General features: G+C 36.5%; 5 protein-coding genes and 1 long non-coding RNA gene across 6 annotated transcripts; 4 read left to right on the top strand and 2 right to left on the bottom strand.

Annotated features, from left to right (window-relative positions):
* Positions 1-11700: 11700 nt before the first annotated feature.
* LOC113287689 (expansin-B3-like) lies at positions 11701-14323 on the top strand. The gene is made up of 4 exons (XM_026536510.1): positions 11701-12047; positions 12222-12522; positions 13360-13489; positions 13591-14323. Exons 1-4 carry the CDS (start codon positions 11879-11881, stop codon positions 13801-13803), a joined length of 813 nt encoding a protein of 270 aa, XP_026392295.1. The 5' UTR covers positions 11701-11878; the 3' UTR covers positions 13804-14323.
* Positions 14324-30088: 15765 nt separating this feature from the next.
* LOC113287687 lies at positions 30089-32287 on the top strand. The gene is made up of 3 exons (XM_026536507.1): positions 30089-31320; positions 31463-31553; positions 31778-32287. The coding sequence occupies exons 1-3, from the start codon at positions 30175-30177 to the stop codon at positions 31966-31968; spliced, it is 1428 nt and encodes a 475-aa protein (XP_026392292.1). The 5' UTR covers positions 30089-30174; the 3' UTR covers positions 31969-32287.
* A 127-nt stretch (positions 32288-32414) lies between these two features.
* Positions 32415-37002, top strand: LOC113287686 (glycerol-3-phosphate dehydrogenase SDP6, mitochondrial-like). The gene is made up of 7 exons (XM_026536506.1): positions 32415-33069; positions 33306-33654; positions 33803-34276; positions 34464-34795; positions 35384-35544; positions 35881-36139; positions 36516-37002. Exons 2-7 carry the CDS (start codon positions 33327-33329, stop codon positions 36813-36815), a joined length of 1854 nt encoding a protein of 617 aa, XP_026392291.1. The 5' UTR covers positions 32415-33069; positions 33306-33326; the 3' UTR covers positions 36816-37002.
* Positions 36966-38170, bottom strand: LOC113287688. The gene is made up of 5 exons (XM_026536508.1): positions 38063-38170; positions 37655-37775; positions 37505-37555; positions 37351-37402; positions 36966-37285 (listed from the first exon to the last, which is right to left on the bottom strand). The coding sequence occupies exons 1-5, from the start codon at positions 38155-38157 to the stop codon at positions 37104-37106; spliced, it is 501 nt and encodes a 166-aa protein (XP_026392293.1). The 5' UTR covers positions 38158-38170; the 3' UTR covers positions 36966-37103.
* A 5729-nt stretch (positions 38171-43899) lies between these two features.
* LOC113285694 lies at positions 43900-45315 on the bottom strand. The gene is made up of 2 exons (XR_003328868.1): positions 44862-45315; positions 43900-44128 (listed from the first exon to the last, which is right to left on the bottom strand). It is a non-coding gene; the product is annotated as an uncharacterized LOC113285694 (long non-coding RNA).
* Positions 45316-47312: 1997 nt separating this feature from the next.
* LOC113285693 (cytosolic-abundant heat soluble protein 68135-like) lies at positions 47313-48197 on the top strand. Its single transcript, XM_026534481.1, has 2 exons — positions 47313-47529; positions 47636-48197. The coding sequence occupies exons 1-2, from the start codon at positions 47374-47376 to the stop codon at positions 48020-48022; spliced, it is 543 nt and encodes a 180-aa protein (XP_026390266.1). The 5' UTR covers positions 47313-47373; the 3' UTR covers positions 48023-48197.
* The last annotated feature ends 23892 nt before the right edge of the window (positions 48198-72089 follow it).

Raw genomic sequence — 72089 nt, 5'->3', positions numbered from 1 at the left:
ATAGAAACAACTTTATTCTTGGGATTGTGTCTTTTTTTTTTGTAAGTTAAAATGTATTCAAAGAAACTAACTTAGGGTGTTAGGAACCCTTACATCTTTAATAGTAGAGGTTCTAATATAGAGATATGATGCTTGTCCCTTGCATTAGATTTATCTACTTCTAAGTTTTGCGAAATACAATTATTATCCCAATTTACGAAATTAACAAAGGTTTTTGCTTCTGCTAGTCTAGGAATATAAAATAAACCCTATTTTTTTTTGCATTTGTTGAAATCACATTTTACTTCATCCATAAGTGCTTGATTCTGCCATTCAATTTGATAGGATTCCCCATTCAAGTAGTCATATAGATTTTTGCAATCTCCTTCAACACTGAAATTGGACCATCCTTTTTACAATTCCCATTTATCTCCCTGCAACAATCCTATGGCTTCCGGTTCTTCAGGGGTAGCTGCTGTGAAGGAACCTGCTATCCCCCTAGGATTTCTCTTTTCTTTTACCTATCTTCCCCTTCAAAATTCCCCAGTCAAATTCACCAACTCACACATCATGTAATCAATTGGAATTTTTCAAGTGAATCAGTGTTCCTTGATTGTTCTTCTCAGAATAATTATAAGCTTCAAATTTCGATAATCCATTCAAGACTGGAACGAAAGACTTGAAAATCTTAAATTAATTATACAATCAATATTGTATAAAGTAATTGTAAGGTGTTAGTGGATCTCATTGCCTTGTCTGTATGGTTGAGTAAATGGTTTACATGGAAATTATTTAGCATGACTTCAACTTGGGTAGTGCTCATATACCGATGAACTATATGTAGATGAAAAAGTATAACATCTGCCGAACAACTGAAAATTGTAAGGTCCTAGAGTTGAGTGCTAAGATAGAGCATACGTTAATAAGTAGAACGAGTTTTTCAGTTTGAGCGTGACCTCGAATTATAACAGAATCACGTATGAGACACGATGACTAATACCTTGACACGTTCGAGTCATGGTCTTTGGAGCAAAAAGCGAAGATAAGACCAATTTTTTTTCAGAAATCAAAACCTATAGATCGAGAACTAAGAAGGAGTTCAGGACGAGGAGGATAATTGGAGGGAAAGTGAAGTCTGGATAGATTGTGACGTCATCTCCATGTGGACACGAGTGGTCCCTCATTAGACAGATGTTCAAAGTTATATCCACGCATGTACTACACACATCCAAAGAGGCTAAACTTGTAAACTACGATATTGTATTCATACTAACTTGATTAATAACAAATATACTTTATATGTTGTCTCTCCTAATTCTTTTGGATCTGATTGTGTAAACTGACCTTGAAAATAGTTGAAAACCCTAATTGGACAAGAACTTGGTAATAACAGTGAAATACCTGAAGGTTGATCAAATGAGGTGATCGAATCAATCAAGTAATCATATCATAACTTTGTGCAGGTACGTATTCCGTAATAATTCTTAAATTTGGAAATACACATCTTCCTATATTGCATCACTTCTCGATAAATCTAAATTACCCCAGGACTTAGTCCAGATTGAACACATACTGATTTAAGTTGTTACACCAATTACCTATCACCAGATTTCGGGCTAGATGTAATACATACTTTAGTTGTATTTGTTGTACATGTAGAACTTCTAGCAGAATACTGATTCTCTTTAGGAATTTCTCTTGTAAATCTTCTAGTAGAACTCCAATTCTCTTTAGAATATGCGCTTGAAAATCTTTTATCAGAACATTATTCTCTTTAGAATATGCTCCTCAACAATAAGAGTTTACCGTTCCATAACCTTATTGATTCTTCCTCACAAGATCACCTAGAAATAATCTAGATATTTCTTGATCTATCACATCTAGGATATATGAAAAACACCTTGAAACAAGTTTCGTAACTATCAAAGAAGATAGCTTGCATGTGCTTTACAATCCCAAAGTACAGTCTTTTAAAATCATTCTTGTTCGTGAAGAACAAAGATATAGAAAACAGCCTTACGCAGTACAGACACAATTTTCCAAGGGATCGTTTGAATGGTTACATGAAACCTCTATTTATAGTAAATGATCAAGGCTAGGTTGCTTGGAAACAAAGCTACCTTGTCTAGGAAAGGAATCCACCAAGTATATGACTAAAACAGGCCTTTACTGACACAGTCAAGGTTTTAGTTCGCGAAATATTGCCAAAATTTCATGTACGATTTCCTGTTCAAGAAATCAACTTTCGGCACAATATAAGTGTTGCTTTAATAAATCACTCATAACTTCTTCGTTATAACTCGGAATTGAGTGATTATTGACTCGTTGAATTCGCAACATGAGGACCTTTCCAGAAATAAGTGTCATCCTCACTAAAGTCTTGGACTCAAATATCCTCGAGTGTATACATGAATGTATATTTACCGTCATAGGAATTGTTCCATAGAATGATCACTTGTTATGATAGATAGAGAGGTAAAATAAATAAGAGACTTAAGTATTTATTACTAAGCTTCAATGAAATTCTGTATAGATGTATTCATGAGTCTTCAATCTTTAGTCTTCAATGATAGTTTTCACTACGGTTTCCTACTTCAGGCCAGGCCAGACAAGCCTCATAATCAGCTACTCAAATTGCCCGTCAGGCTGGGCAGGCTAGGTAAAAACACTTATTTTGAGTCCCAAAGTCCATTGTATTAAGCAGGTCAGGCCAGGCAGGCTAAACAGGCTTTGGGTTCTTTGTATTTTTAAAATTTTGTAATATTGATTTAAATTATATTTATAATTTGGAGATTGAATGGACTATAGGTTAAAATAATCTTAAGTAAATAATAATTTATATGTAAAATATAAATGAAAATGAGAATTTTAATCTAAAACACAATCAAAACACATAACATTTTTGTCTAACGTAGAACGAAAACCCTTTTAAATGGGTACCATGCCGGGATGTTCGGGCAGGTATCAGACCAGGCTATTAAATTTTAGGGAAAACACGAGCCTGCCTATTTAAACTAACCAGACCAGACCAGGCGGCCCGTGATGGGCTATAACAGGTTTTGGTCTCATACGGGTACATGCAAGCTCGGGAGGGTACAGGAAGGCCGAACATTTTTGGGTGTTATTTACACCCCTGGTTTTGACTCTATTCTTAAACCTAATCTAGTCCGAAACTGACTTTAGTAAACCAAACCAAGAATGTGTTTTGGCATATAAATTTGACAACTGACTTGACATACCTACGCCAGTGGGTTCAATCAAACAATTGTCTATCATTATGTATATACCCGAAAGTGTTTTTGTTCCAACGAGCTAACTGCTTCATAGTACTAGCAAGCACATTAGCGAAAATGAAAGTTGCAGAACCATAAAAATTAATAGCTCAGGGGTTTTTAATTTATGTAGAACAACTTTAGTTTGGAAGCCATTTAAAAAAAATCCAATCTTCCGTTTAGTAACATGATATTAAGCAAACTGTGGTATGTTCGGAACCCCGTAAAGAAACATGACTAAGAGTAGAAACACCAAAAATAATAAACTACTCACTATTAATTAGTGCTCTATCATAGACTTCAGTCACCATGATAATTGTGATTCCAGGTATAAGGATTACCAATTAAAGCTAACTTACTCAAGTTGAAGTCTCTTATAATTTGAATGACGATTGAGGAAGTAGATGAAAATGCTTGTCTTAATCTATCATCAATAACTAAGGTGATTAAGATCTCTTATGACCACCCAAAGAATTTTAATACTAGCATTAACGTCTTTGGTATAGTCAATTAATCACTTTGCTCATTTTTATAAGTGAAAAGGAGTGGGTAACTAGTACGCCGCTAATTTTTTCGTTCGAGAACCTATACGGAGAATCCTTGTATTATCTATCTGTTTCGATTATGAAATCGTATACAAAATTACTAGAACTAATTTCTAACAAGAACAAGTCATGTGATATATATTTCAAGACATGAATTCAACAAGAACGAGTCTTATATGTTCTTTATAGTTGAGTTAATACTATTTAGGTTTAACAGTGTATAACCTGTGATATTTCAATTATAAAGAGAAAAGAATATAATATGGAAAAGAAATAACACACACACCAGAATTTTTATTATCGAGGAAACTACAATATTGTAGAAAAACTCGAGACCTAGTTCAGATTGAACACATACCGATCTAAGTTTTTACACCAATTACCTAAAACCATATTTCAGAATAGATATAATACTTGCTTCGGTTATATTCGTGCACCTATAAAACTCTTAGGAGAATACCAAATCTCTTCAGGAATTTTCTCTTGTAAATCTTTTAGCAGAATGTTGATTCTCTTTAAAATATACTCGCCTAAATCTTCTAGGAAAATGTTAATTTTCTTTAGAAGATGCTCCTCAATAATTAAGGTTTACATGTTCTGTAACCTAGTTGATTTTACCATACAAGATCTACTAGAAATAATCTATAGATATCTTGATCAATCAAATATAAGGTTTATTATAACTACTCATTGAATGGCCTTATAGCAGAAGAGAAGGACCTTACAATCTACAAGGATTATTTTAATTACCTAAATAAAGGTTTTGTAACTATTAAAGAAAAAGATAGCTAACATATGCTTTAAGATCCCAAGTAAGGTTTTCAAAAACTCACTCTTATTTGTGAAGAAGAAAGATATGGAAACAACTTACGTAATAAACACACAACTTTCCAAGCAATGGTTTGGAAAACAACTTCAATCATAGTGTGTCCACTCAGAACGATTTGTCTCGGGTGCTCGTGCTTCTCTTGTCCACTTTGTACTGAGTAGCTAGTTCTATTCGAGACAGTTGTTGCTCGATGTACAATAAGGATTGGTGTATGAGTGGTGTTTGGTTCATATGTGCCTGTTGGATCCCCTCCCTTAGCGGTAAACGACAAGCACGATTACCTATTCAATCCCGCCTCGTGTTCCCATTTGGTTTCTTTGTTGCCTACTTATCGAGAAGGTACCGATGGTGTCCCCCGTTTGTTGCTATATTTCATTTATTGTTTGTAAAATAGATATTTCACGCACAATGTGTTCGTTTGGAACGATCTGTCTCTGGTGATCATGCTTCCCTTTACCTAAATGGCTTGGCTTGCTTATTCTAGTGGAGAAGGTTGTATTTTGATGGATAATACGTGTTGGCGTATAAGTGGTGTTTGGTTCATGTGTTATGGTTGGCTCACTGCTCGGTGCTGCGAACGACAAGCCCGATTACCTCTTCAGCCCCGTCCTATGTCCTCCTTTTGGAAATACCCGGTTGGTTCCTATGCCTATCTATCAAGAAGGTATCAATTATTGTCCCTTGAAATTGTGAACATGTCAAATCATCCCGGCATATTGTGAAAGGGGGGAATCCTCCCTGTATCTATGCAGGAAGCAGGATCCTGAAAGGGGGGAATTCGCCTTAATGGTCACGAATGCGTAATCCCATTGATGCGGTGACTAGTTCATCATATGTACCAAAAATGAACGTGATAGGGAATGTTCCAAAGATTTGCCCCTGTCTCTGTGCAGGTTGTCTCGGAAGGCCATCCGTCGTAAAAACTTAGCCATACTTTTATGAGATAATATATCTAGCCCCTCAACTTGATCGGGATAAAAGGACTTTCAATTTTCGGTTTGTGTAGTTACATGAAACCTCCTTTTATAGTGAATGACCAAACCTAAGTTGCTAGAACTCAATCCCCATGTCTAGGAAAGGAAACATCAAAAACATGAATAAAATAACATAAAGTCACGTTTTTTGCGGTTTTAATTCGCAAAGTTTTCATAAAAAATCGTGTACAATTTCTCATTCACGAAATTAAGCTTTAGCCACACTTTCCAGCTTTAATAAACCACTCATAACTTCTTCTTTTTAACTTGATATTGAGTGATTTTTGGCTCGTTGGTATTGTATTATAATTCAATTAATAATGGAGACCTTTCCAAGGACAATGACTATTGCCACAGACTTTTAGGCTCAACACTCCTCGAGTATATATACAAAAGTATATATAACATCATAAGAATTGTTTTAAAGCGTACACCCTTTGTTTCGATAGATAAAGAGGTAAAATAAACAACAAAGCTCAAGTATTTGTTACTAACCTTTGTTAAAGTTCTCGATACATGTATTCATGTAATCTCCAATCTTCAGTCTCAAGGATAAATTTGATTCCATACTCTACTATTTAGACCTAATATAGTATGAAACTGACTTTAGTGGGCAAAATCAAGATGCGTATTGGCATCTAAATTTGAGAACCGACTTGATGACATACCAACGCCAGTTGGCTCAACCGAACATGATATAATGATAAGGAGTACCATAGACCACCCTTCCTTGGCATGATCATTTGTCACTAGGGCATGTTTGAGAAATTTAAAATGTAAGTACATGATTTGTTGGATTAGCTTACCGTGGCCATGATGAATCTGATACTTCACATAATCAAGGTAACTTTCTTGAACTCCTTAAATACACTGAACATAATGATAGTATTAAGAGTGAAGTTCTGAAAAAAGCTCCTGGTAACAACAAGTTAACATCACCAGACATCCAAAAAGAAATAGTGAGTGCAGCTGCAATGGAAACTATGGATGTAATTCGCGACGATATTAGTGATTCAAGTTACCTTGAAGTATCATTCTATCAGAAGTATTAACCACCTCTTGTTTGGACCCATCCTTCCATGAAAAAATTTAAACCACTATAAGTTCCTGCATATTGAACTTGTTAGGGACTTTGAGAAATTTGGTAAGCCTAATGATTCTATCATCATTATTAAATAATCTCTAGTTGTGGACATCAGGGTTGTAGACATTATTAAATTTCTCAAGATGATCTCTAGTTTTCTGAGAACAAAAATCCTTGGCTATTCCAAGAAATGATCTTCATTTAAGTGATATAAATATAATCTCAACTATAACTGGGAGAGTTCAAGTCACTACCATAAAATATCTTTGTATATGATAGAGTAAATATCATAATGTGAAATACTAATGAACTAAATAAAAAAAAGTTATGGTTGTAAAGGTGTGGAGAATCGAAATGAGAAAAATAAATTGAATCTTAAAGATAAAATTTTATGAAAATAAAATAGTTATAATTAGTTACATGAACTGCAACTTTTAGATGATCATTCTTTATGGATTCTTTAGGTAAAGGTGATATGGATTCCATGTTTTCCGAGTCTAAACAATCTATGCCAACCATCATTTGATCACATGCAATGATACTTCTATCAGTGTGAGTATTGATCCCATTTCTACCAAAATCATTCTTGAAGGTTTGAATAGGGTTTTGAATTTGAGCATTTTCTTAATAATTCTCATTTCCAGATTTTTTGTTTTTCCTAGAATCAGCTTCAACTATGTGAATGTTCTTTTTATTCAAAGTTTCTCCTTCTACTTTTTCACTATTATCTAAGAGTAGAGATCGAAATTCTTTTTTCAGATTCGTATAATAATCATTAAACTGCTCGGTAGTCACGGATTAAATCTTCAGTTCATGAACAAACTGAGAGCATTCCTCATCATTGCGATCGATAACAACATATTCCTTACATATTTATGTTCGTTCCTTTTCAAAGTGGTTTTGGTGGCAATTGGGCCTAACCACCACTTCTTGTTGGCTTGTTGAGCTCTATTTCATTTTCAGTTGAGAAACCTTCCCCTCTAACAGGATGATAGTTTGGAGGGTTAACTGCCACTTTCATGCAAATATCCTTGATCAAAGGATCAAAGATTCTTTTTTCTGTGTGCTCCAGTTGCATACTTCTGAACTTCACAATGAAGATTTGATGAGTGAACTTAACCTCGGAGACTAATCCTTTGGGATGTCATATTTGTTTATTGCCAATAAATGACCTTATATAAGCCGAGGGATTTTTTAATTATTAAATCTTGATTATCAGTATTTTTTTTATTGAAAGGTGAAAAGGAGAAGGTACCAAGTACACCACCAACCTTTTTTTCAGCAACCTATATGGACAAAACATGATACAATTGCAAGTACACCTACTATAAAATCCTTAACAATATGTATATAGAGTTTCTATCTCTTCCTATTCACAATCAAAAAGTCAAGACAGTAAAATATGTGAATCTGGTTGTATGAAAAGTACTTGGATGATACTAAAAATCAATATCCAAGATCAATCTAGTCGTATCCAAATAATTGAACCCGAATTCCACGAAATATGAAACTTGTTATCTATCTTTCAAGATACGAGTTCTACAAGTAGGAGTCTCGTAATTGATCATAATTAATATGGACTTATATACCAAGATTGATTATGTTATACTTGTGTTATTCCTATTATAAAGATAAAATAATATAATACGGAAAAGGAAAAACACAAGACACCATAAGTTTTGTAAACGAGAAAAACTACACCTGCGGAAAAACCCCAGGACCTCGTCCGGATTTGAACACCGAACCGTATTAAGACAGTACAGACACTAGCCTACTATCATACTTCGGACTGGAATGTAGTTGAGACCGAATTCACCCTCCAATCAATTCAGCTGCAGTTGTGTTCCTTACGTCTCTTGAACCTCCCAAGGCTCTACGCAATTGATTCCCTTAACTGACGTGTTTTACATCCTAAGAGTTACTTCAGCCTAAGTCGAGACTTATGATACTAATATGCCTCTAGCAGATAAGCCTACTTGATTTCTATTTAGATCAAGTTGATCAAGGCTTGGAAATCCGTTTGCAATAGACAATGATAACATACCTTACAAATCATGAATTACAGTCAGTTAGCTGAGAAGCATGGATTATTAATCACTTCTCAAGAACAATCTTAAGATGATCATATAAGAAGAGTTTTAGATCCATTTATTGAGCAATCACAAAGCCCGAGACGAAGAGAACTTTGCTATTTCTATCCATCTCGTTCCTGAAATAGATTACTAAAAGCTCGATAACATAACGAATAAGATCATGATACAATAACTATCAAGGTAAAAATAGTTAGACATGGCTTCACAAATTCTAAGTGAAGTCTTTAAGTCGTAAACCTAATTATGCTTCTCAGAGGAAACATATGTTAATAAAGGACGACTCTAGCATACAACTAGGACATAGAGGTGTGAGGGATTGGATTTCCCAGTTGTTTGAATCTCTCAATTTATAGACTTTCAAGACTAGGGTTGCTTAGAATTTAATCTAAGATAACTTGAGATTCATGCAAACTATTCTTTGTTTCGATGAAACTCTTGTTTGGAGTTCATGTAAGCATGTGATAAGTTTATCTTGATATTACACAGAGGAGTATACATTATAGTCAGGGTAACAGAACCGTGTATAATGATAATTCATGGAAAGTATGCCTTACGAACTTATAAGCAAAATCGTGTTCATTTAAACACTTAAGACTTGAATCATGATACACAAACACAGAGTGATTTAGTGATCAAATATGTCTTAGAGGTGTTTATGGGAGTTGCAGCAATGCTAAACATATTTGTAAAAATAGTCTATGGGCATATGCGTAATTCGTATTGGGTAGGTATGTGAAACGGCATGTGTACCTATGAGCCAGTTTGTAAAATCAGGGAGCCAACTAGGTATGCATACCTTTAGGCAATTCACGAACTTAGACCACTACGGTATCCGTACTGAGTATGCGTACAACACCCATTCACGAATTCTGAACACTATGGTAGGCGTACTAGGTAAGCATACCCACTTATATTTCGGAGCCTCATATATCCAAGGTACACATACTAGGTACGCGTACCTACCCTGAGTCCAGATTTTAGAAGTTTTGAAAACTCTCTTTTGATGTTAACATTCCCAATTTTCATAAATATAAAATATCATTGCTTCGGAAATTTCCAAATGATTTAATTGAAGAAAAAAAAGTCCTTGAACAATAAACTGTTTCGAACTAAGATTTTTACGGACCTATGAAAATCCATTGCTTAAATCATATTTCGAGATGTTTAAAAGACAAGTTTGACTTGAAATTTATTCTTTGTAATATTGTATTTAGTAGAAGTCACGCGACATAGTCTCGTATAGATATAATGGTAATTCATGTGAGTAAATAGAATGGTCCAGTCTTCACATACCTTTTTGTTGATCTTCCTTCTTCAATCTTCGAGGGTTATTCAGTGAAGTGATGTATGATACTTAACTACCGTAATTTAATCCTAGTCCGAGACTTGACTTTAGTATACTAGAAATTAAGATATAGTTTTGTGCTTCTAACATTAACAACAAGCTTGATATAGCAAACTTGCGAGTTCGACCGAGCAACGCTCTAACAAAAAGAATAGATTCCTTCCCACCTGGGTTACACTGATGCTGACACGATGTGACACGACCACGGGACACGTAAGTTCTCAATATACTAGGACATGGACACGCTACGAAATCAATAATATTTCTGGCTAATATATATATATATATATATATATATATATATATATATATATATATATTATGCATGAATTTCTAAACAATGTTAATAAATTGTTGATAAATAACACATTTGTAAATGAATAAGCATACATATCAATGTAATAACTTACATGCCAAGAATATAAGCCCTATTAGTATAATTTCATATTAAAATAGTGTGTGACATACGCATATAGTGTCACTAATGTGTCTGAAGCGAAGATTGGTACATCTGAACTCAGTTTCGCACATGACACAAATAAGTGACCGTTTTTGGAGCGCCCATGCAATCCAGTTTCTCACAACCCCCATTTCAATCCTACCATATTGCTTCCGAGGAATAAATAGGTCTTCTTTCACCTTTAAAACTTCTATAATGTCTGAAGCAAATAGTTTCCCAAACAAACCATTTGACCAGGCATCAACCACGAGACGAGATCAACAATTTCCGAAATAACTAGAGTTTTCCTAGGTAAGCACTTAGAGCCTGTTTGGATGGCACATCAGAAGTGATTTTTCAACTTCTAGAAACCAAAATCTCAGATATCAGTTTAGGTGTCAAATTTTAATTTCTAAAAGCCAAAATATTAATTTTTTACAAAGCAAAATAGTTTTGTTTCTGACTTCTATTTTTGGAGAAGCAAAAGTCAAAAACGGATTTGTATCCAACCGCCCAATTACTCCCCAAATCTCTCAAAGTCATAGACCGTCAAATCTAAACAAAAGACACTAATTTCATCAGTTGGCCATGCCCGACTTTCATGATTTGATCTTTAAATTAAAAAAGAAAAGAAAAAGTACTCTAATAAATAGTAAATTCATTTCTTTGACTATCCCATTAAACTAAATAAACCTGAAAACAGGTGAAGCGTGCAAAGAAATGTCGTAATAAAATGTGGTAAATCATTAATTAGTTAAAATCCTTCCATAGATTTCCACTATCTTTCATTTATTGACACTATTAAATTTTACTGTGTCTTCATCTTCATTACGAACACAACGACTTAACCAATCTGAAAAGTAGAACAGAAGAACAGAAGAAACACCATTAATAAAATAGTGTAAGTGGGAACTGGGAAGATATTTACGTAGTATGGATGACAAAATAATCCCTAAATCATCACAATCACACCTAACTAATCTCGACCGTTAGCCGGGTTCTTCGCAATAACCGTCGAGTGGGTCCTAGTGAATGGCATTTCAGTAATATAACAGAAAACCCATGTCTGTTTTTCTTTTCCTCTTCCCTCGAGACTTTCTTTATTTATGTTCTCTTCTACCGATCTGAACTGAAGAGCAAAACAAAACAGAGAGAAAGAGAGAGAGAGATAGAAACTCTGGTCCCTGGCGAGAGTGAAAGAAAACTGTCGGCAGTTTTTTCCAAGCTTCTTCTTCTTCTTTTTCTCCAGAACTCTCCGTCAACCGGAAATCTGACACAACTTCCACCTCTAAAATTTTAACGGCACACATTCAACAAAATGTTTAGCTCCCGCCATTTTTTCAGCTCCTACATTACTGTTCTTTTTGTGTTTTTCTCTCTTCTTCTTCTTCTTCTTCAAACTCATTCTCTTAAACCTATTACTGACGCACATTGGCGTTCTGCTTCAGCTACCTGGTACGGTAGCCCTATGGGCGATGGAAGTACCGGTGAGTAACTTACCTAACAGTCAAAAAAATCACTTATTTTAAGCTAAATTAACATAGTTTTTGAGAATGCATGTGATGAGTTCAGTAAAGTACTTGATTAACTTTTTCTAATTATGATTAATAATGTTTACGGCGAGGTAATTAATTGCTGTTTTTTTGTTGTGGGTTAAACAGGTGGGGCATGCGGGTACGGGTCATTAGTAGATGTGAAACCGTTTAGGACAAGAGTAGGAGCAGTGAGTGATGTATTATTTAACAATGGAGAAGGGTGTGGAGCATGTTATAAAGTGAAGTGTTTAGATAAAAGTATATGTTCAAGAAGAGCTGTTACTGTAATTATAACAGATGAATGTCCGGGTTGTAGAGCTAATCATACCCATTTCGATTTAAGTGGTGCTGCTTTTAGTCGTATGGCCATTGCTGGTAATAGTGCTCAGCTCAGGAACAGAGGTGAACTCACAGTCGTCTTCAGAAGGTATGAAACACCACCGACTTTCCTCTCCCTAAAACCATCTGTTTTGTGTTTTCTTTCTTGTTCACACTCACTCTCTCTCTATAACGGTCTTTTTCTGTTTTGTACTTTTTGTTTGATTCTCTTTTACAAGTGTGTTTCTATTTTCTCAGTGGTGACAGATGAAATTCGGTGTATATTTTTCACTTACACTTTCCGTTTAGTATTGTCTAATTTCTAGCAGAGTAGTAACTTCACCTACCCTTCTATTAGTGGAAAAGTAAACGTTTACTGGTGGTTGAGTGTTTGTTGTTTACCCCCGTTTTATCATCTTCCTTATTTTCTACCAATCAACTTCCTTAAATCAGTGGAATGTCCTTTGTTTTTAAAAGATTTTTAGCTTTTTCATTTTTTTTCTTTAATTTTTTAATGTAATTAACCTAGTTTTCGAGGTTATTTTTGACGAAAAGTAGTTTAAGAAAACTGAAGATCAAATTGTACAGAATGTGTTTTCTTCAGCTTGTTACTAAGCCATAACCTGACTGTTAAGGAGGAGTATAACAGAATAATTGAGTTTACGATATTTTTCCTTACCGGTAAAGTGTCCATTAAATTCTTTCCTTAATGGGTCCAACCATTAATGACTATTAGGTCAACAGGACATCTTTTCTTGTCATAAAGTAGTACAAACTCTCTGGTGTTCAACATGGGTGGGACCATTTTGCACCCCCTAAAAGTAGGGGTCTCACCAATTTGGTTCCAATCTATTACCTGAACAATCCACTACTACTGGAACCGAATTTCATTGATTGTATTACTATCTTTGGATCCGAATCGTAATTTTTCGATTCAATTTTGCAGGACCCCATGCAAATACAGAGGTAGGAACATTGCATTCCACGTTAATGAAGGATCAACTCAGTTCTGGTTATCCATTCTAGTTGAATACGAGGACGGGGATGGTGATATCGGTTCAATGCACATAAAAACGGTATGTGTCCACACCCACACCCATACCCATTCCGATTCTTAGTTTAACTTAGTAGAATTTGATTATGATTGTGATTTATGTTATTTTGCTCTAAATTGCAGGTAGACTCACCTAACTGGTTAAAGATGAAACATTTATGGGGCGCAAATTGGATTATAAACACAGGGGCAAAGTTGAACGGACCATTTTCACTGCAATTAACATCACTTTCTAGCAAAAGAACTCTCTCTGCTAGACAAGTCATTCCTAGGAATTGGTCACCAAAAGCCACTTATACTTCACGCCTTAACTTTTCCAAAAAAATCAGAGGTTAATAACCAAATTTCCCAAGTAATTATCCCTTCATCTTCTACCACTATTACTACAAAGTAATTACATACATATGAAGTAAGTACTGTTATGTAGATTTTACTATAGATGTGGAAATTGGAATCTTGGCGTGTGAGTCGTATAGTTAACCCCTAGCTTTTCAAGGTATCAAAGCAAAAGCAACTACCATCTTTATATTAGAGGAAGAAGTAGAGTTGTTTTTTGTTTTGTTTTCTTTTGTTTTTTGAGAAGATGAAAGCGTATAGCCGATGGGTAAAGGCCCAATATCGGGTTTTCTTCTTCTTTTTGTTTAAGTTTTGTGTATTTTGATTTTGATGTTGTTGGAGTGTAAGTAAATGTTTGTAGCCATCTCCGGAAAGGAGAGAGAGCGGTGCTTACTATTTGGGGTGTGGGTGTATGGTCCCATTCTATGTTTGTGGTTTTGTTTGTATTGAGTTTGATTGATGAATGAATACACGTTCTGTTGGTAGTTTTCTAGAGATAATGCAGCAGCTTCTTGTGTGGTATGTGTGGAATGTGAAGCAGGGTTTTTGTTTTTGTTGATGCAAGTTATGATGTAGCCTCTCTTTTCTTGTCTTCAATTGAAAAGGAGTAGTCATTGTCCCTGTAACAACAAAGCCTTATCAATGAAGTTCATGTTAGGATTTTCTCGGACCGCCGGACTCTATTTTTAGATCTGACCACATAACATCGATATTGTCTCCGTTTGACGGACTCTATTTTTAGGTCTGACCACATAATATCGATATTGTCTCCGTTTGACCATCTGTTACAGCAGGTGCGGGGTTTTAATCTAAAAGATCTCGGTGCTATGTAAGGAGGTGCCCAAGCTTATTAGGCACCACATATACTTTCTCTTATTCCATGTGGGACTATCCTAACTATACATACGTGGTTTACATCGTGTCGATGCTCCAACAGTTCAATCTTTATTTCCCTTGTTAGTGGCAACTTTTCTCTCTTCTCTTCTCTGTGGATGGGTTTTGAACTCAGTTTGATTACTTTTCTATGATGGTCACAAGTTTGGCTCCCAAGATCGCTTATGTTCGGCTCACATTTAATTTCACGCATAGGTTAAAAACAGCACTGAATTGGGGGCCCTAGAAAATAATTGGGGACCCCTAGCTACAGGACAAAAAAAGGGTCATGAAATAGTAATTGGGGGTTATCCCTTATCCCTAATTTTTTTAAATGGCTAAATTACCCCCAAATTATTAGTGGTAATTAGTAATTAAGTTAATTAATTATTAATTTATTTATTTAGATTAAAATCAAATTTAAGGATTAAATTTTGATAAAAGAAAAATTGGGTTTTTGTGCGGTGGAAGAAAGTGAGTTTGGGAGGAAAATTTAGGGTTTTTTGAAATGAGTGATTCTAGTGGAGGAAATGATGTAGGTGAAGATTCAAACAACATACATGATTGTGTTGATGGTAAGATTGTCTCAACTAATCATATGGATTGGATGTTTGATGAAGATATGTTAATAGAGGAAGCCTTGAATAATGGTGGAAATGAATATCCTATTGCTCAAAATGAAGGAACCAATACTCAAAATGAAGAACTCGAAGCTCAAAACCATCAGGTAAACTTCCTATACTCTTCAAATTGTCTGAATGGTGCTCCAAGTGGTCGATTCATGGTCGACTACTCAAAGTGAGGGCCGTCAGGTCGGGAGTATAATAACCTAACGACCCTTGAGAGTCGTCAGTGTCGAGGGATGTATATCCCAACGATTCTAGAAAATCGTCAATTAATTGATACCACAGTTGACGATTCAAACCTGCAACTTTTTCAGATTATGAAAAATCGTCATGGTAATATGATGAACACTGACGACTCTAATAAGGGTCGTCATCCAAAAAATCTACGCATTAACGACCCTAAAGTTCACATGGAGTCATTAATTTTTAAAATTGGGTCGTTAACTTGTTACTTTGGCACAAAGGTCGCTAGCTTGTTACTAGGGGTCGTTAGCTTGTTACTTGGGCAAAAAAAGGGTCGTTAGCTTGTTACTTGGACACAAAGTGTTGTTAACTCATTAATTTCACATGGAAAACGTATAAAGGGTCGTTAGCTTCTAAGGTCTTTGTAGCAAAATCTCTTCTTGATGACCCTTGTTACTTGGACATCGTCTTTGACTTTCTTTTCATATGGAGTCGTTAACATTTAAAATGGGCACGGTTTTTTTTGCTTTCTTTTCACGTAGAGTCGTTAATTTTAAAATGGGGTCGTTCGCAAAGGATCGTTATGTGTTTATATGTTTCGATAACGACTCTAATTTAGAGCAAAAAAAAATGAAAAACCAGAATTAGGGTCGTTATCTTCCTCCTCATATATCCTAACGATTTTTCATAATCTCTACATGCATATGAAAAATCGTTAGGTTTTAGGATTTTCGGGTTGACGACCCTTTAACTGTAATTGATTTTTTTTTCTTCATGTCGTCAATGGAAGAGAAGATAGTTGAGAAAGAAGGAGAAGAGATTCCGTCTTTTTTGTTAAAAGATGGAGATGAAATGGAGGCTTGGGGTTAAGGATGAAAAGAGTTTTAAGTTTTATTATTAATGAAGGACAAAATAGTATTTTCATCTTATTTTGGAAACCCCCAACCATAAATAGAGTGAGTATAAATTTGGTGAGGCCCCTAATTATTTTCCGGGGCCAGGTTAAAAATCTAAAGTCAGTGGTGTAAGCATGTGCTGGTATGATGGGCCTTGGATTTGTAGGGTACTTTGTTTGCTGTGAATTTTCATGAAAGTGAGGCTGGGAAGTTGAAATCAAATCTAAAGTTTTCTAAAGGTAAGGAATATTATATATGCTGAAAGAGCAGGGCAAAAAGAAAGATTTAATCCACCACGCCTACATCTGAGGATTCCATTAAAAAGAAGTTCTCCACAGCTTCGGTCTTCGGATCAAGGTTAAATCGCTTCTAAAAATAAAACAAAATAAAAAACAGAAAAGAAAAAGTTGTAGACACCCCAAAATTCACCACGTTATGCGTGAGCGTGACCTAGACCTCATGTCATGTGAATGTGATGCTCTTTTTTTTATTTTAATCAAAATTGAAAAAATAAAATAAAACACTACTCCCTATGATCAGCACATAGGCAACGCAATAACCAAACTGGTGGAATAGACCACACCATATGATAACCGTTTGACTTGGCCGGTTGGACAAGTTCGTCGCCTATATTATTAGTCATCTATCTTACAAAAACAAATGTGTTTTGCCAAATCCGATGGCTATGCAGGAGTCTTCCACAACAATTGACGGCTCCCATTCATTTTGAAATGTGGAAAAGTGCAAGAGACAAATCTCGGCTGAGAATGCACCCATTTTCTATTCCCTAATCCAACTGTACGTGAGTCATTCAGGCATAAATTCTACCGGGTCAAAGCTTATTTTTTGCAACCATTAATTCATCTATTGTCCGTTACCAATCAAAATCACCATTTTAAGGCATTAACCATCCCATTACGCCTCATTTGTATCAATCCTAAGATTTTAGAAACGCTCGATCAAATATTCAAGGATATAAACTCTGCCTGTGTAGCCCACCATTTTCACTGGAAAGTGTTACATCTCCACGAAAAGAGTTATTGGTTATCAATGGTGTTGTTGTCGTTTTGCTTTCTCTTAAAGGTACGAGTCGGGTTCCTCTAACTCTTTAGCGCTGTTTTTTTTTTTTTTTGATACCTTTGGTTTCACCACGAGTTGTTGTTAACATCCAACTGTGGTCTTTGACTCTTTGGTCTGAATTAATTGTCCAAATCCAACAAATACGTTGTTCAATGTTTCCCCGCTCAAAAATGAATAGTATGTATTTTCCTATCAAATAAAGATCGTTTAAACTTAATGCACCGGTTGGTTTTACTTGAGTTTTGTTGTAATGTGTTCGATGAAATGACTCAAATAAAGAGGAATAGAGGTCGTTATTTTTAGTATCCGTAATGAATATTATTGTTTTACTTATGAATTACAATCTTACGGAATAACAAAGGTCATCATCTTACCATGTTACCGATGCATACTCTATCGACACTGCTTGGTAATGGCCATTATTTTTTTCTTTGATTGTTTTCAATTTTAGTTTGATCTTTTAGTTTAAGTTTCTACGTTCATTGTTCTATTGCAGGTTTAAACTGTTGTTTTCGTAAAAGAGCTGCCATCCATCTTAAGTAATTATGTTTCTGCTTTTGATTTTTCATTATGTTTCTTCCTTTGATTTTTAATTGTTTATGTCTTTGATTTTCAATTGTTATTTGGTGTTTATGGCATCTTAGAAAAAAGATGCCCTCCATATTAGCTCACGATTCTCTGATTTTAGTTGTGTTTTCTTGCTTGATATACTGCAAGTATGATTAGCGTAATTTAGTTAAGAGTCCGACAATGATAACTGAAAAACATGCCCTGACAGTACAAAAGTGTAAACAAAAAGCATCAGTGCAAAAAATACCATTGAGGCCTCTTAAGTTTCATAAACCACACTAATAGTAAATCCTATTTTAGTACCGGATTTTTTTAACTCTCTACCTGCTACTTTATATATATGCAAAGGCTTTGCACATACTTGCAGTATATCAAGCAACAATGTGCAAACTGCTTCCCCCTATATATCTTTTCCTTCTTATCTTTCTTTTTGTAGTTGTGTGTGTTAAGTGGCGTTCCATCAAAAGGGCCATCTATATTTGATTACGTCAAGTTTTTTTGGTTGACTATTTGTTTCAAATTTTATGGAGTCCATACTCTTTCATTTTCTTTCGAATGGGTTCCTAGATTGTCAACAGCCCTTCCGGACGTCCTGCAAACACCTAAAAAACCTTCTCCCACATTGGCGAGGCCGAAGAAAGCACAAAATGGAAGGCCATCTGCTTTCTTTGAGTTAAATTGGTCATCGTAGGACAATTCATTCTTACTGCACCTTTAAGGGAAGAAACGGGTCAGAGCAGCACCTCATTCACAAATCATCTTCTTTTAGTGTAATGATAATGATGTATGTACCACGAGTATCAGGGGCTTCTCTAAAATGCAGGGGCAATTTTTGTTTACCATAAAAGATTTTTTGAGAGTTCTGTTAGATGTCGCATATCTGCTATATTTTGAGTACCATGTTCAAATTATCGGAATCATTCACCGACTTAAGTAAACTATCCTTATGTTTGATTTTAGGGTGACAACCATATGTTTATTACAATCTAGCATCTGACTTGATCAAATATTATTTATGTCTGAATCAGGGGGATGAGTTGCATGATGTTGTACCGAAGAAGCTCATTTGGAAATTCCGTCAACTCAAAAATTGATATTCGCTTAACGTATATCCAGGTGTGAAAACAAGGTCGCAGAACCTATACCCCGGTTCCCTAAATCGTTCCCTTTCTAAATTTTCCTGTTGTAGACAAGTATTGATCACCAAAAATATATATTTAAAAAAAATGTTGCAGGTATCTTCTCCGAATCTAGATCATATACCACATCGGGTCCACCCTTTTTGCTGCCCTAGACAGTGAAGTCCAAAGTATTGTCCATGAAGGTTGTTGCAGCTTTTGAAGAGCTGTTGAATGAGGAGATGGACTACCAAATAACTCATTCCGTGTAAAAAATTTAGAAGCAAGCTAATCCAAGATTCACGGGTTGTCGAATGCCTTACACAGCTATGCATCCTCTTTCTGGACTACCAACGGGTCAAGTGGTAAAGGTGCCTGCAAGTATCAATCAGATCTGAATCAAGAGAGTTCAACGTTTGTTGAAGGATTCCATAACAAATTGGCACTGGACTTATAGAGGTTTGCAGTACTAAATATGTTTGTGATGATTATCATAGTGAAAAGGATTGATTATCCACGCCGTTCCTGCAGAATGAACGGGTGATTATCAACTCTCTTATGCAGACGATTCACATTTACACCTTCCGAGACCGTTGGACCCATGCACTGTGAATAAAGCCAAATAAAGCCGCTGCATTTAAGGGGAAAACAAAATCGTTGTCTATGATATACTAGAATAAAGATAGAGATTTCAGAAACTCAGATGTCGAAATGCGGATGCAGACCTCAGTAATGGACCTTGGATTCTGCTTCTTCCATATCTTCAGAATCTTGAACCTGCATATATTTGGATTCGTATTTTTTTGTAATTGATATTGCATTGTGGCTGACTTTGTTAATGCATATCATTTGTATTTGATCTGTTGGTTGTAATGAACGAAATAGTTGATTGTTTGTCACTTTCTTGCTGTGAAATTTCATAATCAAATTTCATATATGAGATGTGATTCGATCCACTGACCTGACCATTGAAAAAACAAATGGTTTACGCCCAATCCGACGGTTCCTGTTGGGAGATTTATCGTGATCCACGGCCACCATTTGCTCTCAAAATCTGCCAAAATTGATAGACAAATCGTGGCTGAAAATGAATCCATGTTTTACGTCTGGATCCAACCACTCAGAATGGTTCCTCCATTATTATCGTCTTCTTCCGTTACACACTATCAAACCCTTCCTCCACTATTATTCCCCTTCTTCCGCTACACATTTTCTAACCGAAGTTATGTTGAAATATATTCCCCATATACAAGATATCAAGGTAACCGTACGTGAAGAGAAGATACCGAGGTGTCCGTGCAATGTCCATGAAGAGAAGATATTAGAAAATAATTACAGATTACAAGATCAAAATTATTAAATGTAATCTTTATATTTTCCTAAATATTTACCTAGTCAAGATATTTTAGTTAAGGTATTATCTTCTTAGGTTTAGTCATATCACACAATAAATAAGAGCGTGAATGTAAATGTAAAGTTATCTCAGCACAATGATTCTGGAGATCAATCTAATTCACCCTACGGGGTTCCTCAGTGGACGTAGGCGTTAGTGCCGAACCACTTTAATCATTGTCTTCTTTGATTTAATTTTCGTCTAATCGATGATCCGACTCAATGATACGCATAATTTATTACGGTATCAGAGCGGGGATATCCGCTCGAATCGCTTCCGCTACAAAATTAAAATCTTCGTTTTTCGCATCTAAGCATCTTTTTTGTTTTGAGTTTGATGTTTACATGGTGCTTGATATTTTCACAGCTTCCCAGATTTCTTAGGGTTAGCATCTTAAATCACGGGGAAGTTCAAAACTTTAGTTTCCCTGTTATCAGAATTGGGTATCAAACTTTTGAAGAGGATTTGTTTCAGTATTCACAGTTTGTTTACATCTAAACTAATCAATTCTCTTTCTGTTCTTAAATCATCAAACAGTAAAGACATGGTATAGTGTTCACGTCTTTTATTGCATATAAGATTCGTGGGTTCTATAATATTCATCTCCTATTTTCATACTTTTCGTCAATATCACAACAGAAATCTTCATTTATTTTCGATAATATTCTTTCTATTTGTGGTGTTACAAATTATTCAACCACACATTAATATTGGCTCTCATCTATAACCGTGACTAATGGGAATCCATTAAGTCAAATGAGTTATTTTTGGTATTTTTGGTTGTTACTGGTTGTCAAACCATTCTTTTAAATCTTTTGTTACTGGTTGTTATCAACCACGACTCTATCAATCTATCATGCTCTTGTCCCATATTTGTTTTGGGATATATTAAGGGTTGATTCATTAACTCACGATCCATTTATCATGTGTTTCTTTAAAATCTTTCGAAATCAGTTTTCAGTCACGAAAACTCATCTAATGTATCTACACTTTGATCATTATCCAGGATCTCCAAGATCTTACAATTCGCTGCTTGCTCTGATTTTATGAGCCAATATTCCTTAGATAAAAGATGTATGTATCACGTCTCAACTCTTTCCATATTTTCTGAGAAATATTCATCTGATTCCGAAATATCATTCCATTTTCGAGAATATCTCATTTCTTATGAAAATATTCACCAATATCGTTTGGGATATATTTATCACAATTTAGAATCCATTAATCACTATATGGATCTAACACCAAGATCGAAATCGCTATCGTCTGGTCGATGATATAATATATCTCTTTTAGATCTTTATCCAAGATCTTATTTTAACATCAACAAAATATCAATCACTGTGTTCATCTTTACACTTTTTCAGATCCAATGATATTCAAATTCCACTGTTGGATATCCCTATGGATACGTTAATTATCTTGTTGTCAAATCAATTAAGTCGCATATTCGACAATTGATTTTATTTGCAGATCGAAATCAATTATCTTTCTGTTTCACTGTCGAGACCTTTTTTTTTTCTTTTTGGTCTTTTAGAAACTCATTTACTCTCCAAAATTATTGTGCTGGGATGTTTCCAAAATTATTATGCGTCTCCAATCAAGATCGGTTCATCTTAGCTTCCGAATCTTTCCAAATGGGTTGTTTTACCATTTTGTGTTCACTTTATAGGAGTCTCTTCGAAGTCCATTAATGTTTCTCAACATGGACTCAACATGAATTTCTCGTATGGTTAGTAATTAACAATCAAGTCCATTGGCCAATCAAGCCAATTCTCCGTAAAAGACCTACATATATATACTCTGCAATTATCATTTTGTTGCTTCTGTTATCGCGACTTTCCTTTATTCAACTATCGTGGTCTGTCATCGAAGATCAAATACCATGGTCAACAATCAAAGTTCATGCTACAAGACATTTTATTGAGATGGTTCAAGTTAAACACTTCAAAACATTTCCGTGTTTAACTTGAGGGGGGTGTTGAAATATATTCCCCATATACAAGATATCAAGGTAACCGTACATGAAGAGAAGATACCGAGGTGTCCGTGCAATGTCCATGAAGAGAAGATATTAGAAGATAATTACAGATTACAAGATCAAAATTATTAAATGTAATCTTTATATTTTCCTAAATATTTACCTAGTCAAGATATTTTAGTTAAGGTATTATCTTCTTAGGTTTAGTCATATCATACTATAAATAAGAGCGTGAATGTAAATTTAAAGTTATCTCAGCACAATGATTCTGGAGATCAATCTAATTCACCCTACGGGGTTCCTCAGTGGACGTAGGCGTTAGTGCCGAACCACTTTAATCATTGTCTTCTTTGATTTAATTTCCGTATAATCGATGATCCGACTCAATGATACACATAATTTATTATTATTCCCCTTCTTCCGATACACATTTTCTAACCGAAGTTATGTCAGAAATATGAGCCTCTCTTCCATTACAGATCACAGGAGATTTCTTCCCCTAATTTTCCTCTTCCATTACCATATTATTGCCTGATCTTCTTGGGAAAAATAAGGAAACAAAAAACATTCTCTTCAAGTATTGGCGACATTGAAGACCCGTTAATCAAGTTCCTCAAAAAAAAGATCTTGAATTAGCATTTCCATAATTTAAATTCCACAACCACACATTTGTGGTGAACTAGTGGATTTGGTTTTTGTGGGTTTGCAGTGAAACCACGGATGAGGAGAATCCTTTGGATGGCGAGGGCACGGAGATACCAAACTTACCCTGCTTTAATTATCAAGGTCTTAGTATAACACATAATAATTCAGAGGTGTGTTATTCTCTGGAGAAGATAGATGTCAAATGCATACACTGCGGAGCACTATCCTTATAAAGTCATCTAACAAAAATGATTTGTTCGATACCTGCTATATTGAAGAACAGATAAAACTACCTGACTTGAGGGTACCCCCGCGGAGATGCTGGAACCGTGGGAGGGAAACCATACCCTTGCAAAGCGTTTCCGTAAGGTAACTAATACTAAACTGCTACGATTATCCATGAAAACCCGAAATAGGTAACTAAACACTTTATTTTAACCCTGATCCAGGTACAACTCGAACGCTTTCACTACTGGAATGGCAGCTTCATTGGCATACAGATGCTTGAATAGAGACCAAAGGGAAAAACATAATATAAATAACGAAATAGAAGTAATGAGATCACCAAAAGAACTTGATACACCTGTATTTTCGAATTTGGTTAACAAAAAGCTTACATTTTAAAAGGAAACGGATTTCACCAAAGTATACGTAGTTTTGAGTTTATATAATTTTATTGTGTATTATAAACGAATACGTGGACATTATAATGCGCAAAATAGTTTGTAGTCCTCCCTTGCGAACCCAATATGCAAGGTATAAATGAGTTCACTATGACAGCGTGGATGGATATAACAACACACCCTAGAAAGTAACTAAGCACACAACCAAAAGAGCTGCTAAAAATAAAAGTGGGATAGACTAAATTAAGGTTGAAATTACTGCACCCAAGCTAAAATTAAAGGCAAACAATCTCCGCAATTCAAAAGCAAGCAAGATGCATATTATTTTCATGAATAAATATAAAACTGTTACATTCTTCATATACCTTCTTTATTTTTGTAACATATCACTGGATATCCACCATTGACCAAGATCTTTCATTCTAAGAAAGAATATTGGAAAATAATTTTTCACGGTGTATTACATTGATGCAGATAGGGTGGGTTCGTCTACTTGCAACTATCAATAAAATTAGGTTTTATTAGACCAGTTATATATATGAAGCTTTACCAATAAAATGTAAAACATAAAATACTATAGGATGGGTAAATAAATTTATATGACCTTCTTTTAAACACAAATTGTCTATTAGCCAAGCCTATCCACTTTAATATTCTTTGAAACGGTTTTATAACATTTGAGTGCTGATTTATTAGGTAATGTTGAAGCACCAACACCCACTACCAAATACTATTGATGATCCCTCTAAAATTAGGCATCATATTTTCAGTGGCAAGAAAATATAGGTCCCCACGGGTTTTCAAGTTCTTTATTTTCACAGTTGATCTAATCTCGGGTCGTTACGAAACAGGTCATATTCTAGTACGGTTAACATAAACAAAAGATAGATATTGAAATTTTGGAATTAGGGCTTTAATATATTGAAAGAGGTGGTGAGTTCTTTGATCTCCAATGAAGTTCTTCCCGTTTATCTTCAATGATTACAACAGCACCACTCTCGATCACAATCTTTTCTTCTTTTCTTTTCAACGCTATCTTTAGAGCATCCCTGATTGCAAATATTTCCGCTTCTTCTGCAGAGAAACAAACTAAATTAGTTGATTCAGCAAAGATGAAGGAATGTTCTGAGTCTCTTATTATTATACTGATCCCCCCAACTGTCGAGTTAGGATTCCATGCACCATTTGTGTTGATTTTAGTCCACCCTACAGGTGGAATCTGCCAAGAAGAGTCTGTAAGATTCACAGTTGTTGATGCCATTTTTCGAAGTATAGGAGTCCTATTAGAAACCCCCAACATGGATTTTTCCCTTGCCATAATAGTTCCCGGATCCTCTTGTTTTGTATTATGAACTATATTATTTCGATTATCCCAAATGGACCAAAGCAGCCAAGCCATCATGGGTAAGTTTTCCGATCTACCAGAGGAATCCTTGTATGGATGCAGTTGAAGCCAAAACCTAGTCCGTTGCTGAAAAGTATAGTTGACAAATTTCCAGTTTTGAACATTGATCATATTCCATACACCGGCAATATTAAAGCGCGCATAATGGATTCTGTTTTCATCTTACACTTGGGACAGAGATGGTCAGATATATGTATACGCTTATGAAAAATCTTCATCACTAGTAAAGATCCTTTTAGAGCCTTCCACACAAACAATTGTACTCTTGCAGGTATATTTAGTTTCCATACATCCATCCATAAACCAGCATCAGAAGTGTCACCACTCACACTAAGCACGAAATAGGTTGATTTTGTAGAGAAGGTCCCATCCTTAGATGGCATCCAAATTCTTCTATCACTAAACTTCTCGATACTTAAAGGGATTTGTTCAATCAAATATTTGCAAGATTGATCAAACACATCACTAAATTTTGTTGTATCCAAAATTCTTAAATCTTGATCTATTAGATCCGTCACCCTTAGATTTTTGTCAGGCACAGTGTTGACTTTTAGTGTGGCGGTCACTTTTCCAGGGATCCAATTGTCACACCAAGGGTCAATGTAATTTCCTTCCCCCACCACCCAAGAAATAAAGGGCTTAATCTTGTTCATGGATCGGTGGAGGAATTTCCAAGCCCAAGAGGCAGTAGTTGGACAATTAGCATTTAGTGCATCTGTGTTGAAATAATACTTTGCTTTTAGTACTTGAGCTAGAAGAGAACTAGGGTTCTCAATCAGCCTTCACACACTCCTTGATAACATAGCTAGATTATTGATTTCGCTATTCCTAAATCCCAATCCCCCTTCTTTCTTGGTTTTATAAATACTCTCCAAAGAAATTAGGTGCAACTTTCTTTTTTTGGTTATTGGGTCCTCACTCCACCAGTATCTATTAAGATGCAAATCTATTTTATGACATAGGTTTTTGGGAATTAGGAAGATTGCCATTTGATACAAATACATAGATTGTTCAACATGTTTCACTAATGTGGATTTTCCTGCTTGAGATAAGAACTGTGTCAACCATCCGTTAACTCTTTTCTCCATAGAGAAGTAGAGAAATGTGTGTTTGAGTCTTAGACTTCAATATAGTTATAGTTGCACCCAAATATTTCTCTCCCAGACTAAGATTTTTTATGTTCATAATTTTTGCCAGAATTTTTTTGTGTTTTGGATGAATCTTTCCTACAAAAAACAAACTTGATTTGTTAAAATTGATTTCCTACCCACTTGCTTTACAATATGTTTGTAGGCAGTCTTTTATGGCATGGAAGTCTGAGATTGTTGCTTTGTGAATAAGAGGCTATCATTCGCAAACAATAAGTGGCTGATAATTGGCGCTGTCTTAGCACATTTGATTTGATGAACAATGTTAGAGTTCTCCAAATGTTTGATATAAGTTGAAAAAGCTTCAGCAGTAAGGATGTATAGGTAGGGGAATAGAGGATCCCATGCCTAAGTCCCCTTTCAGGTTGAAACTTACCCAGATGACTGCCATTTAATAGAATTGAGTATGAAATTGAGATCAAGCAGTTCATAACCAACTTAACCTAATTCTGATGAAATCCTAATTTATCCATAACTTTAGATAAGAAGGACCTTTCTACTCTGTCATACGCCTTGGACATATCCATCTTAATAGCCGCATAACCCACCTTTCCTTTTTTCTTTTTCTTTTTTATAAAATGAATAAGTTCATGAGCTAGAATCAAGTTATCAGCTATTTGTCTTTTAGGAATGAAAGCACTTTGGTTTGGAGATATTACTCTATCCGTCAAAGGTTTCATCCTGTTGGCCAAAGTTTTAGAGACTATTTTATAAGCAAAACTGCATAATCCAATGGGTCGAAAATGATCCACAGAATCGGCCATTGGAGTCTTAGGTATTAAAGCGACGTTAGTATGGTTAAATTGAGTCAACAAATGACCATAATCGAAGAAATGTTTAACCATATGAATAACATCCTTTCCAACAATATCCCAATAAGTTTGATAAAACAGACCTGTGAATCCATCAGGGACTGGTGCTTTTTTTCCCCTAACTGGAAAACAGCAATCTTAATTTCTTCATCATAAATAGGAGCTAACAATACATTATTATCAAGGTCATCCAGCTTAGGTTTTATTGTATCAATCACAATATCTTACCCATGAGATCCAGAGGTGCTATAAAGTTGTTGAAAATACAAGATGAATTCTTCTCCAATAGCATCTCTAGTAATTAGCCAAGTTCCATCTCTTTCCTTAATCCAAGAGATGTTGTTCCTTTTCTTCGAAACATTATGGACTTGTGAAAATAAGGCATATTTTTATCTCCTTCATTAAGGCACAGTTCTCTAGACTTATCTTTCCACAAAATTTCTTCTAGTGAATATAAATAAGTTAGTTTATCTTTTAGTTCAGTTATTTTCCTTGTCTCCCCAAGGGCGTTAATTTGAGCATTCTCAATCAGATTTTTAGTCTCATATATAGAATGATTTATGTTTCCAAAGGAGTGTTTATTCCACTATTTTAGTTCTTCCTTGACATAGTTAAGTTTTTGTTTCAACTGAAATGCTTTAGAACGTCTAAATTTTACTGACCAAGCCTTTTCTATGGTAGTCTTACAGGAAGTATCTTTAGTCCACATGAACATAAAATGAAGATACTTGTGGAGATTTTCCACACTAGTATTCATAGAGACTAAGATAGGTGAATGGTCAGAGCTAATTCGAGAAAAATGCAATGTATGAGTTTGAGGAAATGCATCTTCCCACTCCTCATTAACAATTGCACGATCAATACGTTCCAGCACTAAGTTATCACATTTTTGGTTATTTGACCAGGTAAAATCTGGACAAGAGAAGGGCATATCCTTTAGAGTCCATTCTTTCATGAGACATTCTAAATCTTTTGTGTCATTATCAGTTATTGGTCTTTTACCCCACTTATCTTGAGGCACTAACATACAATTCAAGTCTCCCATCAATAAAGTAGGAATAGACGAATCATACGTCTGATTCTTGAAATTATCCCAGCTGGTAGGTCTAAGGTTTTTATTCGGTTCACCAAAGACATTAACATAAAATGTGATGCTCTCAATTTCAAGAAGAAGACAAAGGGTTTAGGAATAAGTTCATCAAAGACAAGAACACCTAAGCCCAACAGGTCCATTAGCTCATGTTCACATTTCAAATTTTCAATAACTCTTCAAAGCTTCAAGCGCCCTCTCATTGCTATTGCCCACAAAGGAGGAAGTTACTAAGTGTTTCGAAGCAGCACCAATGGAGAACTACTAATCGTCCATTGTTTTTAGTGTATTGATTCTTTTTCGAGTAAAATTTGAGATTATGAAATAGGAACATTATTTAAATACTCTTCAAAATCTACCTCTTGAAGTATACCCTTATTCAATTTAAAAAAATATCTCTACCTTCTGAAAAGTGGAAGCAATTAGCACAAATTGCTTCCAGAAGTGGACACAACTAGCACAGTTGCTTCCAGAAGTGGATGCAACTTTACACAAGTTGCTTTCAGAAGTGGATGCAACTTTACACAAGTTGCTTCCAGAAGTGGATGCAACTTTACCAAGTTGAATCCAAAAAAATTAATTTTTACCCCTCGGAGGTATTTGTGCAAGGTCAACCAAAACGGAGGGTATTTATAACATTCCCACTTGTGAAATTGTACTGTTTTACTTTTAGGGAGTTACTGAGAGAATTGGTGAATAAAAACGAACCATAGTTTGAGTGCATTGGCGAGAATTTAGTTCCATATTGGCGTTGATTTACCATAATACGGTAGGATGAAATCCCATACGAGTCTTGTAGCTCTTTCTTACCTCTGGTAAGTTTTAAATCTACGGTTACGATACGAATTACATATTCTTACAAATCGATCTTGTAAACATTGACCAAAATACCCTTGTCAATGACAGTCACAGAAATTCGTCATCTCTGCCTGTGGATGCAGATTACAACATTTACACTCTAGTCGTGTTAATCATTTCCTGCCTCTGCAATTAGGAACTCTAATGGAAGCCCTAATTACCAAAAAATTTACACTCAACACCCATAATCTTCTCTTATCACCATTTCTTCCTCGACTCAAATCCAAATCATTTCCTTCTAAACAACGTTTATTTCTTCAATTTTTCAATCACAGATGGAATTTGAATTCAATAAAACCTAATTTTTGCGCAATTTCGAACCCCCCTGCTTCAATTTCCTCCAACTATGGTGGATGGGATGATCTTAAGCTTATTGAACATCCAAGTCAATCTGGTAAGTTGAAGAATTTTCTTGTTTCCGTAGGCATTGATGATAGTAAGCATGTTTTCATGTTTATTATAGGTTTGATATCAGCTTTAGCAATTTCAAGGGTTAAGGTTTCTACAATTTTAGTGTTTCCAGCTTCAGTTTTGGTTTTTGCAATTGGATTTTCATTTGGGTTTATTCGTGGAGGTGGTGTTGGTTTTACAGTTAAGAAACTACGTGGTAGATTTGGTGTTGGTAATAACAAAGGAATTAAAGAAGAGAATCCTCCTAGATATGCTGAGAAATTGAGGAATTCAGTAGAATTTTTCAGTGAGTTGAATGAGAGGATAGCTAATTTGGAAAAGGAAATGAAAGGAGCCATGAATTCTAATTTTGTACAAGTGGGTGAATTAGAGAGTTACCATAGTATACTGAAAAACATAAGCTTGGACATTGTGAGAGAGAGAAATGTAATGGAAGCGTCAACAAATGATATAGTAAACCTGATTGTGTGAGTGAGTCTGTTGGAGAATCAGTTGATAGTGGAGAAGTTGAGAAAAATCTGAATCAGAAGCTGAGTAAGAGAAAAAGGGATGTAGGCGGAACTTTTTTGAATATTTTTCAGTTCTTTGGTGGCATATTTCAAGTGAATTCCGTTGATTCGAAAGCTAACATATCAAAAAATATCAGTAAAAGAGAAGGGATGGAGCAACTGAATCCAAATATGGTGAATGATCAAATTCATGAAAGTAAAATAGCTGATGGAATTGGAGATGATGATAGTTTAAATCGGGTGTCCATGAATAACATAGGAAACATGAAAATAGGTACTTCAGTACATGAGGACTCTAGGAACCCAGCTTATGATCAGCTTGGAGATGAAATACTAGGGGGTGATTCTAGAAATGTGGAAGAACCACGAATGGGCAATGAGAAATCTGTGGAGCCAATGAGAAACATTAGGAAACTACTTGAAAACGAGGAGTATTATAATCAGAGCAATACAACCAAGTTCATGAACAAGATGGGATGTGGGTCTAGAAAGGAAGTGCAGGTATCTGTAGAGAGTTTCCGTGATCAGTTGGATGTTGGGTTCAATGTCAGACCGGGGAAGGTTGAGTCCAAGACATCTGGTATGGAACATAAGACTTACTTGGAAGAAGAAAAAAAGTTCACAAGGTCCAATGCTGCTGACACAAGCAATGAAAATAACGTTGAGAATGAGATGCCCAGGTTTGATTTGAGAGAAACACCGGAGAATTTGGAAAATGTTTCCGAACTAGGAAACCGTCAATCTAGATGCAATATGGAAGAGGGTTCGGCGTCATCTTCAACATCTGCAAAGATATCGGAAGATGTAGTGTTTGACCGACATCTGCTGGAGGCTACTAACCTCCTAAAGCAAGCTAGGGAATGCTTGAAGGGTAAAGTTGATGAAGAAAGGGCTGAGGTTGTACTGTACAAGTCGGCTAGATTACTCTCGAAAGCCTTATGTTTGAAACCCATGAGCTTACTAGCTGTTGGTCAACTAGGGAACACTTTCCTTCTTCATGGTGAGCTCAAATTAAAGATTAGTCGTGAGCTGAGAACTCTCTTATCAACAGGTGATTCCTTCTCTAGGGAGAAAATGTATAGGGTAGAACCCGAGGGACATGATAATCAAGTCATGAGCCGAGATAAGATTACCTCTACTCTTATTGATGTGTGTGAAGAGTGTGAAGAACTCCTTGTTGAAGCTGGGAGAAAGTACAAGATGGCCATATCCATCGACGGGAATGATGTGAGGGCACTTTATAACTGGGGTCTTGCTCTTTCTTATCGTGCTCAGTTGATTTCAGATATCGGGCCGGTAAGGACCCTTTTTGGTGCTGGTACTTGTTTATATTGTCTCATCAGTTCAGCAGTACTATTGAAAACTTATGGGTCAGCTAAAGTTGGTAACAAAAGATAACTTATGCTTCTTATAAGTTATTGATTTCTACTCTTTGCAGGAAGCGGCTTATGATGCTGACAAGGTGTATCTGGCCGCAATCGATAAATTTGATGCTATGATGTCCAAGAGCAATGCATATGCGTCTGATGGTACGATTAAGAATATTCTTTTGATTAGCTTATAGAACATCCCGGAAGGAGATTGAATTTGAATATGTAGCAGTTATAATATGTTATCTACTCACACTCGCTCCTTTCGTTGTTGTATTTTGAATGATTTGTCATATATGCAAGATTCTCCTTGAGATAAAATGGTTTCTTAACATTTAAATTATCAAAGACAATTCCGCTAAATGTTTTTTTGTGAATTGCAGCTCTATTCCAATGGGGTATGGTATTGCGTCAAAGATCTCAACTTCGGCCAAGATATAGCAAGGAAAAGCTAAAGCTGTTGCACCAGGCAAGAAGACTCTTTGAAGATGCTCTTTCTATGGACTCTGACAATCGTCAAGTAAAAGAAGCATTATCATCTTGTATATCTGAACTCAGCTTTAGAAACTTATAAGCCATTTGAACCCACAAAAGGTTGAGCTAGTCAGAAATGTTGAAGTTGCTGCATTAAAAGTAAAAGGTAATTCCATTTCTAGCTTGTTTAACCGCCCAAAACAAAAGATAAACATAGAGACAGTGAGTCTGATTCTCAAGTAGGAGATCAGCAGTTCGAGTTTCCGCTCAAACATTGGAGATTTCGTGTAATTATTACTAACTTACTGTGGGGAAGGGGGCCGAGTTTGCTCAGGGGGAGTAAGCCGGTGTCTACGCTGCCAGAGGGCAGGACGGGCCTATGCCTAGTTTCAAAAAAAAAAAAAAAAAAAAAAAAAAAACAGTGATATATGGAAGAACCTCAAATGCATGTTTAATAAAACAAGTGTGAGTTGACATGCATAATTTGTAATAGCAGAAATCAAAATGTGCCAGGTAAAGTATGTCTTGTTGAAAAACCTCTACGGGCTATGCAGTAGAAATTTATCTGTAAAATTTTGCAATAAACTTTGGGCCTGCATCTGTGAAAATTTACATTGATAGCATGGCCGATGTGATTTTCTCCAACCATATGCATAGCAGCAAACGGCTCCACAAATTCGCTCCACCCCGCGACCATAAGACGTTTCCCTGAGTCTCTTGTAAACTGCATATTGCAAGCAGGAAAAAACAACAGAAGGAGCTGAAGCGCATGTTAGCAAGACTAGGCGAGAAACATCTAAATTGCACACCTGCTCATAATTAAACAATCTAAAAAGAGAAAATTGAAAACAAGGAACGGCAGAAGTGGTTTTTTTTTCGCGGGCAATAATTGAAGTGATGGTTGGATTTTTTTATGGTCTGAACTCTGATGATGTAACTACTGACAGTGAGAAAATGATTATCTTCACTTCCACCTTCTCTGTAAACCCTATCCCTATCTTCTTCATTATTATTATTCCAAATCTTTCCGAAATCGGAAACGTTTTAACGCACACATACATTAAATGCTCACTTCAAAGCTCTCTCTTTCTCTGTCATCACGGATGCTCCGTTAAAACATTTCCTTGTTGGCGTTTTTTTTATGTTGATGTTCTTCTTCCTTTGGTCCAGAAACGAAGGAAAAATCAGAGATCTAATACAGGTCTGTTACTGCTTTACGCCTTCAATGACATATGCATATTGTTTTTATCTGCATGTAGATATAATTCTTTGAAAATTTAGCCATTTCAGTTTCAGAAAAGATTAGGTTTTGTTTTTGTAGTTAATATTCTGTTCTTTAGATATCTTTTTCGGTTATATTTGGTAATAATTGTTTACATTTGGTTCACAAAATGACCCAATCTTTCTAATCATATTGATTGGGACTTTGCCTGACACAGTGGTTGATGTGAGGATTCAATGCGTCGTATAATATTTGAAGCATCAGCTGCATTAGTTGCAGTAAAATTGGGTCTGAATGAGGGGAATTTGTTTGCCAGAGATAGATCCGAGGTTAAGCAGAACATTCTATCGAGGGATGGAATTGTTCCAAGTAGAAAAGAGCAGGAAGAAAAGATGTCTGGAAGCAATTCCAAAAGTCCTTTCGATGTTCTGGTGATTGGAGGTGGTGCTACTGGATCGGGTATTGCACTTGATGCTGCTAGCCGAGGATTACATGTTGCGCTTGTGGAGAGAGAAGATTTCTCCTCCGGTACATCTTCAAGGTCGACTAAGCTTCTTCATGGAGGTAAAATAGTGTGCTCTCCCTCATTATGAGACTCTATCTTTCCTTATTTATTTCTGTTTTTGCAATTTGTTTCCTCTTGATATGCTTATGAAAAGAGTTCCTTTATGGTGTTCCCCTCTTGACATCCTATATATTGTATATAAATCAGGAGTTCGCTATCTGGAGAAAGCATTTTTCAATCTAGATTATGGCCAGCTGAAATTAGTTTTCCATGCACTTGAAGAGCGCAATCGTGTCATTCAAAATGCTCCACACATTTGTCGTGCCCTTCCTACCATGACCCCATGTTATAGCTGGTTTGAAGTAGTATACTATTGGGCCGGATTGAAGGTGTATGATCTTGTTGCTGGTTCTGGAACCTTGCGACTGTCACGATATTACCCTGCACAAAAGGCTGTCACTGTATTTCCAACTCTTGCAAAAGAATGTAATGGTCGAAAATTGAGAGGTGCAGTTGTTTATTGTGATGGGCAGATGGATGACTCACGTCTCAATATTGGACTAGCTTGCACTGCTGCCTTGGCTGGTGCGGCAGTGCTTAACCATGTGGAAGTAGTTTCTCTCCTTAAGGATGAAGTCTCTGGTCGTGTAATCGGTACCCGAGTTCGAGACAACCTGACAGGTATGGTAGTATGATCTGATTGGGTGTTTATTTTATTTTATTTATTATTAGTATTTACTTTGAAGGAATTGTAAATTGATGGATCAATTGTACCTGTAGCCAGCAACAAATAGTTTGTAGGTTTCGGTCTCAATTTTCATGGTTGTCCATCATCCATTCTTGTGAGTAATCTGTAATTTTTCTGCAGGAAAGGAGTTTGATGTGTATGCCAAGGTTATCATAAATGCTGCTGGACCTTTTTGTGATTTTCTAAGGAAGATGGCTGACAGCGGTGCAGCAAACATTATAAGTCCAAGTAGTGGTGCCCATGTGGTGCTTCCAGATTATTTCACTCCAGAGGACATGGGATTACTAATTCCTAAAACCAAAGATGGTCGTCTAGTGTTTATGCTACCTTGGAGAGGTAAAACTCTGGCTGGAACTACAGACTCTAGTACTACTATAACTGATCTCCCCCAACCACAATCAGAGGAAATAGATTTTATCCTCCACGCCATTGAGGATTACTTAAGCATCAAGGTACACACTAAGTGAACTGGGATTATGATTTAGTTTATAGTGTTATTACTTATTTTTTCCCCAGCTTTAGGCGATCTAAACAAAAGTTTACAAAATTTGAGAACTAGATAATTTCTCACTTCCTCAGTTGCATAAAAAATATGATCTGGAACCTCAACGTTACATCATATATTTTCCTCAGTGCCAATCAAAATGAATTTGGAAAACGGTCTCTTATCATCACAGTAGTATTAGTGTTATACACCTGTTGGGTTTATGATGGACAACTTGCCGAGGCCTTTCTCTGAATCTGCAACGCCTCAGATGTTGGCCCTGTAAGATGATTAATGTTGCATTGAAGTAGGTCAAGAAATTCAGGCATCTTTTATCAGATTTAAAAATTTGAATCTTCTGATCAGTTTAAATTACAATAGCTGAGCTTTTGCAGTTGAAGTATCAAACCCCTCTTTTTTTAGATGTTCCTCTTTCTTTTTTCATCACTTTTTTTCTTCTGCAGGAAGTTCGGTGTACTTGTTACAGTCATTCTCAAGTGACTTAAATTGAACCCTGAATGCATGAAGTGGTTGCTAATATTTAGTTAAATTTCAGGTTAGGAATTCAGATATTCTCTCCACATGGAGTGGTATACGTCCGCTGGCTGTTGATCCTTCGGCTAAGGATACAGCAAGCATTTCCAGGGATCATCTTGTACACGTTGATTGTCCTGGCTTGATAACTATTTCTGGTGGAAAATGGACTACTTATCGAAGGTACTTCATTTAGTCACACAAAATCTTGAGGAATCCAGAAACTCTCATGAAACCTGCCTCTCTTCGTAGGGCCTAGGTTTTGGTAAAACAAAAGAAGATACGTTATTTACTTTCTGCATATGAATTTTTAGCTGTTTAAAACAAAATTGGGAAGATATGGATCATTAACAAAGTAACCCTAACAAATAAATTGCTCTATAGTAGGTATTCTATCTCCGCAAAATGGTCAATCCGATGTGTTGTATACCTTCTTGGTGTCAGAGCTGAAATGCTGAAGTTTCTTCTTTAGCTTCATGTCTTAGGAGACAGTAATTTTGAATGTATCTAAATTTTCAGTATGGCGGAAGATGCAGTTGATGCTGCCATCAAGCATGGGGACCTGAATCCTTTAAGGCCATGTGCCACAGCTGACCTAGCCATTGTAGGTGCAGAAGGGTGGAAACCTTCAGCTTTTGTGGAGTTGGCTCAATCTTTTGTACGCAGGAAGCAGACAAGGGAGGGGAAAGTGGTGCCAGGAGCATTAGACACATCAATTGCCAAGCACCTCTCTTGTGCATATGGAAGCATGGCCACGCAAGTGGCCTCTATTGCACAGGTTGGAATTTAGAATATTAATAGCCATTTTGTCACTGTTGTTTGTCACTTATGAAAGGACGCCATCATTTCAAGACTGGGACGTAACCCATCCCTTGAATGGTCATGTTTTTATTCACTTACTCATGTGGTAGTAAGCATTACAGTATAAAGCATAGTCCACTAATTTTTTTTTTGTCAAGGAGCCATTCTTTGAACTCCTTAATCCCACAATTGTTTCATGACGCTGCTCCCCAACTATGCACATTTAGCTTGCTTCAAAAAAAAAAAAGCACATTTAGCTTGTGTGCATGTATGAACCAGCCGTCATATTGCAGCGTCTGTTGTTACTTGTATTCATGGATGGCACTATTTTTACGCGCTCTCATTGAATGCAGGAGGAAGATCTTGGGAAAAGGCTTGTCCATGGTTACCCTTATCTAGAGGCTGAAGTCGCCTACTGTGCCAGGAATGAGTACTGCGAGACTGCCATTGATTTCATTGCCAGAAGAACGAGGCTGGCCTTTCTGGATGTTAATGCTGCCACACATGCTCTGCCACGAGTCATTGAGATACTTGCTATTGAGCATGGATGGGACACAGAAAGGCAGAAGGTAGAACATCAGACTGCTGAAGTCTTTCTTCGCACTTTCAGACCTGGAGTGACAGATTTAGTGTCACAAAAGCAGACTAAATAGTCCATAATCAACTCGCCAGCAGAATTAGGAGGACGATTCAGTGATTGTTGCTGTATTTTAACTACATGCACGATTACTTTTAAGATTCATACACCCTAAATGGGTGCTTGGGAAAATGAAATTAACATAACTAAAGTGAAATTGAGAAGAAAATGGAATAAATGTTTAGCAAGGAAAAGTTCAGTAATTCCTTTAACCAGCGTGTTTCAGTTTTTTTTTCAGTAATATTTAGAAACTAGATTTCCCAGTGTGGAAAATTTATTCATACATCACAATAACAGGTAGATATCATTTAACTGCAGGGTCATGAATATCAACTTCAGATGCCAATCTAAACTTGAGAATTTTCTGGAGGCTGGTAATAGGTTTTACTTGCTTGGCTGAAGTTTGATTCGGATCAACAATGCACGTCCCTTTGAAAAGGTTTTGATCTGATGGGCCCGTCTCCTCGTGCACCACAGGACCACCATCTGCCAAGGCAAAATTTAGTTTAACCCTGCAGAAATCAGCTATTCCACACATTATCGAGACTCACCTTTTTCCGAGAAAATGAGGCATGTAGCAATTGTTTCCTCGTACGTTCCTATCTGCGACAACAGTTCAGTGAAGCGATAAACCACATTACTCTAAATAAGCCATAAAAAACATTGTCACTTTAAAGGTAAGTAGTTTGCAGTCCAAAAGCTCACCAACTTCAAATTGTCGCCTACGATCAAAACTGGATTCAAAGTATCTAAACCCTACCAAATCGAAGAGATTACATTACTGAACAAATTATATTTCACAAGTTAGAATATAAACATGAGTAGGAATCATATTATTCGTTTGGAAGGAGATACATAAAACGGAAGGCGCATTTGGTGGGATGTGTAATTGTTTATAAACAGCTTCAAGATCAAGTAATACGTATTCATCTGCTTCCACCTCATTCTCAATTCGCTCGGAATTTTCCTCCATATCCTACACATGACAAGTGAAGAAACTATCAATGCCTCATGCCAAGAAGCCAGACTTACACTATGTTTGTTTGTTTTTTTACTTCATCATTAACTTCAAATGTATCAAAATCATTTCAAGTTTCAATTATGAGTCAGACAGAATAAAAAGATAAAATATTTCTCTGAGACAATTTATCATAAGCTTAAAGTGCAATTTTGGAGTCGGACTGTTTTAAGACTCAGGAATTCACAGGCCCGTGAATCTTAAAGAAAAAAGGGAACACCGAAGAAGGATTTCAGGAATGTTACCTGAAAGATTTTGAGGCGGTAAAGGTTGCTACAGGGGTTCTGTAATGGGACTGGCAATTGGTAACGGTAACCCCCTTATAATAATAGGTAAACATAAAAAAATAAATAAAAACATAACCTTGCTAGTTGTGGAAATTGAATTGTTGTCCCTATTTCTAATGGGCTTTAATAAATATCCCAACAGACTGGGTTGCACAGACGGGACACGTAGACGCGGGCACGACACGATACCAGCACCCATGTTTGGTTTCTCTCTTTTCTAGGAATTCGTTATTAAAATACTATATATTTGTATCCCAAAACACAAAATGTACGATTGAGATTACTAGTTTTAGATTGAATTTAGATTTTTATATTTTAGGTGAGACTAAATTAACCTTTATCCCTTATATATCACTAATAAATTTCTTTTTAAAAATTTCATTGATTCATGGTCAGTTAGGTGTGGGCGATATTTTTGGTAGCGAAACAAAATATTTACCAAATTTTACTGTGCGTTAATTTAACTAAGAAACATATATTGAAGAAAATATCTCCCAATTTTACGTTTATTAATTGCTTGCACTATCTTCGCTAATGGATTAATTTATCAGATGTAAATTCCACGTTTGACTTTTCAAAAAAGTCAACACTAATTATTCAGGAATAAATTAGTTATTACGAAAAATAGTTGGCTAAAAGGATTTTCATTTGAATTCAAAATGTCTTATTTTGTCACGTAGTGATAGGCATCAAATAATTCCTAGTACCCAAATTAGCAAGGGTACATTATTTATGTGTCCTTACTTTTGAAACCCAATAAATACATCCTTATACAACAATAAATATATCCCTACTTTTTAATAACCTTTTCCATTTGAAATTAGATTACCTTAATACCTCACCCATATAATATTTTTTTTTATTTCAAAATGGAACAAATTTCTTCCTCTACCACTTCACCACCACCACTAGCACCACCACCACCAAAATTCAACTACCATTCCACCACCACCGTTCAACGACCACCACCTACCAACCTCCACCACCACTAATATTTCCATCACCACTCCGTCACCACCACCATTACACCACAACCAGTCCGCAACTGCCGCCATCACTAGTTCGCCGCCGCCACCACCGCCACCGTCGTCGTTGCCGCCGCCACAACTAGTTCAGATATTTTTGTATCAACAACAATAGTTGATCCAAATAAAAATAACACCAACAGTAGAAGTTGATCTAATTTAGGGGATCAACAACAGTAGTTGATCCAAAAAAAAAGGATCAATAGTAGAAGTTTATCTAATTTAGGGGATCAACAACAATAGTTGATCCCCAAAATTGGACCAACAATGAAAGTTGATCCATGTAAATGGAGTGAACTTGGAGTGAGTCGAACACGCATCATATGACATGGAGTAAGTCATGCTACCATTGCACCACAAGTTCAACATTTGAAGAAATTTACATGATTTAAACTACAAGCATGATTATACTAATCCAAGGAAATGTTGTCAACGGAAGTTGATCCCATAAAAATTATAAACAACACCAACTGATCATCACCTATAGCTTCATAAACAACAACTTTAAGACCAAGCTCTCCATCTGAAGCTAAACACAAATCTGACTCCAACCCCTCTGTAATCTTCTCAGCTCCAATAGAAACCATCAGAGCCCATCTATAACCAGTCAACAACATCTTCTCGGCTTCTAATCCAGTACTTCACCAATAGCATCACCCATTCCTGCAATTCCTCTACCAATAGCAGCACCCATCTTTATTGTTCTCTCAATAACTCAGCACCACCATCAACCATAAATTTAGCAAAAAAACATAAATACAAACTTTATACAACCTCCATCACCACCTCCGTAGAAAAAACAATACTGCAACACCACCCTCACTACTAAAATAAAAGCCACCACCAACTCATCCAATGATAATTTTCATCTCTTCTTATTGTTGAAAGCAAAAGCTACTAGTAATTGTTACAGTATCCTGCAATTAACAATCACAAATTTTAATTAGCTACATATTTCATATATAGTAATCATTCATATTGTCTTGTATTTCAAATAACTAAAACAAGTTTTTTTTGTTTTCTCTTGATCAGAAATAGCTAAAACAAGTTTCATTGAGCAGACACGTATCCATGAGATTCAAAATTAAAAGTTAATGAAATTCAAATTGACTATATGGGTAAAAGAGATTAAGTTAAGTTGAGTTCATCTGCTTTTACATTTTTGATCCTAGTTACATATTAACATTTTATTATAATTTAACTCAAGAACCCTAGAAAAAGTTTGGTGAAAATTTTCAAAATTCTTAGCTCACAAGCGAGATTAAGATTAGATTAATGTAAATCTGGACTCTGATTATGAATTAGAAACGAAAATCGGGATGAAAACAAATCTATTAGGTTACCAGTAAAAAAACAAAGATGGATAAGTTAATTGATTGTACTAGAACGATAAGGAGATATCATACTTATCTTTCGATTCACTTTTCGTTGATTCATCTTCGTTTTCAGTTGTTGTTGATGATTTTTATCGACTTTTCTCCATCGATTAAAAAAAATCTTCATGGACTGATGTCGTCGATGGATCTGGTTGAAGAATAAGGGCAAGCAAAACATGATAGAACACAAATCAAACACATGAAGTGATGAAGGTGGTGGTGTAGATTTTGGTGGTGCTGATTCTGGTGGTGGTGGAAGCTATGGAGATGATGGTGGGAGCGATAAGATTGATTTGATTTTTTTCTGTCATAAGAAGTGATGAAAAAGAGCAATAGTGAGGAGGGATAAATACGGAGTCATAAAAATTATGTTTTTAATGAAAATTTTCAATTATGTCACTAGGGATATTTGTAAACTCTGTTGGCTGGGTTGCACGGACGCTCCATTTTTTGAGCAGTGTTCACGTCCGACTCGCGTTGGAAACAGGACGCGTGTGGGACGCTGACACGATGCGTGTCCGATGCACCAATTTACGCATCCTGTGCGCGTCTGGTTTGGACGCACCGAAGACTCGGATTTGACGTGTTTTTTTTTATATTCATCTACACTTGTTTCTTTATTTTTACTATCATTAACTAAATGAAGAAAGAAAAACATTTATGTCAATCATTTAGGTCTTTATTAGGGTTCCGTAATTGGAAATGATATCACGTATACCCTTAGTTGGGCATGTGTTGTTCTAAGAATGCATTTTGATTGTGCTACGTGTTTAATAGTGATTGATTGCTTGATATTTGACATGTATAAACAAATGATTTCTTATTTTCTTTTGAAATTTATACTCATGTATCATCATGTTCTAATTTTTAGCATCGAAATACTTGAGTTTGCTGTATAAAATACATGATTGTATATATAAATAATACATAATAAGCTCTAAAAAAACCAAGGTGACCATATTTACCACACAAAAACTCCACCCATATGTTGAGATCCATTAAATCTACATATTCCCTAAAATTGATACAAAAACTCCAAATGTTTTTAAAACGGTAAATTACGTCCATTCCATTTTATAGAAATACCGAGCTTACCCACTTCTTCTTTCTTTAGTCGTCTTAACCAAGGTGACCATATTTACCACACAAAAACTCCACCCACATGTTGAGATCCATTAAATATACATAATCCCTAAAATTGATACAAAAACTCCGAATGTTTTTCAAACGGTAAATTACATCCATTCCATTTTATAGAAATACCGAGCTTACCCCCTTCTCCTTTCTCTAGTCGTCTTCTTCTTTGTATGACCGTCTCTCTGCATCTCTCTATCTCACTCACATCGCCATTATCAGCATCATCTCTTTATCTCTAGTCTTCTTCTTCGTATTTAGATTGAGCAAGACCATCCCATGATCGTCCATCAACACCGCTCATTTGTTTCTCTCCCCTCATCACCACCAGCACTACCGAAAGCAGAAACAACATCCGTAGGTCATGATAGTTGTATTACCTTCTCTTCCTCACTCCAAATTAATTTCCAGAAGGTAATTTTTTTAATTTACATATGCAGAGATGGTATTTTGAATCAATTTCATTTTGTTATCGAATTTTATTTGATTTATAATTCGTTTTGCATTTGTTTCTATTTTATTCATTCCAAAATTAGGGCTTTGTTTTGGGTTTTTGGAAATTTTTAGGGAAAACTTGATTGTATAATTGGTACTAAACTTATCTTTTTCTTTGTTATTGTCATTGTTGATTTTTTTACGAAGTGGGACAAACAAGAGTTTTCTTTTGGTTTTCTATGGTTCCATGACATTTATAAGCTAGACATAGTTCTGTTGAAAGTAGTGGAGACTCTTTAGTTCAATGACATTGTACTTGAAAAAATTCTCAATGTCATTTTTTTTTATCATGGATGAACCAGTGCTAACCAATCCTCAATATTGTTAGCGAAAAAAAATTCTTTCCTTGGATTTTAACTTTGTATGATTTTTAGCAGTCCCTGGAGCCGCATTCACTACCAAGATCAACTATTGGAACCGCTGTATACATTGCTTGAGAAGTATTACTCAAGAAACAATATGATGAAAAGGTAAAATCCTCAATCTCCACTTTCTAGTCTTATCAGACATAATCTTGTTGTAATTAGTATTACCAATTCGAAGCTACTGCGAATACTGCCAAATTTTCTGTCTACATATATGCTATAGTACCATGAAATTTATAAGCTAGACATAATGCTGGTAAATGTTCACATTGCACAACAGTTCAGGTAAATGTTCACATTGCACAAAGTAAATGTTTATGTTGTATAAATTGTATGTCTTTGTTGTTGTTGTTGTCAGTAAGTGGTGATGGTTGTGAGTGGGTTGTTCGTTCCTTCTTATCTTAGCTTATTTAAGTGCACTTTCAGCATTATACTGTACTTGATATTTTGGCCAATTTTATGTCTCAGTAGTTTAAAGTTTTCATTGTTGGCAGGTCAGAATTGCGGCTAGAGTTCGGCGTACACAACAAGTACAAATCAAGTTCAGTGGAGATGCTGAAGAGATGTTTGCATGAAACCAATGTTGTAGAGAAACTAATCAAGCTCCCAAAGTTGAAAGGCCAGCTATAGTGTTTCCAAAATTCCTTTGTTATTAATCCCGATACTCTGCCACAACCAGTCTTCCAAGTAAGTAGAAGAGAATTTTTAATACATGTTCACTTCCCAAGAAGAAGATGAGAACTTTTGGTAGCTTCCATGTTTTGACTACCCATAACCGAAGGACATGCCATGCTCCACAGATGTGAAGCCATTTCGATTACAATTCTTCAAATTTCAGTTTCAATTTAGTTTAGACTACATACAATATGTATTTAATCTACTTTTCAGATTTCATTTTGATGTTTGTTTTAGAGTTATTTTTTATTTATTCTCTTTTTTATTCTTTCTATAGTTAAACATGTTAATTTGTTGCAGGCGTGTCATGTTTGTTTCATTTTTAGATTAAGTTTGGCAGAGCTTGCGGGATTTTACAATCTGTTGGAACCAAAATAGGTTTCATCATATTTTTACCGGAACCCATTTTGGTTTCATCATATTTTTGCTGAAACCCTTTTTGTTTTCATCATTTTTTACTGCTATTTTTCTTTTGCATCTTAACAACATAAGAGATTATGTTGTCTACTGTTTTCTAAAGTAAAATTACTAAGCAGTGTTTTTTTGGTTTCGCAGATATATGATACACTATTTATGAATTTTAAAGATCTGTTTACATGCTTATCAAGTGTTACAACGTAGTGAATTAGTGAAAAATTGTCCCAGTTTTTTTTAAGTGACAATCAATGTTCACGACAAAAATAGAAATAATATCCTTTAGACATAAGTTGTAAGGCACTACAAACTGAAATCAATTAAATCTTTTTTTATAGAAACTGTAATTTGTCACCATTACAATTAGTCGATAACCATTTTACAAGTAGTTTAAACTTCAACAAAAACTGAATTTGCCAAAATAAAAGTACTTTTTTAGGCATGACATGCGAGTATTGTTCTCCTTTTTGTATCAAAGCCTTTATTGCAGATGCTTCCGTGCACAAATGATGCTATATTGCTCTGTTTCTCTTTTTTTCCCTGTTGTGAAACCAAAAGTAAACGATAAGCACCAACAAAATGATGAAACCATAATTGAAAAATGATGAAACCATAACAAAAAATGGTAAAACCAAATCTGGTTAGATCAAGCAAACATCAAGTAAACACACCCAACAGATATATGTAACCATAAGAGGAGATGGTGAAACCAAATATGGTTTCATCAAAAAAATGAAGACAATATAACACGTCAACTGAAAACTGTCTTCAATTTTTTACTCAAGTTCCACAAGGGAAAAATGATAAAACCAAAAATGGTTTCATCAAAAATACAAGAATTAATCAACACACCAATAGTTCTGGTGGAATCAAATTCGACAAGGGAAAAATGATGAAACCAAAAATGGTTTCATCAACTACCAGAATTAATCAACACACCAACAGTTCTGGTGGAACCAAATTCGGCAAGGGAAAAATGATGAAACCAAAAATGGTTTCATCAAAACTACCAGAATTAATCAACACACCAACAGTTCTGGTGGAACCAAATTCGACAAGGGAAAAATGTCGCATCCGAAAATTGTTTCATCAAAATGACAAAAATCAACCAACAACAACGAACTAGTGCTAGTGGAATTAAATCTAACAGTCGATAAATGTAAGATTTGTTCATACGGACCATTAATGAATAGATATCAAACAAAAATATGAACAATAATAAATAATGATCTTATTATTGATCAAACAACATGAGACAAAGGATTCGATTTACCTTTTGGAGGATTTTTAATCGTCTTCTTGAGTTGTTCATCTTTGTTTCTCTCTTGTTGAGCATTCTTCTTCACCATTTTAACCAGTTTTTGTGATTTTTGTTTTACTTTTTTGAATTTAGGGCATAACTTGTCTCGATCAATAATTTCTAGTTTCTAACAATCCATATTTAGAGAAAAAAGAGAGGTTCCAGTAGAAGAAAATAGAATCGGAAGGGAAATGAATTTCGTAGATCTATTTTTTTTTCCCGAGAGATTAAGAAAGAGAATTAGACGAAGATACGGTGAGAGAGACTTGTCGTTTGTTTCTGGGCTGAATAGATGTAGGGGTATTGTAGACAATTCTGGAATTTTGGGGTTTTTATTACTCTTTTGTTTCGCTGGAGTTATCTTATACAGATGTTGATAGCCTTGGGGCTGTAACGTACGCGTTATAAAGAAAAAAGAATATCATTTAGAGAGAATTAAGAATTAAGATTTATTTTGTTTTTGGGGAAAAGTAAGAATTAAGGTTTATAATTGTGTATGAAAATTATAAATAAAAGAACAACTATAACTAATTAGAAATATGATGAAGATTGATTAAAAGAAAAGTTAAGGTTTATTTTGATTTTGATTAAGAAGAAGAATTTAAGTATAATTGCTAGTACAAATTAAGAAGTGTTTGGATTTTCGTTTTAACTTAAATTTTATGTGGCTGCATTTAAGAGAAGCCAAAAAGAAAGGAAAAAAGAGTCACATGGATCATTTCCAGTGAGGAGGTGATTTTATGCCATCGGCCAATTTTGAAACAAAATGCTGATTTTGGTTCCGAGTATTATATTCAGGATGAAATTTTATTAAGACCGTGTCAAAATTATTCCTAGAAACCAAGTTTTTTTTTTTTTTTTTTTGGGTTTTGACACAATTTGTTGGGTTTAAAGAGAACCCAAAACCTAACAAAGAAAACCCAAACAAATAAAACTAAAACACACTACTTTCTAATATAAATCTTCCTATTTCTATCTCCAGCCAAAATTCCCTGCAACTCACTAAAAACTGTCCAGACTGAGAACAAATCTTTTTTTACTAGATATGAAGAGATGATGCTCTGATGGGAAGAGTCTGAACAATTTTTCTTTTACTAGACTGAGAACAATTTTTTTTTTCAACGCTATTAGATAAGAAGAGATGATGCTCTGATGGGAAGAGTCTGTTACTAGTGGAGCTCATATTTCTACATTGCTTTACAAGGGCTTTTGGCTTTCCAGAGTCCAAACTAGAAACCGTTGGTAATCTCTTAACCACATGAAACAAATAAATAGGTCGGTAACGATTTTTTTTTCTTTCTTGAAGCAAGGTCGGTAACGATAAATATCGTCATATGACTCACGGGAGGAGCCGTACCATTTTGTGATACATAGGACCACTAGCTAAGTACACCCCAGACACGTGGTTGTAGCCCCAACTAAAACTTTCACAAATCTGTGGATCACAACACAAGGATAGAACATCAATGATCTCTGTATCGACATCGTTATGATTTACCTACTCACCATAAATCGGGTTACACTCTATCACTGAACATATGTCGAGCAGTAGAAGTTAACTATTCATGCAGTCTAGGGGTGTAAATAATACCCGAAAATACTCGGCCTGCATGTATCCGCGCGAGCCCGCCTGTACCCGAAGTAGTCCAAAGTCTGTTATGGCCCGTCATGGACCACCCGGCCCGGCCTGGATTAAATTCTTGGGCGGTCTCGGGCTTTGCAATTAATTATGATGCCCGGTCTGATACCCGGCCTGGTGCCCGGCCTGGAAGCCTTCTATGTGTCATTAATCATTTAATATCCTCTTAAAAAGACTTAAAAGTTACAGTTTTATAATTGTCAATTTTATGTCAAGAAAAATAAAATATATAATTGTTTTTACTTATAATTAACCTTTTCAAAACATTAATGGTAATATATTTTCTTATTAGAAAGTTTATTGTACTCTAATTAATTATTTATTATAGGCTAAAATTAAAAATTTGTCAGTGTAATTTAAATATAAAATAATACTATCACTTACGATATGCGATATTGGAAAGGAAAAGATATTGTATTTAATACTGTTCATTTGAAAATTTAAACTTAAAAAGAAAATAAAAAAAATTAGTGGCTTGTCCGACACGATCTGGCCTGCCCGTATAAAAAGCGGGCTTTGGGCGATCTTTGGGTAGCAAATTATCTACTTGTGCCCGGCCTGAATTTGTTTACGGGCTCACAAATATTAAGCCTGGCCTGCCCGGCCTGTCTTAGTTTTTGGGTCGGGCGGCCCGGCTTGCCCGAATTTACACCCCTAATGCAGTCCTACTTGTTTGAGATATTTTTCTTTCTTGTACGTGTCAGCTCAACACAACGCCATTTACAATCTTCACTTTCCTATTTAAACCGCTGCCCTATTCGAAGTTCTTAACAACTCAAAAAACTTACGACACCAACAAAAGAAAGAAAGAAAACAAAACTCACCAGTCACCACATCAAGTAAACAATGGCAACAATCAGTTTTGCAAAGAGTGCTGCAGTAATGAACATCTCCTGTTCATTCCCTCAAACCCCATCCATTTGTACTTCTTCATCATCGGTCTCATTCCGTAAAGTCTCAAGAGTTAGCTTCTCCTCTTATTCAAGTTTCAACCCCAATCAAGTAAGTAATATTATTTCAAACTTTAAAATCTTAGAACCCTAGCTATAGCGCATTCAAGGTTTTTCACAATATTCGTATGTTAATTGTATTTGTTCATCAATTGCAGGATAGGAACACAGTGGCAAAAGAAATGAAATGCAGAGCAAGTAAAGATTCACTGGTTGGTCAAGCAGGAGAAAAATTAGACGAGGGCGTTGCCAAAGCAACAGAACTGGCTGATAGTGCAAAAGCAAAAGCGACAAAAGATATTGAAACAACCAGCGCGAAATCAGGGGAATTACAAGCCGATGCCAAAGATATTGCTGGTTCCTTGAAAGATAACATAGCTGAAGGAACAGAGAAGGCAACCGAAAGTGCATCTAAATTTGGTGAGCAAGCTAAAGAGAGTGTACTGGATGCAGGAGAGAAAGCGAAAGAAAACGCCAACACTGCTTGGGAAGCTACTAAAGATGCAGCACAGAATATCAAAGATGCTGTTGTTGGTAAAGAATAAAATACATGATACTATTGTTGTGTTGTGTGGTTTTCTCATTTTACACTTGTGAACAACATAAAGGAAAAAAATATAACTTGAATTTGGTCCACTGTGTGGCACCTAGTAGTAGTACTGTCCTGTACAGTTGAATCTTACGTTTGAGATAATACTACATGGTGTTTTGAGTTTCTAATTTTGACTTACAACTATTGCGGTTTCTGTTTGATCACTCTACTTAAAAGTGGAAGGATCCCTTCACACTTTTAATTTCACACTATTTCACGTGCTGATCTTTTTAACAATAACCAAACGGTAATGTAATTGAAGCTAATATTTTGGGGATATGATCATGTTCCAAAGCTCTATATACCCATAAAAATAAACACATTCCAACACGTATAAATCCACAATCTATTATTTTGAAAATCGGCCAATTTTCAGCCGCTAAAATTAGGATTGGTAGATGACGAGGTTTGGTATATTGCAACGCGCTCCTTTTTTATGGCTGTGTAGAGCTTTGCAAGAAGAGCATATCCTCAAAATATTAACTTCAGGTAGGTTACCATTTTTAAGTTTTATCAAAAAAATATTACCAAAAATGTGACAAAGTGTGAGTTTAAGAGAGTATGTGAGAAACATGTAATAGAATGTTATTGAATAAGGTGAATATTACAAGAGAGATGATTATCTTTAAATAACCCAATCATTATAGTTGTAGTGTCATTATATAACACAAACTATTCACACAAACACAACACAGGACAGGACAGGTCAAGTCAACATTTTTTGACTTGACATTTACAGTATCTAATACACCACCTCAAACTGTTAGGGGCTGACAAGAACATGACAGTTTGAAAACACAAAGTAGTAAAAGCATTACAACAGACTAAGTAACATCAGAAACTGAACTTGATGAAGCTTTTGAACTTGATGAAGCAGAGGAAGAACTTGCAGAAGCCTGTGCACTTGAATCTAGTAATGACTGCAACAACCTTGAAAAGGTAGGTAAACAAAGCCCTTTTGTAAATATATCAGCTAACTGGTCTTCACTTGAAATATGCTGCAACTTTAGAAAGCCACTTTCCACCAACTCCCTTACAGTATGGTATTGTATCTCTATATGCTTTGTCCTAGCATGGAAAACATGATTAGATGCTAATGCCAAAGCACTGTTATTGTCACACAAGAGTAAAGGTGGACTTGTAACAGAAATATGTAACTCAGATAATAAATTCACAAGCCACTTTAGTTCAGCTGAAGCAAAAGATAAACACTTATATTCTACCTCAACAGAAGACTTAGAAACAGTAGGTTGTTTCTTAGAAGACCAAAAAATCAAATTAGAACCAAAAATACCGCATAACCTGAAGTGGATCTCCTTGTTCTGGACATCCTTCCCAATCTGAATCAGTATATGCAGTTAAGGTTGTCAAACTTCTCTTCTTCAAAGTAATACCAACACCAAGCATGCCATTCAAATACCTCAAAATTCTGTTTACTAGCTGAAGATGCACATCTGTAGGTTTATGCATGAATTGTGACACATAATTCACAGCAAAACAAATGTCTGGCCTAGTAACTGTTAAGTACTGGAAACTTCCTACAACAGTTCTATATTCAGTAATATTGTCTAAAACTGTTCCATCATGTAAAGAAACCCTTGGACCCTTGACTACTGGTGTATCACATAACTTGCAATCCAACATATTAGTTTCAGACAATAACTCCAAGGTATACTTTTTCTGAGTTAAAATAAGAGAATCATTATTTCTAACAGCTTCAATTCCAAGGAAATAACCCACACTGCCAAGTTTCTTCATTGCAAATTCTTGTTTAAGAGAAGATATCAAGTCATCATTACAGAACTTCCAATTAATAAAATATCATCCACATAGAGCAATAAAACAAGCATTCCAGACTGAGAATGAAGAACAAACATAGAATTATCTGAGATAGATTTCTTGAATCCATAAGCAATCAAAAAGGTGCTAAATCTATGAAACCAAGCTCTTGGAGCTTGTTTCAACCCATATAAACTCTTTTTTCAGATGGCAAAAAAAATCTGAGGGATAATCAGGATTTATGAACCCTTGTGGCTGAGACATGTATACATCTTCATCTAAGAAGGCATTACTCACATCCAACTGCCTGACTTGCCAATTATAAGTAATAGCCATACACAGGACAACTCTCACTGTTGTGCACTTTACAACTGGACTAAAAGTCTCATTAAAGTCAATACCATCGTGCTGGTTGTAGCCTTTTGCTACTAATCTAGACTTAAATCTATCAACAGTCCCATCTGGTTTCCTTTTAATCTTATAAATCCACTTGGATCCTAAAATATTCATATGTGATTCTGGAGCTACATACTCCCATGTATCATTATCTCTTAAAGCTATATATTCCTCCTTCATAGATACATGCCATTTATGATTCTGCATTGCTTGCTTAAAAGTCTTTGGCTCAGTGTCTGTAGTTAATAAAGTTGTATATGCAGAAGGAAGTGGATGTTTGATAGACAGATGAGAAACATGATCTGGAAAGAGTTTTGGGTTTGAAATCCCTTTTTGTGCTGTTGTAACCATAGAATGAGAAGGAGAAGAATTAGAAATATCAGTAGACAAAGATGAAGAATTATCAGATGACAAAGAATTTATAGTAGCTGGTACAGATGATGATGAAACAGGACAAGAAAAGTAAAATTGGGTTTCATCAAAAACAACATTCCTAGAAATATGTAACTTTTTAGTTACAGGGTTATAACATCTATAACCCTTATGAAGAGTACTATAACCCAAAAAGACACATTTTGCAAACTTAGGTGAAAGTTTATCAACTCTAGTATGAGTTAAAAGAGGATAAAAAATTGAGCCAAATTTTTTGAGAAAAGAATAATCAGGTACAGAACCAAACAAAACCTCAAAAAGGAGATTTGTAATTCAGAATTCTACTAGGTGTTCTGTTAATCAAGTAAGTGGCAGTTAAGAAAGCATCATACCACATTTCTTTAGCACAAAAAGAATTAAACAAAAGTGTGTTTCCCATTTCTGTACTGTGCCTATGCTTTCTTTCAGCCAGGCCATTTTGCTCTGGAGTTTTTCGACAAGAGACTCTAGTAAGAATGCCGCATTTATCTAGAAAAACCTTAAAAGTCCCTTTAACAGGTTCAACAACACCATCAACTTGAAAATAAAGAATTTTTTTGGAAAACTAATTTTTAGTGTGACTTTTAAAGTGAGTAAAACATTGTGAAGCATCAGATTTCAGTTCCATTGGATAATCCAATTAAACCCACTGTAATCATCTGTGAATAGAATTAAAACTTATACCCATTTAGGGAAGGAACAGTAGGCCCCCATACATCACATTGGATAAGTGACAATGGTTGAGTTGCATGAGAGTTAGACAACTGAAAAGGTAATTTCTTGCTTTTAGAAAGTTGACAAGGATGACACATAGATGTAGAATGAGGAGTTGTTAAAACAATTTGTTTGAAAGAATGAATTTTTTGAATGATATGACTAGAGGGGTGACCTAGTCTATCATGCCACACTTGAGAAGAAGAAGACACAGTTGTTGACAAAGAAAGAGTAGAAGGAGAAGAGCTTTTAGGTAAATAAATATTCTTAACATGATACAAATTATTTACTACAGTTCCATGAGCAAGCAAAGCATGTGTCAACAAATCTCTTATCTCATATCCATATGGTGTAAGTTTAAAATAACATGAATTGTCCCTTGTAAACTTAGCAACTGACAACAAATTATGTTTCATATCTGGAACTAATAGGACATAATTAAGCCTAAAACTAGTTTTAGGTGTTTGAATATTATAAGTTCCAATAGATGAAATAACAACGGGCCTACCATTGCCTACTTGTACTCTGTCCTTGCCTCTGTAATTTGAAGTATGTTGTAGAAGAGCCTCATCACCAGTAATATGAGCAGTTGCCCCTGAATCTGCAAGCCATTGAGGTGCTTCATAAGTAGAAGCAGAAGGATCAAAAGACTGCTCTTCACCAATAGAAGCAAAAGCTTGTCGAGTAACATTTCCCGCCCCAGTTGTTGGAGGATAATATCTGAAGTGACACCTACTTGCATAGTGACCTTTCTTTCTGCAAATTTGACACTCTATCTGAGAAAAGTCTCTTCTTCCACCAGTATAACCATTATTACCCCCGTTATATGGACCAGAACCAGAAGAGCTAGCTTGATTAGAATTTGAACTCTGACCACTCTTGAAAGATGAATTAATCTTGAAACAATTTGAACCATTTGAACCCTTGGACTTGTTTTTCCCATTATAACCAGAATTCATATTTCTACTAAACATAGCAGAATGCTGTTGATCATCGAAAATTGAAGCAGTTTCTTTTTGTTGACTAAGAGCCCATTGTTCATGATTCAATAACCAAGGTTTCAATTCTGGAAAGGTAAATGAGACATCCCTATTTTGAGCAGCAACCAAAAAAACTATCAAACTCTCTACCAAGACCATTCAACACAGACATAACAAGATCAGAATTACTGACCCTTTCTCCTATTGCAGCTAGATTATCAGCACTAGCCTTGACATTGTGAAGATATACAAGGATAGTCATATTGCCCTTCTTGAGATTATGAAGCTGATTCTTTAACAAATTCTTCCTTGCCATAAATTGACTCTGAAAATTCACTTCAAGAAATTACCAAATATCTCTAGCAGTTACTAAGCCCAAAACATCACCAGAAATCAAATCAGTAAAAGTAGCCTTCATACAACTAGTAACAAAACAATCCATCTTCCTCCAACGAGTCCATTGAGGATTCAGTGATAAAACACCATTAACATCGATTTGTTTTACTGGTTCTTGTACATCACCATTAACAAGACCATACAAATCCGTATAAATTAACACTGACTCCATTTGATCTTTCCAGAGTAAAATATTATTTGGGCCCAATTTAGTACATACAAAATTAGAGATATTAGTAAAGGGGAAAACGAATTCAGAAGAATTACCCAAATCTTGAGCAGCGGAACTCATTTTATTTTTTCGTGTATAAACCATTGTTGAAGATGACATTAACAAAGAACACCCTCAAATTTGAGAAGATACAGATCTTCAATCTTGAAAAGAAAATCTGATTTGAATCAGACAAAGATTGTTGTAAAAAATATTGAATCAAAAAATTGTTGTAAAAGATGTTGAGATTCAGAAAATTGTATGAGAAATTTTTTAAGGTTTTGGTGTTAGGAAAAATTTGTCTCAGGATCGGTTTTGTCTGATACCATGAGAAACAGGTAATTGAATGTTATTGAATAAGGTGAATATTACAAGAGAGATGATTAGCTTTAAATAGCCCGATCATTATAGTGTAGTGTCATTACAGACACACAAACTATTCACACAAACACAACACAGAACAGTTCAAGTCAACAGTTCTTGGCTTGACATTTGCAGTATCTAATAATCCGAGGGGATCCTCCCTCGTGCTTAAATCCCTATCTTTCCATCCAAATTATTGAGACATGGATAACGTGTTGGATACAAGTTTAGAACTATAGTGTTGACAAAATTTAAATTGAAAATCTCTATGTATAAATATATCTGATAGGTTTCTCCATAACAGAGAGACACGTCTTGTATGAAAAGTGCTCGGGTCGGACGATCAAATGGTGTGTCTCGGGTTAAACTTTATCATCAACATTTTCTTTTTCATCATCAACGAAAACTATATTAGATCAGAAAAATGGGATGCAAAATATAGTACCACCAAGAATGGAATATACATAATCTATCATTGATATTATTTAATAATAATAATTCTTCAAAATAAAAATTCAGACCATCCCAAGGAACACGTCAAGGTGACCTATATCACCCCTATTTTTGTTGAACCGTAAGGCCGGTTCCTATGGAGGGTGGTATAAAAGTTGTTTTGCCATCCCAATTCCCACATGGTATGCAAACTAGTTTCTCCACTATGATAAACTGACAAATTTTAATAAACTAGTACTCCTTCCGTCCTATTTTAGACGAAGGGGAAGGTGTTTTCACGTAGATTAAGAAAATGGAAAGATATTAATTTTGTTCCATATATATCCCTTATAATAATTGTTAAAATATTTAAAATTTCAATCTCCTAGTTTTTTGTTCCTTGTTTCTAGTGGTTGATTCAAATGCAGGGTCAAATTAGGAAGAAAGTGTGAAAATTATGAAAACCTTCATCTATTTTGATACTAGAAAAAACCCCTTCCCCTTCATCTAAAATAGGACGGAGGGAGTATATTTTATTATGTTTTGTGGGACCCTTATCAATAAAAAAATCAGTTTGTTTAGTTTTGAAGGGGTCTTTATTAAATTTTAGGGTTTATATAATATTTTGTGGGTCTCTTTTTATAATAAAATCTGTTATAATAACTAAAAAGTAGGAGAGAAGAAAAAAAAATAAAACACTAAATACTACTAAGCGATCAACACTAAATCGCTAGCGGTGCTTACTCGATCGCCCGGTGTAGTCTTAACCGAGCGGTCGAGACTCGACCGCTCGGTATATATTCGACCTGGCCTGATAGCTAGGCCAATTTGCCAATGAGCCATCTCCATAGTGGGTGCAAAAATGGAAAATTTTATAGTTTGTCATGCCCATAGGAACCGGCCTAACAATGAAACAACCAAATTAGATGAACTACATAATACTGAAATTGAAATTGCAAACATCGAAATGAAAACAATTTGATACGAGGACACATCCACCTGCTCAGCAAACGATACTTAACACAATATTCTATGGGTACCCTAATAACCGAGATATTTCCAGGAAAGAATTTCCTCATTTAGATTGCATAAACATAGTTCAGTTTATCTACTCCTTGAACTTGCCACAATGATGGAACGAAATATCGTGCGCAAAACAAAGCGTGAAAAAAGGAGAAATGAGCGAGGACTACTTTGGGATGTTTTAGAATGAGAGATCCATTTTGCTTTTATAGGCAAAGAAAGAAAATATTTTTCTCATGCGCTGCTAGATCAATTATGATCTAGTAGCACCAATGCTTAGCATTTGGAAATTTATGACTTGATGTAGTTTTGAAAGTTGTTGTAAACTGGTAGTAAAGATTCGTTCATCTCGGACGTGTGTGAAGATTGATTTTAAGACCTATATCTAATCTAACTGGAAAATATATAAAATATGATAACAACATTGAGAGAGACTAGGACTCAGGATTCCACCATTAATCAAAATCAATTAGTTCATATAATGATTCATAACAATTTAGCTCTTTTATAAACTCTATTTCTTTGCCAAACGTAGATTTTATAAAGCATGATGTGACGGACCGGAAAATTACGCTTGAAGCCTGGGTGCGCAAACCATAACTTTCCCGGTACGCCATTATTAAACTACACTCCGGGCCTTCGGTCTAGGAAACTGCACATCCATTTTCCCTTGAAAGAATGCTCGTGGATCATGATGCATCTAAGTTATCTTCCACACCATTCCAACTTACCCTCGTTCCCCGCAAAGGGTTCATTAAGAAAATAAAGACTTTCTTAAAACTGCTAAAACGGTCTTTTGAGGCCCAAAACAATGGAATTTGGCTAAACTCCCAAGACTGTGATGCGTTCAAATTAATTTAGACCCATCTTGAGCTAAATTACGACATTCGGGTTTTTAGCCTCCAGATAGACTATAGTTTGCTCATTTGCATCAACTTAGCTTACTCTTTGTAGCTTGATAGGAAGTATGAGCATCCACTTGCTGCCATGCAACTAAGCCTCATCAAGCTTGGCCACAATCATCTCTTGCATCGAGTTATCGATCTTAGATGATATGAGGGGCCAAAGTGCCGCAATCATCTCATAATTAGATAATATGAGCGACAAAGTGCTGGACCGGCAAGGCTGCAACTTATTGCGGATTCCTACGTACCCTTCCATACTCTAAAGGGATCAAGCACAAACCGTAGTTCATCCTCGAAGGGACAGGAACTTAATCCAACTCGTTTTTGAGGCCGTGGCCAAGCAATAATGGTAATGGCCCAGTCCGTGTAGGTCATTTCGTCAAAATGCATAAGGAATATGCATCATCGAGTCTTCGGTAAGGCATAATAATGCCAATGTTTAACATATTCCATTGAAAAGTCTACGCAGCTATAAATGAGGCTTATGCATCATTTATACTCTTCCGGCTAAGCTATGAAGCTTACTTGGTGCGTAGTCCGCATATGCATCCTTCAACCAACTACCCCTCCCTATATATGTAAACTTGACATTTTTACAATTTAAATTGTGGGACCAAAAATCATTAACCAACTCCCAAATCCATGATGGCTGCACTTGACTACCCTGGCCAAATATGATATACGGTCGTGATGGATGTACATTCAGTTCTGGCTCACAGGCCAATTCCAATGTCCGTCCATGATGGATGAACACTTCTTGATTCAGGTCCAGTGAAGGGCCGCGATGGATGTATTTCCGACTTTTGCCCATAGGCCACTCCAATGTCCAGTCGTGATGGCTGACCGCTGCCAAACCGATGTCCAGCCATGATGGTTGTCCGTTTCCATCCCGATGTCCAGCCATGATGGTTGTCCTCTGCCAGCCCGATGTCCAGCCATGATGGCGTTCCATTGTCAACCCGATGTCCAGGCATGATGGATGTCCGCTGCCAACCCGATGTCCAGCCATGTTGGTTGTTCATTGTCAACGCCAACCTGCTCTGGCCTATTGCACACGGTAAAGCAATATTGGCCCTGGGCCAATGTTCTTTTTTATATGCAATGGAAGCTTTGGATGAAGCTTCATCTCATGTCATGGCACATATTTGCACATGCGCCATGCTAAAATTTCATGGTGTTACATCATTCACCTCTTCAAAGAATTTCGTCCCCGAAATTCAAAACAAAACTATTGTGGACAAACTTTTCGGTTTGGATTTCCTGAGCAAAAGTCCCATACCAGATGCTCATAAATCACCGGTTTCTTCTGTTAGTCTCTTTGTTGGTTTAGCAAAAAAACATGATTTGTATTCCTATAAGCTGAATTAGTACTAATCCTAATCATGTATGTTAAGGGTACATAATGATAAGTATCTCTTATTCTATTTGGAATGGCATACTAGTTATAACAACGCTATGTGAGGCTGTTTTTCAACTCTTGATGGAAGGTTGAATGACACATGCCTTTCCTAGCATGAGGCAGACTCCATTCTAGCTCTTGTTTATAAAGAATTTTTTCCATCATTAAAAAATAAGAGAAGATAGTATTGGAAGTGTCTACCTACAAGTTTTTCTTTCTACTGTTTTGCTAAATCTAAGGTATGCACTTATACTTCCTATCTACTTCATGTCAGGTGTTTTCAATTGTAGAATATGTGACCATAGAGCATGCATAGAACTACATATCAGCATAAGGTATTAAGCATGTTCAGATAAACAATGATTATAGCTAATAAGGAATTGCAAAGCATGATTATAGGCTGATACCCAAAGGTTAATCATGCTTGTCACATCTGTAATAGAGCAAGGTAATCTATTTATACATAGTAAATGATAGGTTTTAAGACCCAAAGGTCTAAAGGATACTAAGATGATTAGCCTTGTTTTTGTTTAGACTTTGGTACATCACAAGTTTACCCAAAGATGGAGTTGTGTTTGTATCAAGTCTGAAATCAACATGTTGTTATCATGATGTTTAAGAATGTTTTATGTTTCAATACATATATATCATTCATATGGAATATATGCATTTTTCAGCTACAATGAATCCTATACAAGTTCAAGGTTTTTTGGCTGGTATTGAACCTCTTAATGGCACAAATTACTTCAAATGGAAGTCAAACCTTGATATAGTCCTTGGATACTTGGAATATGACATAGCTCTAAGAGAACCTAAACCAAAAATGCTTGTCGATACTTCTACTATAAATGAAAATCTAGATTTCCATAAATGGGAGAAGGCAAACATAATGAGCATAATGATCATTCGAGGTGCAATTCCTGATGATATTCGAGGTGGAATTCCTATAAAAGATACTGCTAAAGAGATGATGGAAGTTATTCAGTCACAATTTATGAGTTCAGTGAAGTCTATGATTGGTACTCATATGGGTCAGCTGACTTTAATGCGGTATAATGGTGAAGGTAGTGTTCGAGATCACATCCTTCAAATGGAAGATCTGGTATACAAATTACGGGGTCTGGATATGAATCTAAATGATGATTTTCTAGTACAACTTGTAGTTAATTCACTTCCTAAGCAGTACGAGACTTTCAAGGTAAACTATAGCACTTGTGACAAAAAATGGAATGTAAATGAATTTATCGCTCATTGTGTGCAAGAAAAGGAAAGGCAGCGACGTGAAACTAAACAGTATGCACATTTTACTATTGTTGGTCCTAGCAAGAAAGATTTCAAGAAATCTGGAAAGAATAAAAAACCACAAGAACAGAAAAAGGAAACATCAAACAATGAGCCAAAATTTAACAAGGATGGTAAGAAGTTCCTATTTAAGTGCCATTTCTGTAAGAAGACAGGCCACATGAAAAGGACTGTTTTAAGTATAAGAATTCGCTGAAAAAGAAACAACAAGGTACTGATTTTCATATGATGTGCTTTGAGATTAATCTTGTTAGTACTACTTTAAATACTTGGTGGTTAGACACCGCAAAAACCACTCATGTTGCTAATTCCTTGAAGGCGTTCACAAGCCAGATGAATCTAAGTAAGGAGGAGCGGTGTCTATACATGCCAAATGCTCAAGGAATGAAAGTTAAAGCTATTGGAAACGTGCGTCTACCTCTAGATAATGAGAATTTTTTGGATCTTTTTGATGTATTTTATGTACCTATTGTAAGAAGATGTTTGATATCAGTTGGTAGACTCGACTATAAGGGATTTACTTTTTCCATCAGTGGTGGTTGTTTTAGTATGTTTCATAACTCTAAATTGGTTGGTTTTGGGCCGAATGAAGATAATTTTTATAAGATGAATGTTGATATTAGATCTGTGAATTCAATGTCTTGTATGAATGTTGATACTTTTAAGGGTGTCAAAAGAAGCTTAAACTCAGAGAATTCTTCTATGTTGTGGCATCAGCATTTAGGGCACATATCTAAAGATCGAATACAAAGGCTTGTAAGGAAAAATATGCTACCGCAGCTAGATTTTTCAGATTTCAGTACATGTGTAGCATGTATTAAAGGAAATTTTGTTAAATCAAGAGAGAAAACAGCTATTAGAAGTCAAGGCTTACTTCAGATTATGCACACAGACATTTGTGGTCCTTTTACGGTTGCTTCTAGAGGTGGACAGAGATACTTCATCACATTTATAGATGATTATTCGCGTTATGGGTATGCTTATCTTATTCGTAAAAGATCAGATGCTCCAGAAGTCTTCCAAACCTACAAGACAGAAGTTGAAAACCAACTTGAGAAGAAAATTAAATTTTTGAGATCAGATAGGGGAGGAGAGTATTATGGCAAATCTGATTTCTGTGGAGAATCTCATGGAAAACTTCTTGAATTTATGAGAGAACATGGTATTGTACCTCAGTTTACTACTCCCGGATCACCGGAACAAAATGGGGTTGCTGAAAGACGTAACAGAACATACAAAGATATGATTCGCACTAGGTTAAGTAACTCTACATTACCTAGAATCCTTTTGGGAAGAATCTTTAAAGACAGCAGTATACATTCTAAATCGTGTATCCAGTAAAGCAGTTACTAAGACTTCTTATGATCTTTGGACAGGTAAAAAACCTAGTCTAAATCATCTTCATGTTTGGGGTTGTGCAACGGAAGCTAGGCTATTCAATCCTGCTGAAAAATATCTTGATTCGCGCACTACAAGTTATTTTTTTGTTGGCTACCCAAACAAATCAAAGGCTATAGGTTTTATTGTCCTTATAGGCCTGTTGAGATTGCTGAAACTAATAATGCTAAGTTTCTGGAGGATGATCAAATCAGTGGGAGTGAATCTCGCCAAATTGTGTTTGAAGAAGAGAATCCAACTGATCTGATTGCAACTGAAGTTCGAAAAGAATCAACGGCTGACATTCCAGAATCATCTAGAGACAATGAAAAGGAGGAAATGGTTTTTCGTAGATATACTAGACCAAGAAAAACCGTCGTTAAACCCAGTTTTAGTACCTTTATGGTAGAATTAGAAGGAAATGTCGATGATTTGGAATAACCATTGACATATTCACAAGAAGTGAATGGAAACAACTCTCATTTTTGGATTCCTGCCACATATGAAGAACTGGAATCAATGGACAAGAATGGCGTATGGGATTTGGTAGATATGCCTGAAGGTGCAATAACAGTTGGTTGTAAATGGATTTTCAAAATCAAACGGAATGCTGATGGGAGTATCGAAAGGCACAAGGCTAGGCTTGTAGCTAAGGGATTTACTCAAGAAGAAGGGGTTGATTATAAAGAAACTTTCTCCCCAGTTTCAAAGAAAGATTCCTTTAGAATTATCATGGCGATGGTGGCCCATTTTAACCTAGAATTGTATCAAATGGATGTGAAAACAACTTTTTTGAATGGTGATCTTGATAAAAAGATATACATGGAATAGCCATAAAGTTTTACATTTAAAGGTCAAGAAGGTAAGGTATGTTGCTTAAAGAAATCGATATATGGATTAAAGCAAGCCTCCGGTCAGTGGTATCTGAAATTCGATCAAGTAGTGTCGTCTTACGGTTTTGTTGAGAACGAAGTTGACAGATGTATATATCTGAAATCTAGTGGGAGCAAGTTTATCATTCTAATTTTGTATGTTGATGATATTCTTCTCGCTAGCAACAATATTCATATGTTGCATGATACTAGACACTTTCTTTCATCTAATTTTGAAATGAAAGACTTGGGAGAAGCTTCTTATGTTCCTGGTATTAAGATACATCGAGACAGAAACAGGGGTCTGTTAGGTTTGTCTCAAGAAGCCTACATTAAAAAGATACTCAAGAGGTTTGAAATGCAGAATTGTGCACCGGGTGAAGCACATATTGTGAAGGGTGACATTATTAACCGATTGCAATGTCCTAAATCAGATATGGAAAGGAGTCGAGTAGACTCTAAGAAGTATGCATCAGCTATTGGTAGTCTGATGTATGCCATGATTTGCACCCTTCCAGACATTTCTTTCGTTGTTGGTGTGTTGGGACGTCACCAACACAATCCAGGTGAATTGCATTGGAAAGCAGTGAAGAAAGTGCTTAGATATTTGCAGAGAACTAAGCATTTTCAGCTTGTGTACAAGAGATCAAATGAATTGGAAGCTGAATGCTTTTCAGATTCCGATTTCATGGGCTCGGATAAGCTAAAATCCACATCTGGCTATGTGTTTATGAAAAAGCGGGGGTCCAACAACACCACCCAATATTTCGCTTAGCAATATGTATGGACTAACTCCGAAATACTTTCTAGAGAATCAACTAGACAGTCAGACTCAATCTAAGTAAAAGTATCTCAAGGAGTTAATATCTCTCTCTTGTTTTGATTTACTCAAGCTAATAGAAATCAGCGAGTCTTTAATCAAACACAAGGAATAACTTGGATGGTGCCAAAGACCAATATCCAAGGATTAATCAATATCAATCAACAACCGAAGGTCGGATTTCCAATTGATTGATTTACACGCACAACCTGTATTATTTCAATTATATAAAAAAATATAAGGCGGAAATAGAAATAACACAGACACCAGAAATTTTTTTAACGAGGAAACCGCAAATGCAGAAAAACCCCGGGACCTAGTCCAGATTGAACACACACTGTATTAAGCCGCTACAAACACTAGACGACTTCAAGCTAACTTCGGACTGGACTGTAGTTGAACCCAAATCAATCTCTCACTGATCCAAGGTAAAGTTATGCTCCTACGCCTATGATCCCAGCAGGATACTACACACTTGATTCCCTTGACTGATCTCACCCACAACTAAAAGTTTCTACGATCCAAAATCGCAGGCTTTGAGAATAAACAAATCTGTCTCATACAAACAAGTCTATCAAAGGATCAATCTGTCTCCCACAGATAAACCCTAAAGTTTTTTTTCGGTCTTTTGATAATAATCAAGGTGAACAGGAACCAATTGATAATCCGGTCTTATATTTCCGAAGAACAACCTACAATTATCAATCACCTCACAACAATCTTAATCGTATGGTACCGAAACAAGACGTTGCGGAATCACAAACAATGAAACGAAGATGTTTGTGATTAATTTTTATATCTTTCCTATCGGAGATATCAATCTCAAGCCAATCAATTTGATTGTACTCGTACGATGGAAGATGCAAGATCAGATCACACAACTACGATAACAGTAGTATCGGTCTGGCTTCACAATCCCAATGAAGTCTTTAAATCGTTAACCTGGTTTTAGAAGAATAAAACCAAAGGTTAAAGAAGAATCGACTGTAACACGCAAACTAGTATCACACATAAGGTGTGGGGATTAGTTTTACACAATCCTAGATGTCTCCTTTATATAGTATTTCAAATCAGGGTTTGTAATCAATGTTAGCTTAGTAACAAAGCATTCAATATTGATCGTTAGATGAAACCTGATTCAGATTCAAGCTAATATTTCTCAACCATTATATCAAAAACGTAGCTTGTTACACACACTTGACAATGCACGCTTCTAGGTTTGTTAACCGTACCCAAACTATGCACTTGTTGGTTCAACAATAGTTAACCAAAAGGTTAGCCATATGAGCATTTCATATCAACCATGTTCTTCTTCACCATAACTAGTTCAAATGACTTCAAATGAACTAGTTAGAGAGTTTTTCAATTGTAAGGAAATCTTATGTACTACGCAAGACACAATTGAAGCAAAGATGATTTGATTCACTTGAATCAGTTCATGAAATTTTATAGCCACGGTTTGAAAATTGCATTCCTTTGTCTTTATAAGTTTAAGTTAAGAAATCATCTTCAGATATATAACCTTCTCAAGTTCGCAGACTAAGTTCGCAGACTTAAGTTACCGGGTAGAGTTTACAAACTCCGGCAGAAATTCTCCAGTTTGAGAACTTCGCCGGTTTGCGGACTACATTCCTTAGTTTTTTTAAGTTGAAGTTCAGAAATCATCTTCAGATATATAACCTTCTCAAGTTCGCAGACTAAGTTCGCGGACTTAAGTTACCGGGCAGAGTTTACAAACTCCGACAGAAATTCTCCAGTTTGAGAACTTCGCCGGTTTGCGGACTGAGTTCGCGGACTTAGCTTCACACAAGTATTTTGTCAACTCCAGCATAAATTCTCGGGTTTGATAACTTTGGAAGTTCGCGGACTTGGATCACGCCATTCTTCCGGTTCTCTTGATCAACAAAGTCCACAAACTTTGGTTCAAGGAATACGACTTATACATAAATGTGTTTCCACAACAATGCTTAGGTCCACCATTGATTATGTAATCTAAACTCTCATTTCAATCATTGAAACATTCTTAGAGGACGTTATACAGTTGTTACACCATTTCTCGTCAAAGCAATTTTTAAGATGATTGAAACATATCATGACTTTCGTCACATGGTAAAGATGAACTTGATCGAAGCGAAAATCTTACCAACACATATTTCGAGATATAGATAGGCGAGGTATACTCGGATCGAAATGCCAAATGTGTATAATCCAAGTCTATATATATAGTATACGACTTCTTGTCTCAAGGAGTAGGAGATAGAGTAGATAGACTTTTGAGTGATAGATAAGTTCAAGTCTTCACATACCTTTTTGTCGAGAAGTTCCACCGGTTCCTTGAGTAGTTCTTCTACTTGTATGATGAATCGCCATGAAGTCCTTGAGCTCAACTACACTTTCTATCCTAGTTCGAGACTTAGCTATAATAGACTAGAAATCAAGACTTATAGTTTTGATCACTAACATTGACAAACATGCTTGAGATAGAAACGCATGCGAGTTTGACCGAGCAATGCTCTAACAGTTTATGCTAGCTAAATGTGTTTTTTTATGGAGAAGTGTCAAGAAATCTATTGAAGCTCAGTCCACAATGGAGGCAGAATATATTGCTTGCTACTAAGCAGCAACTCAAGCCGCTTGGTTAAGAAATTTCATGAAAGGTCTTTTAGTTATAGATTCAATATCTAGACCTATGAAATTCTATCGTGACAACCAATATGCGATTAGTTTTGCAAAATACAGTCAAGGAACAAGCAGACTTATAGATGTCAAGTTTTTCTTAGTAAAGCGTAAGATCAAGAATCGAGAAATTGACATTTCTTATGTTCCGACTGAACATATGCTAGCAGATCCTATGACTAAAGGTTTGATCCCTAAGGTATTTAAAGAGCATGTAACTTCTATGGGTGTTGTTGATATGTCTTAGTTGTATGATTGAAACATGTATGCTGATTGTGTATAATCAAATACCTATGTTTGCATATCATCATGTCTTGTTTTAATTTTCTTTATGCTTAGTATTTACTGAGATCATAAAAAAGGAATGTTGTAGTCTCAAGAATGATATTGGCAGATCTCTATTGAGATCAGAAGAATGTTGTAGACTCTTGAAAGACATTAGTAAATATCTTTAAGATAAAAAGTATGTTGTAGTCTCTGGAAATGAGACATTCGCAAACCTCGTTTGAAATCATGAAGAAGTCTCTCCTATGAGGCATACAGAGATATATGTTGAGGTTATAAAGGTTATTGTTCTTATGGAATATATGTCAATAAAGATTAACTCAAGAATGATTGTCCGTCTAGATTTCTGATTATGGAAATGACATGTGCATCTTATAAATGGTGTTAGGGTCTTCATAGTCGAATTCTAGCGTATTATTAACCTTGAGGATAAAGTAATACATGAATGCATACTCACTGATTAGGATTATTTTTCCTTAAAAGGTTGGCCACCTACAGTTTTTTACTTTGACTAATCCAAGTCTGTTTTGTAAAATTCTAAAACTTAAAAAGTTTTGTTGATGCCAAAGTGGGAGATGTTAGTCTCTATGTTGGTTTAGCAACAAAACATGATTTGTATTCCTATAAGCTGGATTAGTACTAATCGTAATCATGTATGTTAAGGGTACATAATGATAAGTATCTCTTATTCTATTTGGAATGACATACTAGTTATAAAAATGTTATGTGAGGCTATTTTTCAACTCTTGATGGAAGGTTGAATGACACATGTCTTTCCTAGCATGAGGTGGACTCAATTCTAGATCTTGTTTATAAAGAAATTTTTTCCATCATCAAAGAATAAGAGAAAGTATTGGAAGTGTCTACCTACAAGTTTTTCTTTCTCTTGTTTTGCTAAATCTAAGGTATGCACTTATACTTCCTATCTACTTCATGTCAGGTGTTTTCAATTGTAGAATATGTGACCATAGAGCATGCATAGAACTACATATCAGCATAAGGTATTAAGCATGTTCAGATAAAAAATGATTATAGCTAATAAGGAATTGCAAAGCATGATTATAGGCTGATATTCTAACATCTTCAAGTTGTCATGAACAACAATTTAGACTTTCAGAGAAAACGTCATATACCGCCTGCCCAGGAATCCAAAAAGAGTCCAAAACTTCACCAAGAATCTCAATTGGCCAGTTTCCAAAAGGATATCTCAACAAGGTATCCTAAATGTGCATCACATACTACACACTCAGGAGTCCCTAAAGTTCACAAGGTTGATGTCAACAACATATATTACTGTGTGGAATAGGATCTAGTTGCCTATCGTCCCTGACGGTTATCCAGGTTGCCGCTCGTAAATGGGATGCTAGCCGGACCTGACAACGCACACCGTTGGCCAGTTTTTAACGTGTGGGGATGATCAGTTCCATTTTCTACCCACCGTCCCAGACGGTGTTCCGGATATCCACTCGTAATTGGGGTGCCACTTAGGCCAGGAAAAGTCACAGCACTCAAACAAGCTCAACTCGATTCGCATAGTAACTGGCATAGCAGTTACAAACTCCTTTCCGCGCAAAAGTTGGCCTACTCTCCAACTTTATCTCCTTTTTGAAGGAAAATTACACGTTGATGAGTCCATTCTGCACAGACCATAGAGTTATCCCGGAACTTTCTCTGGTACCAACTGTGACGGACTGGAAAATTACGCCTGGAGCGCCTGGGCGCGTAGACCATAACTTCCCCGGTATGTCATTATTAAGCTACATTCTGGGCCTTCCGTCTAGGAAAATGCACGTCCATTTTCCCTTGCAAGCATGATCGTGGAGCATGATGCAGTTAAGTTAGATTCCAAACCGTTCCAACTTACCCTCGTTCTCCGCAAAGGGTTCATTAAGAAAATAAAGACTTTCTTAAAACGGCTAAAACGGCCTTTTGAGGCCCAAAATAATGGAACTTGGCTAAAATCCCTAGACCGTGATGCATATATCACGTCTTGATCATTGGTCCGTTTCCAATCAATTTAGACCCGTCTTGAGCTAAATTACGACATTCGGGTTTTTAACCTCCAAAAAGACTATAGTTTTCTCATTTTCATCAACTTAGCTTACTCTTTGTAGCCTGATAGGAAGTATGAGCATCCATTTTCTGGCATGCAACTAAGCTTCATCAAGCTTGTCCACAATCATCTCTTGCATCGAGCTACCGAGCTTAGATGATATGAGGGGCCAAAGTGTTGCAATCATCTCATAATTAGATGATATGAGCGAAAAAGTGTTGGACCGGAAATGCTGCAACTCATTGTGGATGCCTACGTACCCTTCCCTACTCTAAAGGGATCAAGCACAGACCGCAGTTCATCCTCGAAGGGACAAGAACTTAATCCAACTCATTTGCGAGGCCGAGGCCAAGCAATAATGATAATGGCCTATTCCGTGTAGGCCGTTTCGAAAAAATGCATAAGGAATATGCATCATCGAGTCTGTGGCATGGCATAATAATGCCAATACTTAACATATTCCATTGGCAAGTCTACGCAGCAATAAATGAGGCTTATGCATCATTTATACTCTTCCGGCTAACCTATGAAGCTTACTTGGTGCATAGTCCGCATATGCACCCTTCAACCAACTACCCCTCCCTATGTATGTAAACTTGAGATTTTCTCAACTTAAATTGGGGGACCAAAATCATTCACCAACTCCCAGAGCCATGATGGATGCACTTGACTACCCTGGCCAAATACGATGTACGACCGTGATGGATGTACATTCAGTTTTGGATCACAGGCCAGTTCCAATGTCCAGCCTTGATGGTTGAACACTTATTGATTCAGGTCCAGTGAAGAGCCGCGATGGATGTATTTCCGACTTTTTCCCATAGGCCACTCCAATGTCCAGCCGTGATGGTTGTCCGCTGCCAACCCGATGTCCAGCCATGATGGTTTTCCGCTGCGAACCCGATGTCAAGCCATGATGGCTGTCCGCTGCGAACCCGATGTCCAGCCATGATGGCTGTCCTCTGCCAACCCGATGTCTAGCCATGATGGTTGTCCATTGTCAAGGCCAACCTGCTCTGGCCAATTGCACACGGTAAAGCAATATTAGCCCTGGGCCAATGTTCTTTTTTCTACGCAATGGAAGCTTTGGATGAAGCTTCATCTCATGACATGACGCATCTTTGCGCATGCGCCATGCTAAAATTTCTGGTGTTACATCATTCACCCCTTCAAAGAATTTCGTCCCCAAAATTCAAAACAAAACTATTGTGGACAAACTTTTCGGTTTGGATTTCCTGAGCAAAAGTCCCATGCCAGATGCTCAGAAATCATGGGTTTCTTCAAGTTGTCATGAACAACAATTTAGACCTTCTGAGCAAACGTCCCATAGCTCCTGCCCAGGAATCCAAAAAGAGTCCACAATGTCACCAAGAATCTCAATTGGCCAGTTGCCAAACGGATATCTCAACAACGTATCCTAAATGTACATCACATACTACACACTCAGGAGTCCCTAATGTGCATAAGGTTGATGCCAAAAACATATAGTACTGTGTGGAACATGATCCAATTTCCCACCGTCCCTGACAACGCACACCGTTGGCCAGTTTCCAACGTGCGGGGATGATCAGTTTCATTGTCTACCCACTTTCCCAGACGTTCTTCCATATATCCACTCGTAAGTGGGGTGCCACTTAGGCCAGGAAAACTCACAACACTCAAACAAGCTCAACTCTATTCGCATAGTAACTTGCATAGCAGTTACAAACTCCTTTCCTCGTAAAAGTTGGCCTACTCTCCAACTTTATCTCCTTTTTGCAGGAAAAATTACTCGTTGATGAGTCCACTCTGCACAGTCCCTATAGTTATCTCGGAACTTTCTCTAATACCAACTGTGACGGATTGGAAAATTACGCCAGGAGCGCCTGGGGGCGCAGACCATAACTTCCCCGGTACGCCATTATTAAGATACACTCCGGGCCTTCGGTCTAGGAAAATGCACGCCCATTTTCCCTTGCAAGCATGCTCGTGGAGCATGATGCATCTAAGTTAGCTTCCACACCGTTCTAACTTACCCTTGTTCCCTGCAAAGGGTTCATTAAGAAAATAAAGACTTTCTTAAAACGGCTAAAACGGCCTTTTGAGGCCCAAAACAATGGAATTTGGCTAAAATTCCAAGACCATGACAATATATCACGTGTTGTTCATTGGTCCTATTCCAATCAATTTAGACCCGTCTTGAGATAATTTACGACATTCGGGTTTTTAGCCTCCAGATAGACTATAGTTTGCTCATTTGCATCAACTTAGCTTACTCTTTGTAGCTTGATAGGAAGTATGAGCATCCACTTGTTGGCATGCAACTAAACCTCATAAATCTTGGCCACAATCATCTCTTGCATCGAGCTACTGAGCTTAGATGATATGAGGGGCCAAAGTGCCGTAATCATCTCACAATTAGATGATATGAGCGACAAAGTGTTGGACCGGAAATGCTGCAACTCATTTCGGCTGCCTACGTACCCTTCCCTCCTCTAAAGGGATCAAGCACAAACTGTAGTTCATCCTCGAAGGGACAGAAACTTAAGTCAACTCGTTTGCGAGGCCGTGGCCAAACAATAATGGTAATGGCCTAGTCCTTGTAGGCCGTTTCGTCAAAATGCATAAGGAATATGCATCATAGAGTCCGTGGCATGGAATAGTAATGCCAATGCTTAACATATTCCATTGGAAAGTCTACGCAGCTATAAATGAAGCTTATGCATCATTTATACTCTTCTGGCTAAGCTATGAAGCTTACTTGGTGCATAGTCCGCATATGCACCTTTCAACCAACTACCCCTCCCTCTATATGTAAACTTGATATTTTTACCACTTAAATTGGCGGACCAAAAATCATTCGCCAACTCCCAAATCCATGATGTTTTCACTTGACTACCCTGGCCAAATGCGATGTACGACCGTGATGGATGTACATTCAGTTCTGGCTCACATGCCAGTTCCAATATCCGGCCATGATGGTTGAACACTTCTTGATTCAGGTCCAATGAAGGGCCGCGATAGCTGTATTTCCGACTTTTACCCATAGGCCACTCCAATGTCCAGCCGTGATAGTTGCCCGCTGCCAACCCGATATCCAGCCATGATGGTTGTTTGCATCTAACCCGATGTCCAACCATGATGGATGTCCGCTGCCAACCCGATGTCCAGCCATGATGGTCGTCCACTGTCTACCCGATGTCCATCCATGATGGCTGTCCGCTGCCAACCCGATGTCTATCCATGAAGGTTGTCCATTTTCAAGGCCAACCTGCTCTGGCCTATTGCGCACGGTAAATAAATATTATCCATGGGCCAATGTTCTTTTTTCTACGCAATGGAAGCTTTGGATGAAGCTTCATCTCATGTTATGGCGCATCTTTGCGCATGCGCCATGCTAAAATTTCGGGGTGTTACATCATTCACCCCTTCAAAGAATTTCGTCTCCGAAATTCAAAACAAAACTATTGTGGACAAACTTTTCGGTTTAATTTTCCTGAGCAAAAGTCCCATATCAGATATTCAGAAATCATGAGTTTCTTCAATTTTTCATGAATAACAATTTAGACCTTCTGAGCAAACGTACCATACCGCCTACCCAGGAATCCAAAAAGAGTCAACAACGTCACCAAGAATCTCAATTGGACAATTTCCAAAAGGATATATCAACAAGATATCCTAAATATGCATCACATACTACACACTCAGGAGTCCCTAAAGTTCACAAGGTTGATGTCAACAACATATAGTACTCTGTGGAACGGGATTTAGTTGCCCATCGTACCTGACGGTCATCCAGAATTCCACTCGTAAGTAGGATGATAGCCGGGCCTGAAAACGCACAACGTTGGCCAGTTTTCAATGTGTGGGGATGATCAGTCCTATTGTCTACCCACCGTCCCAGAAAGTCTTCCAGCTATCCACTTGTAAGTGGGGTGCAACTTAGGCCAGGAAAACTCACAACACTCGATTCGCAAAGTAACTGGCATAGCAGTTACAATTTTCTTTTTGCGCAAAAGTTTTCCTACTCTTCAAATTTATCTCCTTTTTGAAGGAAAATTACTCGTTGACGAGTCCACTCTGCACAGTCCCTAGAGTTATCTCGGAATTTGCTCTAATACCAATTGTGACGGACCAGAAAAATTGCGCCTGGAGCGCCATGGAGCGCAGACCATAACTTCCCTGGTACGCCATTATTAAGCTACACTCCTGGCCTTCGGTCTAGGCAAATGCACGTTCATTTTCCCTTGCAAGAATGCTCGTAGAGCATGATGCAGCTAAGTTAGATTCCATACCATTCCAACTTAACCTCGTTCCCCGCAAATGGTTCATTAAGAAAATAAAGACTTTCTTAAAAAGGCTAAAAAGATCTTCTGAGGCGCAAAACAATGGAATTTATCTAAAATCCCAAGACCATGATACTCAGATCACGTCTTGATCATTGGTCCATTTCCAATCAATTTAGACCCGTCTTGAGCTATATTACGACATTCGGGTTTTTAACCTCCAGATAGACTATAGTTTTCTCATTGGCATCAACCTAGATTACTATTTGTAGCTTGATAGGAAGTATGAGAATCCACTTGCTGGCATGCAACTAAGCCCCATCAAGCTTGGCCACAATCATCTCTTGCATCGAGCTACCGAGCTTAGATGATATAAGGGGACAAAGTGCCGCAATCATCTCACAATTAGATGTTATGAGCTCAAAGTGCTGGACCGGCAATGCTGCAACTCATTGCGGCTTCCTACATACCCTTCCCCTATTCTAAAGGGATCAAGCACAGACCGTAATTCATCCTCGAAGGGACACGAACTTAAGCCAACTCGTTTGCGAGGCCGTGGCCAAGCAATAATGGTAATAGTCTAGTCCGTGTAGGCCGTTTCGTTAAAATGCATAAGGAATATGCATCATCGAGTCTTTGGAATGGCATAGTAATGCCAATTCTTAACATATTCCATTGGCATGTCTACACGGCTATAAATGAGGCTTATGCATCATTTATACTCTTCCGGCTAAGCTATGAAGCTTATTTGGTGCATAGTCCGCATATGCACCCTTCAACAAACTACCCTCCCTATGTATGTAAACTTGATATTTTTACAACTTAAATTGGGGGACCAAAAATCATTCGCCAACTTCCAAAGCCATGATGGCTGCAGTTGACTACCCTGTCCAAATGGGATGTATGACCGTGATGGATGTACATTCAGTTCTGGCTCACAGGCCGGTTCCAATGTCCGGCCATGATGGCTGAACACTTCTTGATTCAGGTCCAGTGAAGGGCCGCGATGGCTGTATTTATGACTTTTTCCCATAGGCCACTCCAATGTCTAGCCATGATAGCTGTCCGCTGCCAACCCGATGTCCAGCCATGATGATTGTCCGCTTCCAACCCGTTGTTCAGCCATGATGGCTGTCCGCTGCCAACCCGATGTCCATCCATGATGAATATCCGCTGCCAACCTGATGTCCATCCATGATGGTTGTTTCCATCCAACCCAATGTCCATCCATGATGGTTGTCCATTTTCAACCCGAGGTCCAGCCATGATGGCTGTCCGATGCCAACCCGATGTCTATCCATGGTGGTTATTGTCACACCTCCAAATGCTCCAAGAAATTTTTCGCGAAGGTATAACCAGGA

The sequence above is a fragment of the Papaver somniferum genome, chromosome 6 (genome assembly GCF_003573695.1).
Source record: "Papaver somniferum cultivar HN1 chromosome 6, ASM357369v1, whole genome shotgun sequence".
Classification (NCBI taxonomy): domain Eukaryota; kingdom Viridiplantae; phylum Streptophyta; class Magnoliopsida; order Ranunculales; family Papaveraceae; genus Papaver; species Papaver somniferum.
This window is presented reverse-complemented; position numbering and strand designations above follow the sequence as displayed.

Excerpts from the sequence above, each read along its gene's own strand:
- LOC113285693 (XM_026534481.1), top strand. The coding sequence starts at position 47,374 with ATGGCAACAATCAGTTTTGCAAAGAGTGCTGCAGTAATGAACATCTCC. Across the intron at positions 47,530-47,635 it reads CAAGTTTCAACCCCAATCAA|GATAGGAACACAGTGGCAAA; the intron begins GTAAGTAATATT and ends CATCAATTGCAG.
- LOC113287687 (XM_026536507.1), top strand. The coding sequence starts at position 30,175 with ATGGAGCAACTGAATCCAAATATGGTGAATGATCAAATTCATGAAAGT. Across the intron at positions 31,321-31,462 it reads TGATTTCAGATATCGGGCCG|GAAGCGGCTTATGATGCTGA; the intron begins GTAAGGACCCTT and ends TACTCTTTGCAG. Across the intron at positions 31,554-31,777 it reads CAATGCATATGCGTCTGATG|CTCTATTCCAATGGGGTATG; the intron begins GTACGATTAAGA and ends TGTGAATTGCAG.
- LOC113287689 (XM_026536510.1), top strand. The coding sequence starts at position 11,879 with ATGTTTAGCTCCCGCCATTTTTTCAGCTCCTACATTACTGTTCTTTTT. Across the intron at positions 12,048-12,221 it reads TATGGGCGATGGAAGTACCG|GTGGGGCATGCGGGTACGGG; the intron begins GTGAGTAACTTA and ends TGGGTTAAACAG. Across the intron at positions 13,490-13,590 it reads GTTCAATGCACATAAAAACG|GTAGACTCACCTAACTGGTT; the intron begins GTATGTGTCCAC and ends TCTAAATTGCAG.
- LOC113287688 (XM_026536508.1), bottom strand. The coding sequence starts at position 38,157 with ATGTTTACCTATTATTATAAGGGGGTTACCGTTACCAATTGCCAGTCC. Across the intron at positions 37,776-38,062 it reads ACCGCCTCAAAATCTTTCAG|GATATGGAGGAAAATTCCGA; the intron begins GTAACATTCCTG and ends TGTCATGTGTAG. Across the intron at positions 37,286-37,350 it reads CCTCATTTTCTCGGAAAAAG|ATGGTGGTCCTGTGGTGCAC; the intron begins GTGAGTCTCGAT and ends TTGCCTTGGCAG.
- LOC113287686 (XM_026536506.1), top strand. The coding sequence starts at position 33,327 with ATGCGTCGTATAATATTTGAAGCATCAGCTGCATTAGTTGCAGTAAAA. Across the intron at positions 34,796-35,383 it reads AGGATTACTTAAGCATCAAG|GTTAGGAATTCAGATATTCT; the intron begins GTACACACTAAG and ends GTTAAATTTCAG. Across the intron at positions 36,140-36,515 it reads AAGTGGCCTCTATTGCACAG|GAGGAAGATCTTGGGAAAAG; the intron begins GTTGGAATTTAG and ends CATTGAATGCAG.